General features: G+C 43.7%; 2 protein-coding genes across 2 annotated transcripts; both read left to right on the top strand.

Moving 5' to 3' along the window:
- The first annotated feature begins 22,696 nt into the window (after positions 1-22,696).
- Positions 22,697-39,060, top strand: LOC136640125 (p53 apoptosis effector related to PMP-22-like). The gene is made up of 3 exons (XM_066614996.1): positions 22,697-22,975; positions 33,801-33,944; positions 35,543-39,060. Exons 1-3 carry the CDS (start codon positions 22,762-22,764, stop codon positions 35,764-35,766), a joined length of 582 nt encoding a protein of 193 aa, XP_066471093.1. The 5' UTR covers positions 22,697-22,761; the 3' UTR covers positions 35,767-39,060.
- Positions 39,061-43,571: 4,511 nt separating this feature from the next.
- Positions 43,572-51,304, top strand: LOC136636262 (p53 apoptosis effector related to PMP-22-like). The gene is made up of 3 exons (XM_066611237.1): positions 43,572-43,773; positions 49,023-49,166; positions 51,090-51,304. Exons 1-3 carry the CDS (start codon positions 43,572-43,574, stop codon positions 51,302-51,304), a joined length of 561 nt encoding a protein of 186 aa, XP_066467334.1.
- Positions 51,305-71,943: the final 20,639 nt, after the last annotated feature.

Below are 71,943 nucleotides of genomic sequence, written 5' to 3'. Positions count from 1 at the left end.
TACATTTGTTCAGAAAGTGAAGGGGTAAAGCCACTTCAGATTGCTGCTGGTACTACATTCATGGAGATAGCAGGAGGCATTCCCTGTTGCCAAGTCTCCACCAGTATTTGCAGCAGCATGGAGAAAAAGCCCCCAATCCACACAGCAGGCTGCTGCACACAGTCTGCCTCATACAGACAGCTCACATAGGAAACAATTTCTAGCTGCCTCCATGCTTGTGGCTAAGACATGCACACCAGTCCTTTGGTTACTATTTATACCAGTGCTTCCCAAAATTTTTAGCACTGCAACCCACTTCATATAAGTAAAGAAATGATTTATATAAATAATTAACAACTCCACGTCAGTCTGCAAACTTGAGTGTGTTAACAGGCTCCAAAGCTTTGTCAACTGGGAAGTGCCCCCAGAATGCCTTGTGGCACCATAGCCAGCTCAACTGTGTTCAGGTGCAGCCCGCACAGCTGGCTCAAGTCTCCTGCCAGATCTGGAGCCTGTGAAACGCTGCCCTAGGACGCCTTGCAACCCACCAAAAATTTTCTCGCCACCCACAGGTTGGTCCTGATCCACAGTTTAGAATCTACTGGCTTATACCATATACCTACCCATTTTTATACCTGACAAATCAAATGTGTCACAGCACGTTTTGCATAAAACAAGCACACTGTAATTACTAACCTGCTACTAACAGGAACTGGCATGGCATAGTGAAGAAAATGACTATATTTTACCACCAGCAGCTTCTAGGGAAATAGAAAGGGTCTCATGCTAACTTATTAATCCTGATTGTCAGAAGGGCAGATTTATTCAGTTGCTTAAACTACAAGAGAAGTTATTAACAAGGCAACACCACTGTCAGGGATCCTACATTTGTTGTTTATTACCTTTCTTCTCACAATTACATTTCTTCTGAGAGTCAAGATACACAAGCCTCATCATTTATGCATTGCTCAATCTTAATTAACGTATAACTTGCTAGTGACAGATTTTACCATTTCCAATGTGTAGCTAGAAGTACATAAGAACATAAGAACAGCCCCACTGGATCAAGCCATAGGACCATCTAGTCCAGCTTCCTGTATCTCACAGAGGCCCACCAAATGCCCCAGGGCATTCTTTTTCTAGGGCAACTATTTTCAGTGTTTTTGTTCTCATAGCACACTGACCTCTGTGGTCTTGATGGTCTTTGCTTCTTGTGATGTCATTTCGAACTTGTGGCAGATTCTTCCAGGTTCTGTGGCTCTGTTTCTGTGGCAACTGTCCACAGTAGTGTAGAGATAGAGTGCCACATTACCAATCGTACCCATTTGGTAGACATGGAGCCTTATATTCATAGTCCCACAGAAATCAGTGACAGCTTACAAAAATTAACATTGCCAAGACTACAGCAAATCAATGTGATAAATGTTCACAACAAATCACTCCCTTTTAAGATAATGTCACAAGAAACCTATGTGTTTTATGAATCCATAACATTTGCACGCCTAAAACACATGATTTTCTTTTAACATTATCTAATGTGATTTTTTTTTCATATTCAGCTGTCTGGTGGGTGTTCTTCTTACAAGTGAGTGATTCATTGTGAACATTTATCAGAATATAGTATGGTAAGCTTATGTAAGCACCTTTTCCCCCTTTCCAGCATCCTCTGAGAACAGCCAGACTGCAGATCACTCTGTATTTCAGAAGTTGGATTTCTCAAAATTGCACTCCTTATGTGCACATATGTAGGAGGAAGTCCTATTGAATTCAGTGGGGCTTACTTCTGAGCAGACCTGCATAGGAATGTACTGTAAATAGTACTTGCCTGAGGGGGTGGGCGTTATGAGTCAAATCAAGCTATCCAGAACCAAATTCAGATTAGAACAAAGCCAAAGCATGTGCATCACTCACTACAGCCAAGCCACCAATGCATGATGTGACACTCCATAGAAATAACATTTGAAGGACCCAGAGGGTATTCTATCGCATATATGTCTATAAAATAGTGTACAGGAAATTCTGTCAGAACAGATCACTCTACACAAATGCAGTCATTAGTGCAGAAACATGCTTGAATTTATAGTCCCTGGACTTGCTTCACACTCAGTCAGTACAACTTTACCAGTGCCCTAATCCAAGCTATTCAGTCTCTGAGGGCCAAACAACAGGGTATGTGCAGTTGTGCACGGATTGTAATTCCTCTGCCTGAAAGCAGCCCCTGAGGCTGTGAGTTCTAGTGAAGAAATGGCAGCAAAGGAGCTACTTGATCCTTTCTGTTCTGGCAGTTTTCCCCTTCCCATATCATCTCTGCAGCTCCTTTGTGCCCTGCAGGGGAAAGGTTAAGCAGCCTACTCCCTGCTACTGGCAGCGTTAGTGTCAGCTTGTAATTTAAAACACACACACAGTGGACCTGGCATCTTATTAATCTACTCACTATCTTGCTGTTGACATTCCTTGTGGGCTTGAAAGATTTGTTTCTGGACCATGGAATCCAAAAAGCCAAAACATATATCCAAATATATGTTACTCCAACTTTTGGTACAGGTCAATGTGTACACAAGAGCAATGCTAGCAAGGGAGGTAACTTTTTTTAGAATAACATGCAGATCATGCTAAAAAACATGCTAGTAACATGCTTAAAAAAATGAGATCTGTATAGTTGCACTAAGTGCCTGCTGCCCAGTTACACCAGGTAACTAGAGGCTGGTTGAACCTGGAACAGCAGATTATACTTGTATTTTTTCCCTCCTAATGTCAGGGATTTTGCGCCTTTCACAGCTGTGAGAAGCAGAAATTCAAAAAGTGAAGCTTTTCCCAGCATGCAGAGAAAATCTTTCTGTTTCTCATGCATTTCTTGAAAACACAGAAGCCTGACTAGTTAACAGAGCTGACAGACACACAGATACTGTGTGGAAGCAAGTTTTTTCTTCTGTACTTTGTGTAGTATCCCAGCTGACAAACGGTAGATGTGACTGGGACAGCCATATTTGCTTGTATGATCTGCCAGCCTCGTTCACTTATAAAGAACAGGGGCCTAATTTTAACAGCATAAGGGACAAAAGGTGAGAAGAGCTGACTTTTCTGTTTTCTCCTATAGCCAACTTCCGAAGTAAGCCAAATTGTCCCTCTCTGCTTGCACTCTTTAGGTTAGGATGGTGGTAGCCAATAGAACTATCAGTTTATCTACCTCTTTTCAGCTCTGAGTGAAAAAGGAGCACAGAGGAGAAAAAGGTGTGAGAGCTACACACAATTCACACACACACAAAGTTAACCTGCCTTTTTCTGGCAACCTCCCTGACAGTTGTGACCTGACAATTTCATACAATCAAAGAATTGTCTATTTGGGTCATATTTCAATTTAAAAGCACAACATATGGCTATTTCTCCTACTTTAAACCATTTATTGCTCTTAGGGCACAATCCTAACCCCTTATGTCAGTACTTTCCAGCACTGGCATAGTGGTGCCAATGGGACATGTGCTGCATCCTGCAGTTGGGTGTCACTCACAGAGGCCTTCTCAAAGTAAGAGAATGTTTGTTCCCTTACCTCGGAGCTGCATTGCCCTTATGTCAGTGCTGGAAAGTCAGCAAGCTGTCTGTCTTGTCAACTTAACATGGTGAAATTCTTGTCATCCAATAGTTATTTTATCACAGCAAGGCCACCTTTTCCAAATGTGCAAAGCAGCATACAAGGCTAAAAGCAATTAAGGCATAACAGCACGGTGGGGAATTACTCCAAGGCTCTAGAGCAGAGATTGGCAACCTATAGCCTGAGTGTTGGTTTTGGCCCACCTGCTGAAGTCTGGCACACACAAAGCTAGGCTTCGGAGGCTTTGCTTCCTGCTCAAGTCACTGCACACCAGATGAGGAATAGTGAAGCTGCCTGTTCAGGCTCATGGAGTTCCCATGCAGCACAGGGACTCTACAAGCTCGGGCAAGCAGCTACATCATTCTTTTCCAGCACATGGGAAGTGAAGCCCCCAAAGCTGAGCTCTGTACAGCTTGGCAACCCAAAAGTTCAGCAGTGATGTGATTATGTCACCACCAAACATCTGGACCCCTTAAAGAAAAAAGTTGCCGATTCCTGGTCTAGAGGGAGCCATCAATTTAACAGAAACTGAACCTGTAATGAATTCCCTGCTCCTCATTTTTTATTTTTCAGCGTTTATGAAAACTTTTAACTCCCCAGATGCTCCTGCGCAGGTTCAGCAGCCTAAAAGGTGGGGGGGACATACTTTGCATGCAGCCATTGTTTGAAAATCCATTATCTAGCCCCACATATGTTTGGGGAGATTCTTCCATGTACTGAGATCTGCGTACACTTAGCAACTGGGCAGTCAAACCTGTCCATCTAGATCAGTGATTTTCAACCTTTTTTGTCTCATGGCACATTGACAAGGTACTAAAATTGTCAAGGCACACCATCAGTCTTTTGACAATTGACAAGGCACACCAAGCTGTTGATGGGGGGCTCACTTCCCCCAATGGCCCTACTAACAATACAATAAGTTACCTGATTGGAGGAATGGAACACACTTAGGGTGCAATCCTAACCCCTTATGTCAGTGCTTTCCAGCACTGGCATAGCAGTGCCCACGACACATGTGCTGCATCCTGCAGTTGGGTATCACTCATGGAGGCCTCCTCAAAGTACGGGAATGTTTGTTCCCTTACCTCAGAGCTGCACTGCCCTTATGTCAGTGTGCCGTGGCACACTGGTGTGCCACGAATGTTCTGCAGGTGTACCGTGGGAGTTTGAGTGGGGGTCATTTATTAGTAGGGCCATTGGGGGAAGTGAGCCCCCCATCAACAGCTTGGTGTGCCTAGGCAGTGATACTGTTAATAATAATAATAATATTGTCATCAACAAAGCAAAGTTATATATTTCTGAGCCCACAGGACATGGGAGTTGCTCGCTGCCAGTTACCTGCATGAACCATTTATTGGAAGCTCTGCCGTGAATACAAGAGATTCCTTGAACAATTTAAGTAAATTAGGCTAGGGATTGTCTAGCTATATCATGATCAGGGAACCTTTGCTGCTTTCTATGCAATGTGGGGGGGGCAGTGTGCAGCTAGTATGCAAATTTTCCCAGTTTAAGGTGATTAGGCTTGAAGAAGTTGTGGTTGAGAGTTTGAGTAGCATTCCAGCTCCATCTGCTGGCCATTAACGATTACTGCATACATTTGGGGAAAGCGTTTCCAGCCATAGATTGGAGAGTGGGGGATGAGATCAACGGTGCTGACACACATCATATTTATCCCCCTTTCCAAGTCAGCTCTGCCAACGTGGATCAACTCAGAACTTGGGCCAGCAAATTAGCAAGCACAGGTCCAAGTAGAACCATTGTCTCAGCTGGAGCTTTCCTCAGGGCTAGGGGACAAATGTTCCCTTACCTCAAGGAGTCTTCCAGACTTCTAAATTCCCCTGTGGGAGAGTGCACTTGCGCTAAACTATGGCTCCTTTTTCTTCTGTTCCACTCGCACCAGTGCTCCTGTGTTCATTTAACAGTGCATCTCTAAGCAAATATCTTTCCTATTTATCCAAATATTTTAGATAATCCCACCCACCATCTCATTTGAATGTGAGGTTCTGCTCTATTTCATTCCCCCCCCCCCAAACATTTAATTATAACTCTCACTCTGTGTAGGATAATCTCTGGAAATATTTATTTTATACATAACTATGATTTAACTTGTTCTAGCAGGGGTTGGGGTTCCCTGGTGACACCTATCCAAGAACTGACCAAGCCAAGCCCAGCTTAGCTTCAGCAATATGGCTGTATCTTGTGCTCTCAGATCATACCTTGGGACCAAATAAATATGTTCTTTCCCTTATAAGAAGAAGTTATCACTCTAAAGACATTGGGCGCAATCCTAAAGGCACCTTATGCAAATTAGCAGGCACAGGGCTGGCATAGGAGGGTCGCAAACATGCTGTAAAGCACGTTTGCGCCTCCATGGGTGGGGGCCGCGTCGGTGCATTTAGATGCGCTCACGCGCGGAGGCAGGCAGAAGCCTCCGCAGCGGCTCCTGTGCCACCACTTGTGTTGGTGCGCTTGCGCCAACACAAGCAGCAAAGGTAGGTGTGGGGGGCAGGGAGGGGGTGGGAGGGGGCGTTTCTGGGCAGGGGGAGGGCGGGCGATGGGCAGCCCCGGGGGCGGGCGTGCAGGGAGCCGGGGGCGGGGCTGGGACCCGGCGGTTATGCCGGATCCCAACCCCCATCCCTGAAGAGAACGGAGCGGCTTCCAGCTCAAGAGGTGGTGCAGGTTCGAGGAGACCCATTGGGGCGCACAGCCCTTACCCAGGGGTAAGGGGAAGAGCTTCCCCTTGCCTGTGGCTGAGCCGCTGCACCCAACGAACCTGTGTTGGATGCAGCGCAAGCCTCCTGGCTTGCCTGCTCCAGAGCATGTTTGGATTGTGCCCTTTGTATCTTAACCCAGGTGCTTGAAAGAAGGCCCTGAAATGGAAATTGTGGGCATACATTAGGTGATGGATGAACATTGTAATTTGGGAAGGGCCAGCAGAACTGAGGTTTCACTAATAAATCAGCTTTAGACTAAATTTCTTAAGATATGTACTTGCCACATTCTCTAGATGTGAATAGTAAGGAGTTTCAGCCATTAAAATAACACATTAGCTAAATGTTGTTTCCAAAATTTCTTAGCTTTGTATCTTCTACCCTCTAGTGGTTAATGTATGTTGTTATTTTGTTCTGTTTGGCAAAAAAGCACAAGGATGTAAGGTCTGGTTGCTATACTTATATCAACTGTACTAAAATGGAAGGCAACCTTCATCCTGAAAATTGAGCTGTTTTAGATGTACGGCTTTTGTGTAACGCTGCCAGACATCTAAAACATCTGTTCATCCAATTGTTCAGATAAATGGGAATGTTGTTTTCCGACCGTGAAGTTCAACTGTATTAGCCAGATAATGTTTGCTTTTAAAAATTAGTTGGCAACCTTCAGTCTCGAAAGACTATGGTATCGCGCTCTGAATGGTGGTTCTGGAACAGCGTCTAGTGTGGCTGAAAAGGCCGATTCGGGAGTGATAATCCCTTCCACACTGGGAGCAAGTGCAGTCTGTCCCTGGTCTGTCTCCCTGGCTTTGGGCCTTCCTTCTTTGCCTCTTTGCCTCAGTCTGTTGGCCAAGTGTCTCTTCAAACTGGGAAAGGCCATGCTGCACAGCCTGCCTCCAAGCGGGCCGCTCAGAGGTCAGGGTTTCCCACCTGTTGAGGTCCACTCCTAAGGCCTTCAGATTCCTCTTGCAGATGTCCTTGTATCGCAGCTGTGGTCTACCTGTAGGGCACTTTCCTTGCTCGAGTTCTCCATAGAGGAGATCCTTTGGGATCCGGCCATCATCCATTCTCACGACATGACCAAGCCAATGCAGGCGTCTCTGTTTCAGCAGTGCATACATGCTAGGAATTCCAACTTGTTCCAGTACTGTGTTGTTTGGAACTTTGTCCTGCCAGGTGATGCCGAGGATGTGTCGGAGGCAGCGCATGTGGAAAGCGTTCAGTTTCCTCTCCTGTTGTGAGTGAAGAGTCCATGACTCGCTGCAGTACAGAAGTGTACTCAGGATGCAAGCTCTGTAGACCTGGATCTTGGTATGTTCCGTCAGCTTCTTGTTGGACCAGACTCTCTTTGTGAGACTGGAAAACGTAGTAGCTGCTTTACCGATGCGCTTGTTTAGCTCGGTATCGAAAGAGTGTCGGAGATCACTGAGCCAAGGTACACAAAGTCATGGACAACCTCCAGTTCATGCACAGAGATTGTAATGCAGGGAGGTGAGTCCACATCCTGAACCATGACCTGTGTTTTCTTAAGGCTTAACATCAGTCCAAAATCTTGGCAGGCATTGCTAAAACGATCCATGAGCTGCTGGAGATCTTTGGCAGAGTGGGTAGTGACAGCTGCATCGTCGGCAAAGAGGAAGTCACGCAGACATTTCAGCTGGACTTTGGACTTTGCTTTCAGTCTGGAGAGGTTGAAGAGCTTTCCATCTGATCTGGTCCGGAGTTAGATGCCTTCTGTTGCAGTTCCAAAGGCATGCTTCAGCAGGACAGCGAAGAAAATCCCAAACAAGGTTGGTGCAAGAACACAGCCCTGCTTCACTCCACTTCGGATGTCAAAGGGGTCTGATGTGGAGCCATCAAAGACAACAGTGCCCTTCATGTCCTTGTGGAAAGATCTGATGATGCTGAGGAGCCTGGGTGGACATCCGACCTTGGGGAGAATCTTGGCCGTCCCTGCTGACCAGGTCGAAAGCCTTCGTGAGATCTATGAAGACTATAAAGAGTGGCTGTCGTTGTTCCCTGTATTTCTCCTGCAGCTGTCTAAGGGAGAATACCATATCAGTGGTGGACCTGTTGGCTCGGAATCCGCACTGCGATTCTGGATAGACACTCTCTGCAAGTACCTGGAGCCTCTTTAGTGCAGCTCGGGCAAACAGCTTTCCTACAACGCTAAGGAGAGAGATGCCACGGTAGTTGTTGCAGTCACCCGTCGCCTTTGTTCTTGTACAGCGTGATGATGTTTGCATCCCTCATGTCTTGAGGTACTCCACCTTCTCTCCAGCAGAGACAGAGGATTTCATGCAGCTCCGTGACAATGATCTCTTTGCAGCACTTTAGGACTTCAGCAGGGATGCTGTCTTTTCCAGGTGCCTTGCCAAAGACAAGGGAGTCCAGGGTCACGTGAAGTTCTTCTAGGGTTGGTTCACTGTCAAGCTCCTCCAGCACAGGCTGGCACTCAATGTTGTTCAGCGCTTCTTCGGTGACTACATTTTCTCTGGAATATAGCTCAGAGTAGTGCTGCACCCAGCGTTCCATCTACTGTGCCCGATCCTGGATGACCTCGCCTGCGGCAGACTTCAGAGGGGCAATTTTCTTCTGTGTTGGACCTAGGGCCTGCTTGATACCATCATACATCCCCTTGATGTTGCCTGTGTCAGCTGCTATCTGTATCTGGGAACAGAGTTGGAGCCAGTAGTCATTAGCACATCTCCTGGCAGTCTGCTGGACTTTGCTGCAAGCAGCTTGGAGGACCTGCAGGTTGCGCTCACTGGGACAGGCCTTGTATGCTGCTTGAGCTCTCCTCTTTTCCTCAATGACTGGTTGTAACTCCTCAGAGTGGGCTTCCAACCAGTCTGCCGTCTTGTTGGTCTTCTTGCCGAGTATGGACAAGGCGGTGTTGTAAACGGCATTCTTGAAACGTTCCCATCTGTTGGATGCATCTTGGCTGGGCCTGGAAGAGATTCCTCAAGTGCTCGTGCAAATTCCTCTACTTTTCTCTGATCCCGGGTCTTGCTGGTATCAATGCGAGGTCTTCCTTCCTTTTTCGTGTGATACAGTCGCTTTGTTTGCAGTTTCACTGTGCTGCACACCAGGGAGTGGTCAGTGTCGCAGGCAGCACCCTGATAACTGCGTGTGATCTTGATGCTGGGAGGGCTGGAGTGTCTGGTAAGAATCAGGTTGAGCTGTTGCCAGTGCTTCATGTTGAATAACGTGTTGCTGACACAGAGACTGTGATGACAGCAAAACTCTAGCAGGCGTTGGCCATTTTCATTCATCTTCCCAGTGCTGAACTGACCTAAGCAAGTGGGCCATGAACTGTTATCAGCACCAACTCTAGCATTGAAATTGCCGAGGATGAACAATGGCTCTTTTACGGGGATCTTCTTGATAGTGGTGGCCAGGTCATCGTCATTTAATTTTAAAAATTAAGTAACCATTTAAGTGAATTTTATAGCATCCTTGTATTACTTAATTATAAATATATTTATTGCAGACTTGCTGCAGTTTTTGTATAAACACTATACAGTTTTTGTATAAACACTTAAAATACACTTTTGCACCTTCTGTTCTGTAAAGAGAACTTATCCAAATGGAACTAGTAGCAGGGCTGAATACCATCAAACTTTCCAGCGCTGACACAGCAGGCCAAATGGGACTTGTGCTGCATCCTGCATAGGGGAGGCAGTCACAGAGGGCTCCTCAAGGTAAGGGAATGTTTGTTCCTTACCTCTGGGCTGCAGTATAGTTTGTAATTGTCACACATAGGAAGCAATAATACCAACAATACAGAAATGATTTGATCAGGAATGGGAAATTGTAATACAAGACAAACTCATCTTTAATTACAGCAACTTTGAATCATGAAGTCAACAATTATTTTTAGAATGTTGGATACATTTTCTGAGTTCTACAGATCTTATTAAATTTTTCTACATGAAAGAAAAAGATCTATTTTTTATTTTTTAGCTAGCAATACATAAGAACATAAGAACAGCCGCACTGGATCAGGCCATAGACCCATCTAGTCCAGCTTCCAGTATCTCACAGTGGCCCACCAAATGCCCCAGGGAGCACACCAGATATCAAGAGACCTGCATCCTGGTGCCCTCTCTTGCATCTGGCATTCTGACATAGCCCATTTCTAAAATCAGGAGGTTGCACATACATATCATGGCTTGTAACCCGTAACAGATTTTTCCTCCAGAAACTTGTCCAATCCCCTTTTAAAGGCATCCAGGCCAGATGCCATCACCACATCCTGCGGCAAGAAGTTCCACAGACCAACCACACGCTAAGTAAAGAAATATTTTCTTTTGTCTGTCCTAACTCTCCCAACACTCAACTTTCGTGGATGTCCCCTGGTTCTGGTGTTATGTGAGAGTGTAAAGAGCATCTCTCTATCCACTTTATCCTTCCCATGCATAATTTTGTATGTCTCAATCATGTCCCCCCTCAGGCGTCTCTTTTCTAGGCTGAAGAGGCCCAAACGCCGTAGTCTTTCCTCATTAGGAAGGTGCCCCAGCCCAGTAATCATCCTAGTTGCTCTCTTTTGCACCTTTTCCATTTCCATTTCTTTGTTGGCAGCCCACCAGCCCACTTCCTGCCTGTCTTTGTTGGGAGCCCTCCAGCCTGGATCCTGGTAGCATTCTACACAGAAAATGGGGTAAACTGCTATTCACAATTTCTGGTATCCATGGTGGAAGTAGGAATATAACCCCCACAGCTATGGGGAGAAGACTGTACTTGGAAATTCTGTAGTTTGGATATTAGAAAATACTGGACTGAAACACTGGGTTGTTAACTGTACTAATTTTTTGCCTGTTTTTATCTTTGTCTTTGACAAGACAAAGTGGCTTAACAAGAACCTTAATATCATCCCATGTCTTATATTTATTTAAAAAAGAAAAAAAAACTTTATTTCTGTTTTTCAGATGCAGAACAAAATAACCAAATACATATTATGAGAATAAAATTTTATTCTGCATCTGAAAAACAGAAATAAAGTTGTTGTTGTTGTTTTTAAATAATAAATACAAGACATGGGGTGATTTTAAGATTCTTGTTAAGCCAGTTTTACTTAAGGGTCAGATCATTTGTTACAGGCTGCATCATAATCAAGGCAGGTCTACATCTGGCTATAACTATTTATCCAGGTGTAAGCTGCTGACTCACAACCAATATTGGTAGCTGTCTTCATATGAATAGAGTTAACACCCATTTAACAAGACTGATTCATAAAAAAGTGATTTAAGGCAAGAGTCCATCCTTAAAGTCTAATTATGATTCACTGCAAAAAGAATACTGCTGGGCCAACCCAGAAGTGATGAGCCCATATTCGTGTGTCTTTGCCATTCTCATATAAAGTTGGGTGGGGAGAGAAGGGGTGAGGCAGGTCTAACAGTTAAAGGGACCCATAGGAAAGGGGTGAGGTGCTGAGTATGCACACTGCACTCCTTGCATTGCCTCCCCATAGTCAGTTCCAGTCACTTCTCCATTCCTGGTTCTGATATTGGAAGTGAGATGGGTACAGACAAAAATGCTTGAAGGAATGGACTGAAAGGAAGTACAGCATGGAAGCTGGTGGTGATTTCAATTTTCCTACGTGCTCCTTAAAGACCACTTACCTTCATTTAAACATAAACAAATATCATTGTCCTGTTTAGTTTGGCCCACAGACCACACCAGAAAGAGTTACAGCATTACCCAGCAGAAGGCGCTATAAAATAAGGGTTTGTTACTTGCAACCACACCTTTTAAAACTGAATGGCATGCACCATGTGTCTGAAACAATCAAGGCTGCAAACCTAGAAAATATGTTTTAGGTAATTGCTTTCAAACAATTCACTGATTGAGGTCCAAATCCTAACCAACTTTCCAGCACTAGCATAGCTGTTGCAGTGGGACATGGGCATGGGCTGGCACAAAAAAAGGGCATGGGCTGGCACAAGTCCCTTGCACCAGCCCAGTGGTGTCGTGAATGTGCCATAAAGCACTTTCACTCCACCATCAGAACAGATAGACCAGCCCAAGCCCTGCTGGGCCAGTGCAAAGGTAAGCCTATGCTGGCCAAATCAGGCTGGTGGGGGGGGTCTGGGGAGTGTGGGAAGGAGGTGTTTCGGGGCAGTGGGAGGGCAGGCAGCAGGCAGCCCATGGTCGGGACATGGGTTAGCAGGGGGTGGGGTCAAGATCTGGCACTTGTGCCAGATCCTATACTCAGTCCTGGACAGCCCGGAGGAGCTCTCGATCTGCGCCAACTCCTGAGGTGGTGTAGATCTGAGTAGCCCCATTGGGGCTGCTGCAGTGTTACTCAGGGTAAGCGTAAGGAATTCCCTTTGCCCTGGGCTGAGCTGCTACCGGCCCCAACCCCATGTCAGCCAGCCTCCCTGTTCCAGCGCAGGTTAGGATTCTGTTAATATTTTTGTTCAGCCATTATTGCCTCTGGTGACCTGAAGTTACTCTTTTGCCAGTTTCCTCATACATTATAGGCCAGTTTAATGTTTAAAAAACACAACAATACTGTAGTGCATGTTGTTAATATGCAAAGATCAAGACTACAGTTGTGCAAACCGAGGTTAAACAAACTCTCAGTGTGTCAAAAATACTGAAAGGGATAAGTGACTCCTAGGATAGTTGTCCAAATCATTTGCAGGAAAGTTATGCCAATTTCATGCCAAGAAATTGAGAAAGGGAGTGCTGATTAGGGACCAGATCTGTAGGATCAGGGGCCACATCATGACATTTATGTTCTGATACAAGCAGAACATGTTCTCTTACAAGCTCTTACATGAACAAGCAACTCTTACAAATACATTTATAAAGGCCCTGATCCACATCTGTAGTACTGCATGCAGCAGTTAGTTGCAATATGTGATTCATACAAAAGCACCCAGTTGGCAAGAATTAATCATCGGTTCAGAGATAGCAAAGGAGAGTAGTATTTCAAAAGTTTATGTGCCAGTATTCAGTATTGCTATTCTTAATACAATTAACAAATAGATAACATGTATTAACAATAAAACCAAAACAACAATATAGTAACAATAAACAGTAGAAGCATAAAATCACCACAGAGGGAATAAAGACCTAGAGGCATGGTAAAAAATTAAATGGCCAGAAAAGATTGAGGTGTTAAAGCATGCCTGTAATTTTGCCTGTAAATGTTAGATGCATGAAATTGGCCCTTCTTGCCAGAGGACTGGAAGGTTGTTTTAGTTTCCTTTGAAGTTGTTCTAATTTCTTGAAACACTTTCACTGGATGCTTGTCTACTTCCAAGCTCAACTCAAAGTGCTGGTGCTCCACTTCAAAGCTGTACGTTGTCTGGGTATCTGAAGAAACCCTTTCTCTTGCACACATCTGCACAGATGCTAAGACAACCATTGGAGCCCCTCCTCCAGGTGGCCCCATCCTTAGAAGAGAGAGGTGGTAACTAGGAACAAGGTCTTCTTGGGCATTGTGCTCTTCATTTGAAATGTCTTCACCAGAGAGATGGCCCCACCTGGCAACTACTTTGATGTCTTCTTGATGAGAGGCTGACAGTTAACATTCACGTGATGGATCACTGCCTGAGGCACCTCTCCCCACTCTTTCATATTGTTGAAGCACACTCTGTTTTCTGTACTCTGTTTTAATTTGCTCTTCAGTCGCCAGTCTTCTACAGATTTGAAAACCAGGAGGATGCTTGTTAATTTTTGTTCTAGGTGCATTATTATTTTGTTCTAGGTGTATTATTATTAAGAATGTTTATATGTCACTTTTCAACAAAAAAGTAGTTCACAAAGCAGCTTTCATAGGAAAATAAATCAATAAACGGCTCGCTGTCCCCAAAGGGCTCACAGTCTAAGAGGTGCAAAAGAGATACCAACAGCAGCTGCTGGGAAAAGTACCATGCTGTGGTCAAGAGGGATAGTTGCTCTCTTCCTGCTAAATAAAAGGGGGCACCACTGTAAAAGGTGCCCCTTTGCCTAGTTGGCAGATATTGGATATTAAACAATGGAAATACATATTTGTCCTATAAGAGGTTATCCACTGTTGAAATATTTCTGAAAAGCTACTGAAATATTTCAGTAGCTGCAGTGTGTGAAATGGCAAGCTGCTTTAGTGTACATGGGCATGATACATTAACACTAGAAACGAGGTACGTCCATTCCCCACTTTAAGATTAATTTCTAGATGGGAAGGAGCTGAACCCTGAAGAATGACAACTTCAGCAGCTCATAATAAAAATTTTAAGCAAGACATTTTGCCTTGAGGCAAAAACAGGGGCAGATTAGAACAGTGATTTACCAAGAGCAGGTACCAGATAAAAGAAACTATCCCTGATAAACAAGAATAGTTGGAGTGTATGCAGTGATACAGCACAATCGCAGCCAGACTGCATGGCCTGTGCAGTATCCAGTGCAGGGTTGGAGTGGGCTGGAGGTCATCTCAGGGAAAGGGGATATTACTCCCCTTACCCCATGTCAAGCCCCAGCCTGCCCTATGGGACTACTCTGACCTGCACCAGCTATTTAGCTGGTGCACAACTTAGAAGCCTGTGTGTGGATCTGAAGCTGGGAGTGGAGGTTAGGATAATGCGTTTGCTGCCACCACCAATCTCACCCACGTCCTTGCTGCTCTGGTAATCAAGGGCCACTCTTTAGTCAATCAGAATGTTTTAAAAATTGATTAATGTAATTAATCCCGTGGGCACTGGGAAGCAGCTAGAGGTGTCCTAGGAGGAAGAGGACTTTCCCCTGGGGAAAGCCCCAAGTCTCACAATGGGGCTTCTCAAGTCTGTGCTGGTTATTTTGCTGGCACAGACTTGAGAGACTCCATGTTGGACCAGATGGCCCGACAAGGAGTTCTGGATCCAGTGGAGCAGAGCCCCACTCGTCCCACTCTCTCCCACCCCACTTCCTTCCCCTGCACCGCCTTCCCCATGCCCTCTCCCTGCCCCAGGATACAATCCCCCCCACCCCGACAAGCCTCTCCACCTCCAGAGTTCATCTCTTGCAGCTGGCACTGTGTTCAGCGTGGACTGGCGCTGGGCATGCATCAGCGCTGACCCAGCACTGAGTGTTGCGGGCGCGCCTTACAGAAATATATTTCTAAAACTATTTTCTACATTTCTAGGGACCTCCCCAGCCATAGCTACACCTTCACATTCAAACTCTTACAGTTGTGGCACTCTTTTACAGTGCTGTTGTCATAATACCGAAATACCAAAATACCGAATAGAACTTGTGCAAGACGAAAAGTGCTCTGAACATCATATCTGAATCCCTAATTAAACACTGACATTGCAACCACAGTCCACATACTTTACTTGGAATTAAAGGGCTTCCAGACAGTTCTTGTGTTAGGTACGCTGGTTTAGTATATTGGACACCTGGCAAGTCACAGGGAGATTGTGCTGATCCTTGACTTGACTGTTCTTTATCTAAAAGAAGATCACTGTGTGGTTTAACCCAAAACAGCCACTGTAGCACAGAACCCCTGTACTAACTCATCAAGGAAGAGATGCCATTTTACCCCTTTTTGGAGAAGTCATCCACCATGAGGAAACAGGACTTTGGATGCAGCGCTGGGCTGTTTAGAACAATGGATGAAGCAAAGTTCCAAGGAAGGAGTGTTCTTCTCCAGACTCATGTTTGTGCATGAAATCACTCTAGTTTAAAGCCTTATTTAGTTCCATTCACATTAGTGACAAACTAAAATGACATGCAGCGGCTGGCATGTGTAGAGTCTGCATATTGTGGGAAATTCTAATAGCTACTGTGCTTCATATTTGTTCACCAACTCTCTGCATCAGATAATCTGGAATGTTCTGCGGTATGCTCATTCTTGGCGACATGTGGATTGACAAGTGTCCAAAAGAGGTGTTAAGGAAAATGTCCTCTAGGGTGTAGCTCCTATTAAACATGAATTGTTTGTGTCCTAACTTGGTGTGGTATGGAAATTGCTCTGCAGGGGACAAAAAAGCTCTGCAGAGAATTATTAAGATCGCGCAGCACATCATCAGCCTTCATCTACCAGCTTTGGAGGACATCTATACACTCACTGTCTGCAGAAGTCACATAGTATTCTGAGAGACTCCTTCCATCCCCTCATAAGTTCTTTGAACTGTTGCCTTCGGGTAGACGATACAGAACTATTAGAGCAGCACCACACGACTCCTGAACAGTTTTTATCCCACAGCCATAATTACGTTGAATAAGGCGATATAGTTGTTACCATGCTCCTGGGCATTATGGTCTGTTATACTGTTTTTATATTATGATGTGTGTTGTATAGAATGTGTGGGTGAGTGTGTAGAGTGTGATTGTTGGAACTGTAGTACATATTTATGCTTGTATCTCAAAGGTGCATAAATTTTGTTGTGCTGTAGCACAATGACAATAAAGTTACTACTACTACTACTACTACTACTACTACTACTACTACTACTAATTGTAGTTGTCTAAGGAAATATCAAATCCATTCAAGATTAACAGGCCAATGCTATTCTCTGGTAAAGCATATGAGTGGGACAAAATGGTGGCGTATGTCCCTGTGATGCATGGCATGGGATGAAGCCACATGGAGCAGTAGTGGGGAAAAGGCTTCTGAATTTGAGGCAATGACATCATCGGCAAGCCTAGCAACCCCATGAGATACTGTCAGCTGGGCAACTGATAGCAATTTCACTGACTGGGGCAAGTGCAGGGAGCCCAGATGTTTAAAAGGATGAGAAGGGAAAGGCAAAGGAGCAAAATGAGAGGCCAGAAGATGATGGAAGGTACAAGAGGGAAGAAGTGGGGAAGAGTTCCTCAGGGAGATCAGGCAAGAAGGAAGAAGAAAAGGGAGGACCAAGAAGACACCCCAGAGAGGGGGAAGGAAAGAGGAGGTACTGGAGAGGAAAGATAGAGAAGAAGAATGAAGAGCTCGGGGGGGGGGGAAAGAATGAAGAGCTCGGGGGGGGGGAAAGACATACAGAGGTGCCTAGCAGAGAGTACCAGAAGAGGCTGCCTGACCTGAGTGGCATATTGCCCCAGAAAAGGGCAGTGGATTACAAGGCAAGGTTCCTTATTACAAGGTGAGCATTGGGACAGAAGATCATCACTTTCAGGTGCAAAGCCTCTCTTCTCCTCCGCTTGAATGGAGCTAACATCAGGGAGGGAAAAGGTCCTGGACCTGAGGGACTTTCCTATATTATTTGTACCCTTTCGCCCCTATTTTCTTTCTGCACCCCTTCTACTCAATAACCTGTTTCTGGCTGTGATTGTGTTGGTGGTGCAACTGTATGGCTCAGAAATGAGTGGAAACTGATGTGATGTGTGAGTTCTGATGGCTTCAGTTGTCAGATCCTCCTGTGTTGCTAGTGCAGTACTGCTACAGAAAACATGACAAACGCTGTTTCGGTGAAGCAAATTCCATGGCTTAAAGAAGTTAGAGTTCAAGTAGAGCTGGTGAGGCAACAAACAAACTCCCAGCAAGTGGAAAACTCAGGCAATCTACACTGGGACTCCCCATGGTACTCCCTGTCTGCCATTTGATGATCTACTGCCACTGCTGCCGAGGGGTCAGCTTGGCCAGGCGGGCCTCTGATGACCATGAACCCTCAGCCAGTGTCTGACCTGGTTATCCCCTGATTGATTCTGTCTTGCTTCTAGACTAGGGTTCCCCAGCCTTTCATCTTCCAGGGCAAATCACTCAGAGCCCAGTCCTATGCAGAGACATGGAAGCAACCACTAATACAATCAACTAACGTTCCACAACTAGTGTTCCACAGCAGCAGCAGCAGCAGCAGCAAAGCACCAAAAGGTCTTGCATACTGTTATAACAATGTACTCACCAGTCAATAAAAACCAAAACTGATGCAGCTGGATATCAGCTTCTTTGGTAATTGCAAATGTAGCTCTACCTCTCTTCTGTCCATAGACGTGTACCTTTGATGTAATCAACGTATTTATCTTTGGACTTTCTTCCATTTCCCATGGCATCCTATGATGTCCAGGAGCATCTCCTGACAATAACGTGTTTGCTGCACCACCATTATCTATCGCTTTAATCTTGCAGACCATTTCTCTGCAGTCCATAAAACTATGGAGCTGTTTCAATACCTAATATCTAAAAACCGGAGATATAGGCAAGTGTAAAGATATACCTGTTGGCTGGTATTTAGATGCTAATTGGGCCTTTGGAATGGCACATCTAATTTAGTAGAAGGGATATCATTTAACTAGACTCCCTGTTTGCAGAAAAATGCGTGGCACTCTCCTTATGCCTAGTATTTGAAGGAGAACCACTGCAAGTGACCAGAGTGTGCTATATTTTGCTATCATAAAAATCCTGTTTTTTAATCTGATCTGCCGTATACGGTACAATAATGATAATGAGCTTCCATAACTATGCTTTTAACAGGAGGAGTAAGGCAAGATTGGATCTCCTGTGATTTTTTTTAAGGCTAATTACAACCTCCAAGCTGACCCAATTCAGATCAGGGCCATGGCATTAGAGAAGGAAGAGTTCTTTAACCATTTCGCTCTATGCCATTTTCCCAATCTTAATCAATCCCCTGGAATGTCTGTTTGAAAAGCATTTCCTCTCCCCCAACACATTGGTCTCAATGTGAACTGGTGGGTGCAGCAGACGCATCTAGGCCCTTAAGAAAACCTTTTGCAGATCTTTGAACGTCTTGTCTTGATATGCCCCAAGCCTTAGAGTGCAATTCAGAAGAGTGCTCAAGCCAGCTCAAATCCCTTGTATCGTCGTCCAGGTGTTGCGAATGTGCCATAAAGCATATTTGCACCACTATGGGAGTCAGTGAAGCCAGCATAGGAATGTGCCCCGGCCTCCCTGCACTGGAACAAGACCTAGGAAAAGTAAGTTTGTGCCAGCGATGGGCAGTCAGCATGGGGATTTGGGGAGGACAGAACTGGGGTGCTCTGGAGTGGGGGAGAGCGGTGGCAGGTTGGCTGGGCCCAGGAGGGGGGTGGGACCAGCTTCTAGCATTTAGGCTGGATCCTAACTGCCTTCCTGAGCAGCTCTGTCTAACTCTGGGCTGCTGGAATCTGCGCCAGCAATTAACTGGTGCAGATCCAAGTAACCTCATTGCAGTGGCTGGGGCAGTACTTGGGGTAAGGGAAAAACATCTCCTTGCCCTGAGTTGAGCCACATTCACCTCCAAACTTTCGCTGGATACAGCACAGGCCAGCCAGCCTGCCTGTTCCAGCGCAAGTTAGGATTGGACTGTTCCTTGCAGCTCAGTGAGGTGTTAGAGTGAACTACACATGTTCAAGGTGCAGCTTGGGAAAATCACATTTTGAATATTTATAAAAAAGCTCCCTGCAGGATGAAAGCTAGCACAGCATGGGGATAGAATCACTCTCCCTGAGATGCTAGTATTATAACTGCAGGGAGCTGTTTATGTTTCAATTGTATTATTCTTTATTATTTTTGCACCTTATATTTCATTCCTATTTTGGCACTTCACTGTTTTCCTCTGGTGTAACTCGCTTTGAGCATTCTGTTTAGTTTGAGGGAAAGATGGTATATAAATTACGTAAATATTTAAATGATTGAGAGCCAAATCCTATCCAATTTTCCTGCGCTGGTGCAGTCTTGCAAAGAGGGCATGTGCTGCATCCTGCAATAGGGGGGGGGGCAGTCATGGAGGCCTTCTCCAGGTAAGGGAATGTTTTTTTCCTTTTCTTGTGTCTGCGTTATGGCTGCACTGACACTGGAAAGTTGGATAGGACTGGGCCCTTATATCCCAGCTTTGAGCGAGCTTTCAAAATGGGCAAGTTTTCAAAAACATATGCTCACCTCCAGTCTGAAGTCTCCAGTCCAGGCATCTCTACATGTGTAGACAGACTGGCCCTAGTCTACACTGTGTCTGAGGTTGACACAACCACCACTACACACACCCCCACCTTGCCAGCTCTGGCAGAGCTCTGATTTTCTTCCTGCTCATTCCTCTTTGTAAAGGTCTGGGGAGGGAGCCAGAGGGGCAATCTGCATAGAAAGACTTGCCCAGCCCGAAACAAGGGATGACCATCAGGGGTCAGTCCAGAGATTGAGCAGTGCAGGTGTTGGGCAAGCTCAGGGTACATGCAGAGCACCTCTGTCAGTTCACTGCTTTTCCCAGCCCGTTGGCTGAGGTGGCTGCTTCAGGCCACCTGAGCAATCAGGCTTGTGTATTGTGTGAACCTACATGAAGGAAGTGGTTTGATTCATGGCTGTCAGGGAAGCTAGGCACTTTTGTAAACACTCTGAGGTAGGCTGTTAGTTCAGTTGAGCCAAACCCTAAAGAGAAGGGAGTTGAGGCTAGATGGAAGATGACTCTGTGGATCAGGAATGTATGAATGATAGAGAGATTACAGAAAGCAGTCTGGGAGATAATGGGAAGGGGATTGCAGTACTGGGACTTGAAGATACACAGTTTGTGTAGTTTCCTATTTCTTTCCAGCTTTCACATTTGCAGATAATACATCAAAATGTACATTTCCAACATTTCTGGATAGTCAAACTAGATGTGATCTAGACACGTAAGTGAAGCCTCTATAGTTTTTTTTTGTTGTTTTTTAAAGTAAATAATGAGGAATGACTATGAAATGCTCCAAAACCATGGGAGAGGTTGGGGTACTTTGCTACATTGCCCTTGTCATGGTTCCAATCCCAATCATGCCCCCCCATTCAATTTTTAAGAGCAGGGGGACCTATAATTGGTATTGGAACCACAGTAGAGGCAGAGTACTAAAGTATCCCTAACCCCTGCTGCAGTTATGGATCACTTTGTCCCTTCTTGGACCCAATTTACTACAAACAAAACAAAAACTGGAAATTCCATTTAGGGTCACATCTAATTAGTCCATAAGAGACTAAACTACAAATCAGGGCTTCCCAGTTCAAATTCACCTCTGCTATAATAACTCACTAGGGCCCAGATCCTAACCCACTTTCCAGCACTGGCATAGCGGTGCCAATGGGACGTGTGCTGCATCCTGCAGTTGGGTGTCACTCACGGAGGCCTCCTCAAAGTAAGGGAATGTTTGTTCCCTTACCTTGGAGCTGCATTGCCCTTATGTCAGTGCTGGAAAATGGTTTAGGATTGCACCCTAGGTGACCTAAAAACAGTTCCCAAAAAGGTGAGGAAAGTCAATCCCGCAGCCTCAGCCTGCACCATGGAGATAGCAACACAGGTAGTCGCCAACTTAAGGACATCTAACTTGCTGACACCCCATATTTGTAGGCATCACACTTCCATGCAAGTGCAATCTGTCCACTCCAATGTTTTTACACAAGCACAATAGCGCTGGTTTGGAGACAGAGAGCAATGCTGTTTCTGAGAGGGAGAGAAACACTGCATTTTGGAGACACAGAAGTGGTGGATAAAGCAGAGCAAGTACAGTATTTAATGGAACTGCACCTGTGTTTCTCTCCAACTAATAATAAATATTGTAAGTTGTTGCAAAATGTTATGCAGCTAATCGAAATGCAGTTCCCATCTAAGCTGCTCTAAGGAGCTCTTTGTACATTACATAACAACAAGCAGGGTTACCACATACATTTGTTAGGGAGTGAATTATCAATTTTATTTCTCTAAACATTTCTATTTCTGTTTTTCAAATACTACAGAAAGTTGTTCACTTGTATGTTTACGTCACATAAATATGTAATGTTTCAACTTGAGTGCGTACCTCTGGAACCTAACCTGTACTTAGTTCCTCATGGGGCTGTTGTAAGGACTACAACATAATACATATGAAGTGCTTTGAATGCACAAAAGTGCTGTACAAATGCTAATTTAATTGTCATTCAGCTCAGGTTACAAGAAATGACAGCGGAGAACCTCTCCAAATTAATGTGTCACATAGAGTAATGCTGCTCAAGAAATTCCTATCATGGGGGCAGGGAGGTGGAAAAGTAAGAGCTAAATTTAAGCTTGAGGCATAAGCAAAAGGCCATTTGCAACTTTAATTCCCGTGTTTATTTGCAAGTAAATACCATAGATTCCAACAGAATTTGGAAGGAAGGAGTACATTGGATTGCAACTGTAGCTGGTAGTCTAGAATCTCATTGAGGATTAGGCTGCTACAGTATACCTGAAATCAGCCCTGCTATTTACCTTAAGCAGGTTTGTTGTGTACTACTGAAGGTTAGTTTTTTGCAGCAAGCTTTCGTCTCCTTTCATTAACAGGAAAGCAACAGTAGCACCTCAGTGCCCACAGGCTGCAGTTTTTGCTAGGAAGGGGTTAAAGGCCTGGGCGTGCACTTGGATTCCAGTTTTGTTTACCAGCCAGTTTCTCTCTGGCTCAACAGGTTACTGCTGCCGCCACTGCTGTTCTTTACTGACTGGAATCTAGGTGGGGCTTTCTCCTCCCTACCAGCTTTTCTTTTGATTCAAAGGGATCTGGCTGACTCATTCCCCTCTCACACACCAGAGCAGTGCAAGGAAGCCTCCGTCCAACTCCTGCAGCTTTGATTCACCTACTGTACTTGCTGCTGAAAGTTGCCTGTGCGCAATGATCCGGTGCGGCTTGGCCTGCTGGAGGTGCAGATGGCTCCTGCCCCTTCTCTTGGGGCTAGCCATCATCCTGGGCATAATTGCACTGGCAGGCAGGGGATGGCTGGAATCCGAATCAGAGCCCTACGTTCGGCAGGCATCACTCTGGAGCGACTGTGCCAAAAACAATCCGATGGAGTTAAACTGGTATTGCACGTCTCTCATGGATTACAGTAAGTATTGTTGTGTACAGTATTTGGTGCGTGAGTGGTGTCTAGGGCGACCTTCCCAATCATTTAATCAAAGTTCTGCCATCATACATGTATATTAAAGGTGAACTGGCACGTATAAGCATGTATTCAAAGAATGGGGGGGGGGATCCACATTAAGAATCTTGTTTATGTGGAGGAAAAACTGATTAAAGTGTTCAATAACATATTGTTGCATACTGTGTAAGGATCACACTTTCAAATGCTGATACACTAAATTTAGAATAAAGAGTTGTTCATTTGGGACTAGGCCTAGAGGTATGAACAGCTTGTTCATACTGATATTAACTAAAATAACTTCAGCTTGTTATTAACTAAAAGTTTGAACTACGGTTATTAGCAAAAACTATCACTTGTCCAGTCCAGTAAGGAATGGGTCGTGATGGGGTGAGCCTGGGTCATGGATAAAGGTGCAACAGGCAGAATTGGGGTGAACTGGCAGTAAAGGAAAAGGAGAGGAAAGAGGTAACAAACAAGAGGCAAAGGAAACAGAGAGAATGTCAAGGGTGAGAACTGAACAGCAAGGCCTTCTGGGCTTTCAGACAGTCTCCTCAATTAATCATGGAGCACAAAGAGGACCCACATTACTAAAACAGTGGGGAAAAGGATAATTCTTTTAGGCTAGTATTTAAAAATATCAATTCCCTCATTGCTTCAAAGGCTAGATGAAGTAATAAAAATTGCCACTCTCTTGATATTGTTATTTAATTATGTTATTTACAAACTTATACCTTGCTTTATCCCCCTGAATATTTATATGCTGCTTTTCAACACCCTCCCAATTATAAGAGGGCAACATTTTAAAAAATGCCTTTGCCCAGTTAGTTTACTCCAATAAAGTGCATGGCCTTATTCACCAATATTGGATGGATGGTAATAGATCTGCTTTGCTTTAAGTGTACGAAAGGCTTGTGCTATGACAAGGGTCATGACAGAATTGCAGCTTCTAATGGTTTAGAGACATGGCCAATCAAAGAGTTTTCTCCAGTACAGAAATTTCACATTCTTATTTAGTAATCCTAAATGTACACATTTTCATGGTCATATATCCCACATTTCTAAACTAAGATATCCAGAATGCTACCCTTTTTTAAGCATGCAGAGTCTATACTTAATAAAGTAAAAACCAGAGATCAAGCAAGACAAGTTATGTTTTGCCAAATGTATAGGTAAAAATAGCAGGTAAGCATAAGTATTCAGTCTTGTTTCTGTCCATGCCAACAATCTATGTGCACAGCTACTATACTTATGACTTAGGGCTTGTGAACACCTTGAAAGATAATTTCTTTCTTTGAATAACAGACTCCTATGGACTGCTACAAATTGCTTTTAAAACAAGTAGTAGTTTACTACATGAGGCACCTGTGTGAAAAACTTTCACCCAAGTTTCAGCGGTAGTATATAACTCTTTATGATTCTCTGAAATATGGCTATAGAGGAAAATATACATTAATATGCTCTTTTTATTTACAAGTAAACCACAAAAGAAGGCAGTACGAAAGCAGTTGGATTCTTGTTGTAATATATTAGTTTTGGGAGCCATACAGTGTCCAGAGAGCAAAGGTAGCAGAGAAAATCTGATTTTAGGAATGGAGAAGCTATACTGCTCTGCTGATCCTCAGTATATCATTTTAAAGTAACTCAAATGTGTTTTTCAGATTGGTAAAATTAAGGCATTTATGTTTTGATTTTTTTTTTCTCCAAAGTTCAGCAAACTGAGAGTAGGTGCATAAAAGTGCTAGCAATGCTATGCTAGCCCCCTGCCAATTTCTTTATCTTCCTCTTATGAAGATAAGATAAAGATGTTTTATTTTCTTAGGGTGAGTGGAGACTTCCAAAGTTTCTAACTCTACAAAACATTTATGAACATTTAGGGATTCTTATAATGAGCAATGACAATAATCTATGCTGTATTTTCCTTTAATTAAGATGAAGGTTTTAAAAATTGTGTCTTGATTTTGCACAAGCTTTTGAAGAACCTGAACACATATGTGTTGCTGGAATAGCCATACAGTGTTTTTCTTTCCAACCACTGAAAATGGCTACTGGGGGTGAGAGTACCCATTTAACCAGCACTATCTTGCTCTGGAAATAAATAAGGCCAGACAAACCCCACCACAATCGCTTTGATCCAGAGATATGTGTGGGCAAAGCCCCACCCCCATAACTGTAAGAGCCTTTTCACAGGTGAGGTTGCAGTAGCAGCAACCCCACCCCTGAACTACATACATTTGATGCAAGTTTGAAACAGATCTGACCTAAAGGACACACAAATTGTACATGAGTAGACTCTGTATGTGCAGTCAAGAACTTCTTGCACATTAAAGAGATGAAACAGCACTTTGCAAATGAAATGCAGGCTATCCTATGGCAAGATATCTTTAGAGTACATGGATAAGGCTCTTCATGTTGTGGTGTTTTGTTGCTAAGGTTAAAATGATTAGGACTGCATTTTATCTCTACACTGTGCTGTAGCCAATCCTGGTAAGCTGACTACTGCAAAATTAATTGCAGCAGCTTCTTTGTATGAGAGCTTCATTTATTTTTAAGCGGCAATTATATTCACCAGTGGGGATTAACCCATTTCATGATTTACTTCAGTAATTTGTTTGTACATAATCATATCTTGGGGAGATGGTTTACAGACTTCTGTTAAAGACTTGTGCTGTGAGAGTCTTTTGTAGAAAAATTATAACAACACACATAGCTTGAATATTCAAATTTTTTAAACATTTTTTATAGATCAGTGGTTCCCAAACTGGTGGGGTCGCGGCCCATCTGCCTGGGAAACACTGGCCAATGAGCCTTTAAGGGGCGGGGAGGGGGGGAAGGAAGCAACGAAACCCCCAATATTGCGCTGCTGCCAGAGGCGGGAGTGGGGTTTTCTACTTACTTGCAGTTAGTTCTGGGGAGTCCAGGGTGTGTGGGGAGCCGTCCACAGGGCTCCCTGTGCCTTCCGAAGTGTAAAAAATATTTAAAAAATGGGCATGTGCCTGTTGTTGTTTGTTTGTTTTTATTTTTTACACTTTTGAAGACAAGGGGAGCCCTGGCGGCACCCTGCATCCCCTGGACCCATCCCCAGCAGCAGCATGAGGCAGGAGGTCTGGTCTGGGCAGGAGGTCTGGTCTAGAGGGTAGAGCCTCTGTTTGCCTGAAGATAACATCCGAAGGTCACCAGTTCGAGGCCACTGGCACCATGAACGGTGAGACCTTGAAGCAGCTGACAAGCCGAGCTGAGTTACTCCACCTGCTCTTTGGCCGCTGCCCTTCAAGTGAGATATGAAGGAGCTGCTTGTCAGCCTGCGTGGGAGGAAACTGGAGGCCAGAATGTGATACCAGATCATAAAAGATCCATCTGAAATGTTGTGGTTCTTGAAAGACAGAACCTTCAATTATAAAAATCCCTACAAGGGATTTAGTACAGCCTGCCTATGTAAACCGTCTTGAATTAAAAGTCTGAGGAGAAATCTGATGACCAAGAAAGGCGGTATATAAATACCTGTATGATGATGATGATGATGATGACGACGACCCTGGGGATTGCGTTGCTGCCTTCCCCCCTCCCCCGCTACAAATTGCTGTGCTCCCAACTTCCTTGTAGGAGTTTGGGAAGCACTGTATTGTATAGACGATACTGAATAACAGTTGCTTTTTGGGAAAGAATTATAAAAAATTTATACATTCTTTGGAGGCATCTTTATATATGGCCTATTTATTTCCAAAGAAGAATGCCTAAATATTTGTACATTCTTATGCGTATGTGCTCCTTGTAAGCTAATTGCAGCAAGTGACCTAATAGGCTTACGTGTCACATAATAAACTAGTCAGTCTGTAAGGTTGCGGCAGAGGTTCCAGATTTCCTAACATTACTTATCATCCATTTGCAGTGTGTTCTTCATAGCTTGAAACAGAGGATTAGTCGGTGTACAAAATGGCAGCAGTGAAGAAATAATTCAAATTCAAATCTGTGAGCAGCTTTACTCTGCTGTTTGTCTATTCTTCCCACTCATAAGGATGCCAACGTCAAGAAAGTTCACCCATTAATTCTATCATTGGCTGCATCCATGTAATCAAGTTTGTATATGTAATTTATATGGTATATGGTATGAATATTGCAGAAAGGAGGAAAGAAAACCACTCCCTCTATACGAGGAAATAAAATCCTCTTCTTGCAATGATTCCCAAATTGCCATCTTCTTTAAGCCCAAACCTGACTCCCCTCCCCTGCCAGTGTAACTAGAGTTGTGCCGGCAGCTTTATTACTGTTGCAAAGCAGCCTCCACCATTGTGTGCTGCAGATCTGCTAGGAGGCCACAGAAACCTCCTGCACACTGCCTACCACAGCAGGTAGGCTTGTGTAAACGCTTGGAGGGAGGCAGGGAAGAGGTTAAATGGGGCAGAGTGAGGGCAGAACAGGGGGGATAGGCAGAATAGAGCAGGAGGAGGATGGATCAGGCCCAGGAGGGAGGCAGGATTGGCAGCAGCACATGCTGAATTCTGAGTCTCTTCCCAAGCATGATCTGCCATGACAGAATAATGCGACTTGTGTTAGCAACTGAACTGGTGTAGGTCCACGTTGACCCATAGTAGCTGCAGGGACCTACCCCAGGGCAAGAGAACAAGTGTCCCCTTCCCTGAGGACACCTCCAGCAGCTGAAAATCCCTGTGGTATTTAGCAGAAGTTGTTTCAGAACTGCTGCATGGGGATTTCGGTGGGATTGGGCTGATAATTACTTTAGTCTGAGACATAACTTGAAGTCTTTACCTGAACTTTTTTTTCCCCCACAATACAAAAACAGCCTTGGTGGAGTTGTGAGTTGGTGAAAGAGTACAGGGATGAGTGGCTTAATGCTCTCCCCCAGCCAGGTGGTTTGCCCTCAATTGCCCTCCAGCTGCTCTGTGAATCATGAGACGGAGAAGGTACAACTGTATCTCTTTCTTTATAGGTAGAAAAACAGCAGGAACAGAATAATTTTAATGTGAAACACAGTGGAAAGGGAGTGAAGTATCTTCTCCACTCAAACACACAACATCGCATGGTTACTTTGGGTCAGGACTGGTCCTCTTATGAGGCTGGGTGAAGTGAAGATACCTGGTGGGAAGTAACAGATTGGCAGAGGACCCATTCCCGCCCCCTGGCCTCTGCTGCTGCCTCTGCTCCTTCTCCTCTTGTTCTCTAATTTTAGAAAGGAGGAGCCTGGGAAGCAGAAGAGGACCTGTGGGGAAGAGAGTAGAGCGCTGACCTACATGATCCATCACGAGTAGTACCTAGGTTCTATGTGAGGGTGTGGCTTAGCCTTGGAGAGTCCCCTCTCTCCATTAGGAAAAGAGCTGAGGGAAGGAGTGGGACATGTGCGATTTTATTCTTAAACTTGCTAAGAGGGGCAGGTTGGGCAAGTATTGTCAGAACTGGCCCACAGTGTTCACCAGCAAACCTTCTTAAGCAGAACTTGAAGCAAATTCGGATTAGGAGGGATGCTAGTAGGTTTTTGCCTGGCTTATTATTTATGTTGATGCAACACTCAGTCATGTTAAAGTAGGTGGAAGAAAGGAAGAAGAATTCTCACATAAGAAGCTTGGGAAGGGAGTGTGTCATCCCATAAAAGTAAATTATTGAACCATGAATAAACAGAGACTTTTTAGGAAGGGCTTGCTTTCCGGAATGTTTATTATAATAGCACCATAGGTGTATAGTGATCAGGACCAAATCATCAGAAGTCCAACTGTTTAGATGTATTTATACCCCTCTTTTATGCACTCACAAAAATATTTCTAATAACTTGAGGAACAACTAAGCTTTATAATTATGAGTTATGTCAATTACTACGTGCGTCACATCTACATAAGCTGTACTAACAGATGCTTCAGTGAAGGTCTATATAGCCTGAACTAGCCTTGTCCTTTGTTTATGAAATAATTGTCTGTTACTAATCCCATGGCTGTAAAACTTTGATTAATGTTTAGCCCCAGCAGAAACTAAGTTCATGCACATAATGGATCTTCAGGCCAGCTAAGGAATTAGAAGCATTGCTTTCTCTCTCCCTCTAGCACCTTTTCTCTTTGGTGTATTTTAACCATAGGTAATGCTAACCAGGCTTGCTATTGGCCATGATTATGAGATCTGGGTTCATAATTCAGGCTCAGGGTTCAAAGTCTTATTAATATGGATTTTTAGTAGTTAAAAATAGTTAAGCAACTGGGAGCATATATGCATTGGCTCCCAGAGCCTTTGCAGATAATATTATTGTGTGATAAATGTTTCTTCTAGCTAGTGAAGTAAACCTACAGTATATTGTTGCTGTGATCCCCCCATAGCTGGAATAGCCATTGCAGCATGGACAACCTTTTGACGTTTGTTTTTTTTACCATTATAGAAGCTGGGCTGCTGTAGTCCTCAAGCAGCAAACTTGTATACCCTCCCTTAACATGCAAAGATCTCCCATAGTGAGTCCAAGCTGTTTTGTGACCCTTTTCCCTCTGTAGTTTTCAATCTAGGTCATGTGGTCTTCTTCACCACCACAGAAATAGAAGCATGCTATTTTAGAACTGTGCTTTGATTTGTTCCAAACAGTCCTTGGAAAAGGAAGATTAGTTTCCTTACTCTAGCTTTAACGCTAGTTAATTTATACCTGAAACATTTCCCAACTAGTTTAGCATTGAAAATATCCAAGAAAAGGAATGCCACAACCTAGGAAATCTACTCTGTTTCTAAGCTGATCTGAACAGATTTCTCTTACAGTACAATTGTAGGAATATTGGAAGTAAGGCTCACCTTCCTGTGTTCAGGATTTCTTCAGTTCAAATCTCACTTCTCTTTTAACTCACCAGGTGGCAAGTAACTCCCTCTTTGCCTCAATCTTTCCTACCTGCAAAATGTAGAAATGCAAAGCTTATCCCTTGTCACTGAATTCTGAACTGCAGCCTTAATCTTTCTGTGTTTCTAAACCCACCATACTCTTATTCTGACTTCAGCAGATATGGTAGATAGATGACAGTGTCTGAAAGAAAAGGCATCTATGGTAGTAATTTGGGGAAAATGTCCTTGGAGCAACCACATTATGATCCAGAAAATTTAGACTAGGTACTTCTCATTACTTCCCCTTCTTCCTCTGTTTGCTAGTTTGTCCATTCAGCTGGAGGCATATTTCAGAAATAACAATTCTTGTCCTCACAAAACAAAGCAAAAAGTGGTGTAGCTTGATAAGCTCCTGCACACTGGGTGTTCTGAGTATATAACATACAGCTACTTGTTTTTGTGATGGTCTCCCCTTCCCCCTGCTTTTTTGAGGGGAAGAAATTGCAATTAGGCCTTTGCCCAAAGCTCCAGTTTGGTGGAGAGAACTACATCTTCATGGTGGAGTGAAGGGCTTGCCCAGTTCCTCTAGCCTACTGTATCTGTGCTGCATTCAGCTGAATGTATGAACTAGAGCGACAAGAGGTATGACAAACCTTGGTAGACTGGTTGCAACCTGCATGTATCTAGCCATCCAACCTTCAAAAGGCTTTTCCCTTTTACTCTTGAAACCAGTTATGAAAGTGGTTTGGGTTGCATAGAATGAAGTAGGGAGACCTTCATGAACTGGATATGAACCTGCTTTATGATGCCTGTGCTTCTATGTTCCAGAGCGGGGTTTTTCAATCTCCCTCCATCCTGTACTATGTTTGCAGGTAGCATTTCTGTGAATACCACCAGTTCTGCATAGTTGTGGCTGACTCATAGTTGTGGCTTTGTTCTACACTCATTTCCCAAACCATACCTGTTTTTAAAGGATGAAACAGTGCACAGCCATACTTTGCTTGCACCCAGTCCCAGACATCTCCACTTCCAGCACAGCGATTTTCAACCAGTGTGTCATGCTACACTGGTGTGCCGCAAATGGTCTGCAGGTGTGCCCTAGGAATTTGTGGAAGGGTCATTTATTATAGGGCCATTGGGGGATGTTAGCCTCCCACCAGCAGCCTGGTGTCAATTATCAAAAAGCTGATGGTGTGCCTTGACCATTTTAGTACCTTGTCAGTGTGCCCAGAGATGAAAAAGGTTGAAAATTGCTGTTCCAGCATGATTGGACTAGCCAGGACAGTGTCATGTGGTCACCACTTGGGCAGTGAAGCCAAATACCAATGGTTATATGGTGAAGTATCACTGTTGAAAAACATCATTTCAGAGGATGAACATAACAGTTTTGGGCAAGTTCTCATTCTAGAACCTAAATAATAAATATTCCTGTTTAACAAAATGTTGTAGCACAATCCTATAAATGTTTGTTTACAAATAATTCTGAATCTGATTTATTTAGTGAGACTCATCTAAGAAAAGTTTGTAAAGGATTGCAACCGTCAATATTAAATAAATCAAATTTTAGAACTGCCAGCTTTAACAAAAAGCAGATCTGAAAATTATGCAAGAAACTTGGAATTGTAAAGATCTGGACTAGAATAATTTGTTGGCAAGAGCAATTTGTTGTGTCTCAGATTAAAATTGATTAGCTCCAAATCTGGGGCTCCTTGAATTTGTCATTTCTTGCAAATTAAAATGTTTCAATTAAATCCAGAGATTTTTAATTGGGGATATCCATACCTCCAAAGGGTATGGGAACCAAATGATGGGCCCAATCCTATGCAATGTGCGCCAACTCATTGCCGGCGCACACTGTTGCAAACTTGCCGTCAGGCCCCGAGAGAGTGCCAGTGCCAGCTCAGTGCTGGGCTAGCACTGGTGGAGCACTGGTGCTCTGCTACTAGGAGGTCTCATGGACTGCCCAGCAGCAGAGACGTAGGTGGGGGGAGACGGGGAGGAGACATTCCAGGGCGAAGGGAGGAAGGGAGAGGTGAGGGCGGGGAGAGGGTGGGGAGGAGGCGTGCCGGGAAGGGAGCAGGGCAGTAGGGTGGCGGGACTGGTAGAACTTTGCTCCACTGGATCCTGAGCCTTTGTGTCAGGCCGCCTGCCCGCCCGATATGGAAGCTCTTAATTCTACACCAACCCTTGGGTCGCCATAGAATCAAGTAGCCCCATTGTGGGGCTACTCGCCTTACCTGGGGAAAGAAGACAAAAGTCCCCTTCTCTTGAGGAACCTCTGGCACTGCCTGCTGAGCACGCAGGATGCAGTGGCAGCCATTTTCAGCACCGCTGTAGCCCTACATGCCTGGCAGCTCAGAATTGGGCTACCTGACTCTATCTCTGAACAATTAAAAAAAATATTGTTACATTAGATTAACTATTACCATTATCAATATGGATTGAGGAATTCTGTTCCTAGCTATTCATACGTAAAGTAAAATCAAACTTTGACATCTTTTGAAGTCATACTGGTACCTAATAAGACCGGTAGTGGTGATGATTATGATTTCAACAGTCTGGTGAAAGGGGTATGGAGACATATTGGACAAACCGTCGTAAAAAGGTTAAGAACCTGTGATCAAATGGCTACTACGTTGGCTACTACGTTGGTACTGAGTAGTACTCTGAAGGCTGCATACAATCCTTATCCATTAGCTGTAGCTAAACTGAGTTGTGCTACTTTCACTGGCCTCCAGTGTCATCTGAATCCAACATCTTCCAAATTCTCTTCTTGACGGTTCTTTGGTAGCAGGTAAACTAGGATTGGAGTAAAGAGGAAAAAACCTGATTGAGGATGCAATCCTATACACATTTATCTGGAAGTAAGTCCCATTGAACTCAATGAGGCTTACTTCTGAGACGACACGCACAGGATTGTGCTGTGAGTTGACTGAATAATATATGGGCTCTCCAGTTTCTTCCACTCCACAGAGTAGGCACTCTCCATTCTCAAAAGGACAAATGAATTCTGAGAATCAGCTTCTTAAACCTAAGCATCTGATAGTTGCTATGAATACCTCTATAATTTAAATGCAAGACTGGACTCCTGGCCATAAATATGGGAGGTGTAAGGGTATGCTAGTTGGGCCATCATAATGTAAAACAGTAATAAGTGAAGTATAGAAAACAGTGGGATTATAATATGATTACATGTAAAATTATTTTCATTTTTAAAAAGTTAGATGTTAATGGTCTTTCTAAAGGTGCTTGTTAGACATTCTAATGGACAGAATCCTGAGCAGATTTACATAGCTGCTTGGCTCATACAATTTTTTTGTATTATCTCTGTAAGTAAAAACTAGTGCCTTGCTTCTTATTCTAGTGAAAGCTGTCTATTATCCAGGCAAGGGAGGTCTATACCACCCTCTGTGGGAGAGGTTGTCTGATCACTAGATCGCTAAATAAGATTTGGGGGCCCAATCCAATCCAGTTTTCCAGCACTGATGAAGCTGCATTGCAGCACTGAGGTAAGGGAACAAATGCTCCCTTACTTTGGGGAGGCCTCTGTGACTGCTCCCCCCCCCCCGAAGCAGTGCATACCCTGTTGGCACGGCTGCATTCATACTGGAAAGCTGGGTAGGATTTGGCCCTTAATTATCTGATAGCCTTATGTGCCCGGACACAGGCCTTAATCCTACTCAAGTCATGCATAACAGCTGGTCCCAGAGGAAGGAGCACCCCTCCATACATCCTAAAATTCATCCAGTTCTATGGGACCTGGATGAGCATCACAATCTATAATAATGAGATGATATTAAAAAATTACTTCGCACATTCTGTTCAGGACTGTGTTCCTTTTGTATTGACACAATACTTTGATAATTTAAAAGCATTTTGTGTTTTTAAGGACAGAATCTCTGTAAAGAGGAAGGAAAAAGAGCAAAGGAAGATGTGATGCATGTCCTTGAAATACTTAACTGTTTTATCTCTCTCCCTTTTTTCCCTTTCAAAGGTTGGGGTAGAGCTGCAGCAGCTACATACCTCGTGGGCTTCATCATCCTGTGCATCTGTTTCTGCCTGTCCGTCATAGCATTTTCCATCGACATACTAAGGTTCAACTTTGTTCGTGGAATTGGAGGCTTGCTCTTTGTTGTTGGTAAGGCTTTGTGCAAGCTGCTTTTTCAACAGCTTGTTTATCGTTTAATATGTGATTTTCTGAGAATGCTTCCTTTCTTCCCCAACTCTGGTTCTATGCAGAATTCTTAATCTTTCAAAAACAGATGACATTTGTTTTAAAAAAATGTATACCCCACTTGGTCCTCTAAAAAATTACAACACGTACAATAAAAAAAATAACAATGACATCATAGCGCAAGAAGAAGCAATAACAAATATCAAATTCGAAGAGAAGAGGCGAACTAGAAGCACAACTAGAGGGAGAAATCTTGGTGAAATAAAAAGATCTTTAGTCCCTGTCAGAAGGGACAGCAGGGAGGGTGCCATTATTTATTCTAGAGGGAGGGGTAGTGACACCACAGAGAAGTCCATCCCTCTTAATGCTGTCAACCTTGCTTCAGATAGCAGAGGCATACATAGGAGAACCCCCCAGATGACCTCAGGGGATGGGCTGTCTCAAAGTAAGAGAAGGCTGTCCTTCAAATACTTGACTTCAATCCATAAAGAGCTTTAAAGGTAATCACCAGCACCTAAACTGGCAGCCAGTGCAAGTGTAGGAGTAGCAGCTTGACCAAGCTTCCATTGACCTCTACAGTCGGCACTAATTACAGTTTCCAGATAGTCTTCAAGACTAGTAGAGTGCTTTGCAGTAATCTGAATGTCACTAATACATGGACGACAGTGGTCTGGTCTGCCTGATGGAGGTAAGACAGCAGTTGGTGCACCCCTTGGCCACTGCCACACATTAGCCTTGTATTAATCTGGAAGTAATCAAGACTGTAACAATTCTGGAAATTTGAGATTATATAATAGCATACATACATATCAAAAATGGAAAAAGGCACCAAATTCCCATCTATATTTGATTCAGATTTGATTGGGCAGTTTGATTGGGCAGTTAATGGCTTTGCTGTGGGAATTCTCCAAATTCCAGAGAATCCTCCTAGGTCTTATCTACTTAAACTAGTATTAAGTACAGTGTTATATCACTTTAACTGTTATAGGCTTTCCCAAAAACACCCCTGAACACTGGGTTTAGGAAGCTGCTGAGAATTCTCTGTTTTGAAATTCCTGTCTGTCCATACAACTATTCACAGTGTTCTGTGAGAAGAAGGAATGTTTAAACAGTTTAAGATGATAGAGTGGATAGAAACAGATCTGCAAAGTCCAGGTGTGCCTCTGTATCCGTGGGAGTTCCGTTCTGGAACTCCCCACGGTTACCTGAAACTGCGGATATGGGGAACGCCTGCCCCCCCTCTCCAGAGCCAATGGAAGCTCCGCTCCTCTCACCTCTGGATGGGGCGTGGCCCGAACCTGATCTGCAGATACAGGATCCATGGATATGAGGGCTCCCCTGTACTGGGATGAAAACTCAGCTCAAAACATCTTGTTGACAACTCAAGAATGTCCATCCATGCTGATGCGCAGATTAACTGGTCTCAGTACTGGCCACTAACTGTCTGTAGGAGTAATTTATTAAGCATTAATGAGAATATGATTCATTCCAAATGACTGTACAGGAGTAAATGAGATTAATTGCAGCTTCTAATCATTTTTCTTCCTTTTATTTCTGTTCAGCTGCTTTCCAAATTATAGGCTTGGTCATCTATCCAGTGATGTTCACAGAAGATATCCCACTGACAGGAAGCAACATGTTCAGCTGGGCTTATGGCTTTGGTTGGGCAAGCACTGTTATTGCGATCGGTTGTGCATTCTTTTTCTGCTGTCTGCCCAACTGGGAAGACGAAGTTCTGGGTAACATAAAACCCTACCCCATCTATGGCTATGGTGTGGACGCATAGAACATGTGGCGTGATGTGGATTTACGTAGTAGAAAGTAAAACTGTGTAAAGGAAACACTATTCTTTCTGCTTTATATGAAAGATCAGTACTTGTGTTGCCAAATTCTCATCTCATAAAGAATTATGGAATAGTTTTGCCCTAACAATGTTACCTTCGCTAGTTTTATAAGGCATTTGTATATTTTCAGATTTGGCAGTTCTTAAGTTTTTCCTTCCTTCCTCCCATTTAAAAAACTCTGTACTATATAATATATTTTGATAATATTGGCCCCCTTTTATAACTGCTTTTGTAGGAAAGGACAGTAGTGATGGTGAGCAAGGAGAGATTTTGGAATCAAGATCTGAGCACCTCCCAGATCTTATTCTTAGCCATAGCATTTAAGAACCTCATCTAGTAACATGACTCCAAACTGGATTTCCAAGAAACTGCAATTGGTTACCAAAAAAATTAAATGAATGCTTCTTAAAAAATATAGTGTAAATATCTACACATTCAGAATGTAGTTTTCTAAGCACTGTTTCTTGCTCAAATCATATTCTCTTCAGTGAGGCTTATGCTTGGAGTACTGCTTGAAAGATTGCAACCAATATGACTGCAACTCTCAACCAGTCACTAAGAATCCATGTTGGAGTTGGTAGTAGGATTACAGCTTAAACATTTCCTGTGTACAGATATAATATATATTGGCATTTTGCAGTTCTTCAAGCCATGAGTGAATTGCACGGATTTCCAAAGCTTGCAAATATAGTTCTAAACACAGTAACATATATCCACCACAGAGACATTTTTAAATTGAGGAAAAAATGCTTTAGAGTGCTTCCCTTCCTCGTTCCCCATAACCTATATAATAACTTTTTATTATATGGGAGAAAAATAGTGGAATAAGCTGTAACTTTTCCAGAGAGATTTGGAATACCTTTCCATGACACAAAGAGGACTAAAGCGTGCTGCAATAATATTGGAAATAATACCTGCAATCAACATGTACTTGTATGAGTACTCCTTCCCCACGTATAGGACAAATAGAAAAATCACAAGACAACTTTGATTCCTGTTCATTCGGATAACTGTAAATTTCCTAGATCCAATAGATTAAAATGTTTCTCATATCATTTTACAAGACTGACATTTGTTATCCAAGCACCTGTTAAGATTTTGAAGTGCACATGATCCAGCAATGGGATAGGGTACCTCAGCTGTTTAATTCATGGGCATGATCCATTCAAAATTAAGTACACTTAATCTGCATGATAGTTAAGCATGTATTGAAGGATGCAATCCTATGCACAATTACCTGAGAGTAAGTTCCATTGAACTCAATGAGACTTACTTCTAAGTAGACATGCATGGGGTTGTGCTTAAATCAATGGGTTTTAAGTGTTAATTCTGAATGAGTAGTGCCTATTAATAACTTACTTGAAGTCTTTTTTCCCCCCTAGGATTTTAAAGTGCTCAGTCTTTAACCAGAATAGGTAGTGATATATAGCCAGCATGTAGGAGACACAGCTTGTTTTTAACAGCTTGTGTGTTCCTTTTAATTTCAGCAATTTCTGCCCAATGTTGCATATATGCAACAGGGACCAAATATGTACACTTGTGGGCCACGCAAAAATGGGCTAATCATGACTGAGAACCCTTAGTGGAATTTAAAACTTATAAAAACTATATTTATTGTGACAACTTCTGAATTAATATGTTACTAATGAGGGTTTCAGTGTGCCAAATATTGTACTTTTTTATCACAGAATTTTTTTGTATTTGCAGAAATGTCATATATTGCCATTTATACTTTAAGACCTGTTTGTGTTTATAATTCTCATTGTCAAAGAATCAAGTGTCAAATTTGCCCACTGTTGCATGTATTAATAAAGGTTGGTAAACTTATACAGGTTGTTCTTATGGCCAAAAAGGTCACAATACTTATTAAATTCAGTGGTCTGTGAGCATTCTTTACACTATGTTGGACGGGGCCTTCCTACAGGAGCAATACACAAAACGAAAGTGGATATGCGTAATGTTTTCTCAAACAAATCTGAAGTATCTGTTATGTCTTCTAAATGTTTGTACTTATTGACCCATCTTCAAAAACAGTTATGGATGGAATTTTTTTTTTCTTTTTTAAAAATCTTAATACAGTATGCAAGTAGGGTAGGAATCAATGGTTGGCAACCTTCAGTCTCGAAAGACTATGGTATAAGCCTACAGCACCCGGTATTCCCAGGTGGTCTCCCATCCAAGTACTAACCAGGCCTGAGCCTGCTTAGCTTCCAAGATCAGATGAGATCTGGCATGCACAGGGTAACAGCTGCATCACACAAATCATTTTGCAGTTCTTAGAATGCCATCTTAGACCATCAATTCATATAGAAGCCTATAAAAACTTGTCTTTCAGCCATTTCAGCATGAGACGGCTGCAGGTAAAGGCTTTCTGATTTCCAGCCACTTCAGTCTTCAGTGAGCTACTAGCATGCAAGAATCACTATGGGCCAAATCCGGCTTTGCCAGGTCACTCAAAACCATATTAAGCTTGGATGAGTGGGTGCATTCCAAATCCAATCTGAAATCAGACTGTGGCTAGAGGCTTGGCACACTGAAACAGTTAGCATGACAGGAAGCACATTATAGAGTTCATGCCATAGTTTCCATGCACCTAAATCAAAGTGTGAATCAGCTCTAAGTTTTTGGACTTTCTGTAATGGTTGGAAGACTAATTATGAGGGGGGTGGTCTGCTTGAATTCTTTTGATGCAATCTACTTTGTACACTTCTTCTAGAAGTTTGGTAAAGTTTCTGTAGATTTGGGCAAGAGCTTACAGTCTGAAGTTGTAAACTTCTATGATTTTTCATAAGTCTTTCATTCTACTGAACATTTCCCCTGTGTGCCTTTAGCAGACCAAGCAGATCAAGCCTCCTACTTGCAATATTTAGCCCAAGCTTCACTTCCATTTTTTGGGTTCTACAATAATTATTCTTCCCTATTCTTCTATAAATTTAAACATTTGTTTTCTTTTCATTCCCTATCCTCTGCTGGAACAAAAGCCTGCAATTCACAAAGTAGCTGTAGTCTGTACAGAATGCATTCCAAAGAAAAACACATGTTCAATCTGCATGGATTTTACAGGCCACAGAATTTGATATTTTAATGCTGGATTATTGGCCCCTTAAGGAATGATTTATGTTCAGGTGTTTACAAGTAATTAACTTGAAATACTGTAATTGCTATCAATTTGTACAAAACAATAGTTTTATATCACACATACTTTAGTGAAATAAAACAGTTTTTATATATTCAAATGGTGGGAGTATTTTGTTCCAAAACTATGGGCAGTATTTCATCATTGGGAGCTCCCTCGAGAAATGGGAAGAGCCTTCTGTTCATGGAAGGGGTCCTAGCATGAGCTTATGAGCACTGAGGCTGAGCCAGCCTCCCCAGGCCTCAGAAGGAGGTCTTAGAAGATCATTTCCCCGGCTCTCCAATATCTTATAAGAACTTAAAATGTCATTTCTTGTTTTCACACAAAACCAGAAGTGACCTTCTAGGCCTCTGCGAGACCTCAGAAGAGGCTCTGGAGGTGACCAGAGCATAGCTCTGGTCACTTTTGGAAGCCTTAAAGGGTACCAAACTGCAGATTTTTATCAGCTTGTTTTGGTATCCATGGGGCATCTGGAACGGATCCCCCACAGATACCAAGGCGCTACCTGTATAATTTAAAGCTGCAGTTGTCTTTGCAGGTTTTTAACAGAGAAAGGAAGAATAAAAATCACAAAATAAACATTGACAGATTAACAGGTAGTAATTTAAAAGGTAATAGGAAAAAGGCTCTTAAAGGGACATTAATCTCACATGTACACACCTAGAAGCCGGTCTCACTGAACTCAGTGGCAGTTACTTCTGAATAAGCTTGCACAGGGTTGCAAAAGAAAATTTTTAAAAGGGTGGTTGAGTTGGCACCTTTGATGAGATAATTAGCATGTATCACCTGTGAATTCTTTATTAGTGAGGGCATATTTTCATAATTACTCAAGGTGTGGTGGCTTCAGATGAAAGTTTGTGCCAGAGATAGCTGAATAAAGACTGTTGTAACTGCAAAGACATTAGCTTTTCAAATGCCATTGCCAGGTTTGGGAACTCAACTCGGAAGACTGGGACTTGAGTCACGAAAATGTGTGTTTTTCACAGACTTGGCAACTCGTGAGTTGCACGCATGGAAGACTCTGAGAAAGACTTGGATCAGGGCCCCTCTGACTCACCACTTGCCCCCATGCACGCAGACTTGAGTCTGTGTCTGGGTGTGTATGCTTACTCTTGTGGCATGAAAAACCTCGTGGGGCCAGCATTTCGACTGGGCAAGCAGCAGGGAATTCCAGCCACAAGCCCGAGAAAGGTTAATGCTTCCTTTCCCAGCCGACTGGAAGGGGGGAGGCAGGAGCAGGCCTTTTGCTGTCTGTGATAGGAAGGAAGGGATGGATGGTCATTGGATCATCCATTGGCTGAGAGAGGGCAGGAGGAGTTGTCCAAGGGAGTTCTTGCCTAATGATGGGCTACAGAAGCCTGGGGGGGAGGAGAAAGGAGGAGGTGATTCATAGAGATCATGCTTTCTTCAGCATGGCTGCTGTAAGCTCTGTTGTTACTTGTGTGGAGGAAGCCTCTTTGAATGATCTGCTGCAGTGGAACTACTTCTGAGTAGGGCTGCAAAGGATTGGGTCATCCTAGTAAGCCTCACAGCTGCCGCATGTGACCCTCCTCCCTCTTGCTGCTTCTCTCCTGGCTCTCTCGCAGTCCCTCCCACCGTTTACAGAAGGGTGGGGACAGCAGGGGAATGAGGAAAGAGAATTGTGACAAACACACACAGGCATCAGCCCCATTTTTTCCAGGGAGCTGCAGCAGGCTTTTTAAAGGGGGGGGGCTCAACTTGAGTCTTTTAGAGTCACTAAAGGGCAACTCAGAAAGTGCCCCCATTAGGACTCTTTTTTGAGTTGAGTCATGGGGGGGCGGTGACTTGGCGACTCAACGCAAGTCAAGCTGCGCAGGGTTTTCCCATTCCTATCCATTGCAAATCACTAGTTGCATTCTGAATCCAACCCAGGCTATTGTTTTTTCCCCGTGTGCCACCATGATTTAAGCTCTTGGTCAATGGCGCGATTTACAAGATGTCCACTTTGAGGAAGGACTGGAGGATGGTAGGCTACAGAAAGGGAAGGCACCCTGAGAACCAAGACTCAGGGGTGAGCACCCTAGGCAGAGGTGGTATTGGGATATGACAACAAAGCAATTGCCATCATGTTGTGCCCAGGGCTGGCTCCATTCCCTTCAGTGGGAGGACCCTGCCTTCACAGACTCAAAGTCCTACTAAGCCACTGCCTCTGCCAACCTTTTCCTGAGATAGAATTGGAGATATCAATTGGGGAAGGGGTGACCAGTTACAATGGAGGACAGAGTGCCTATACCTTTAACCATTGTATAGAGGAGGGAATTTTGACAGGCGTAGTGAAGTAACTACTGGGCAGAACGTAAATGCTAGAGCTTCCATGTAGTGATGCAAACCCAGGGGACCCAGTTTTCTGTATTATGCTTTGCTCTCTTGGGGTATAAATGAATTGGGTTGTAAATGAACAAGAGACACAGAGCTTTCACAAATGCTTTACAACAGGTCAGGTAAGAAAAAACAGAGAAGTTATCTCTATTAAAGAGTTTACCTGTTTTCAAATCTGGAATACTGGCCAGCAGCTTGAGCATCTGCAAGGCCTATTGATCAGTAGAGGGATCACTGTCTACTGGAGCTGCCTAAAAAGGCTATTGACGAGTTCAGTGACTAGCAGTTGGACACAGGTGAGTGTAAGGAGGAGGTGGACTACTACCAACCCAAACTCATTCCACCATTGTCATTGCCACATATTCTGCTTGCTACTGTTGGCTTCTTCCTCATTGCCTTGCCTTGCCTTGCCAATTTGGTGGCTTACAGTCTCTCTCTTGGTTGTTACGTGAAGGAGGACCAGCAGTAGCAGGCAGCCTAGAAAAACTGTTGCAGAACAAACAATGAAGAGATAATAGTAGTAATGAGGAGGAGACTGGTGGAAGGCAGCTGCTCTGCTCACTCACCCTATCAGTGAGGAAGAGCAGCAACCATAACCTCCACCTTGTGCCTTCATCTCTGATCCCATCCGGGACTGATCCATCTACAAGGCCAACGGAAGTGGTCACACCAGGCAGTGGAGTGGGGGGTTGCCCAACACTGCCCACCTACTTGCTTTCACTGCTCCTCCTTCTCCTTCCGCTCCCTGGATTGAAAAAGGAAGAGGAGGACAGAGAGGAAATGTGTGGGAGAATGCTGAGCTAGTACATTGGAGGGTGGCAGGAGCAGAAGGTGGCATTTCATTGGGTAAAGGGGCAGCAGTTGGCATGTCACCTAAATCATTAGGTGGTCTTGAGCTCACCCTGATCCCACTCCTCACATTTTAAGTGAGCCCACTAAGGGCATTTTGCCTGAGCGTCCCCAAAGATAGAAAGTTCCGCTTGTTACCATATACGAAATATTTGGATGCAGCTTGTCTAAGAACAAATTCCTAGCGCTTTCACCAAACTATAATTCTCAAAATGCTTGTGCTTCCACTCTTTCTGCACTTGAGATAAACCTATGGTAAGCCTCAGCAAGTTGTTTAGAACAGCTGTGCTACTTTTGCTGCCCACAAATAATGGAGACACCAGGAAAAAAAAATAAATAGGTGGTGCTAAAGGGGCAAAGTGAACTGGAGAAGGTGAGCTTTGTCCCAAACATTTGGTTACTGAAAGAAAAATAATGGTATGTTTTATATTATCTCTCTCCTATCCTAAATACTCTCCTGTCCTTTTTCTGAGAGTAAATTGTGGCAAAGGCCCACGCTTACAGGACTTACAGAAGTTGGATCTGCTGATTCTTAGGTAACTCGGTGAAATGGTTAAGCAGCCTCAAGCTCTAGGACTTTGGAGTAGTGCCTACACCAGATAGCTGGGGGCAAAGTACTGTACCAGTCTCCTTTTACACTCCCTGATGGCACGTTGGGTGCTACCACTGCCATTAATGCTGGAGGTTCATAATTTGGCCTGCCAGGTAAGCCTTCTGATGGCTGTGGCCCTTCAGCCAGTGCCTGACCTGACTGACCCCTGCTTTGGAGAGTCTTTTTTTCCATTGCCAGTAGCTTAAGCATTCATTACCCATACTGCTCTTCAGATTACTTTTAATTTGCCACAGATAATATTCATTCATATTTTTTTTTCAAATAAGCACAATGATCCTGCAAAGGGAAGAGTTGTTTTTTTTTTTTAATGAGGGGGGGGCTATTTTAATGAGTGGAATGTTCAGCCCCCTCTGGTGCAACTTATGCTCATCCAAATATTGTGTCATTTTTCTTTGCTCTCTTCTCCAATGGTATTTTTCTTTGATGTGAAATTGTCTGACCATAGAAAGGTTAAATGCTAATGGCAATGGGGTGTGATTGCTGCTTAACTTAATTAGTAGCAAGCAGAGAAGACAGGCTCCAAGGTGTATACAGTCCCAACCCTGAATTTTCAACCCGTTTGACAGGTTGCTGCAGCTACTTGCTCATTTTAATTTAGGTGGAGTTCTCTTCTTTTGTGCCTAGTGAGATCACAGAGCCACTTCTCCAGTTCTCTCTCCCCCTTGCTTTCTTTCTCATTCACACACACACACACACACACGAACGCACACACATACTTTCTTCAAACATTTACTAAACAGCCATTTTCCCCAGGGAAACAGCAGGAAGATTTTCCGTTTTCCAGTCCAGACACTCAAGATCCCAACAAGATGGTTAAGTATGGCCTGGACTACACACGGTGCAGATGGATCCTGCCTCTTCTTCTGGGTTTAGCAATGATCTTTGGCATCATTGCGCTGGCTGGCTGGGGCTGGGTCACCTCACAGACCCTTCCAGTTACATTGCAGGGCTCGTTATGGCGGTTATGTACGTACTTCGAAGACTGGGATTGCCAGTCCCTCATGCAGTATGGTAAGCATCTCAGTAATGATGATACTCAAAATGTGTGGAATATGCAAGCAAAATTGTCATGAGGTTTAAAGAAGAAAGTAAGGTGGTATTTACAAATGTGGATGTGCATGCATAATGTTTTTCCAGAATGCTATAAAATATTTCCTAGTGCTGTGGACCTGACCAGACCTGTCCACTTTTATCAGTATCTCTTCAGTCTTTCTCCTAAATGGAACTGTTTAGAATTATATATATTTTTTAATTTAAAAAATTGCAACACTGCATACCAAACTAGATTTTAGGCACTGTGACAAAGATACCTTCTGAAATGCTCTCTGTGCGCACGGCCTTATGTGTTTCTATATGTGAGTAATATTCCTCTAAGTTTTCAAGGAGTAATTGATATCCATGTGAATGAAGGACAAGTACATATAAGTAATGTTTAGTTCATGGATTTCATCAACCCTGAGTTTTACTTACAAGACGAAGAATGGTTAGGGGTAAAGTTGGAGGCAAAGAGATGTAAGATTTGCAGTGTATTACCTTCTGAGTGGATGAATCGGCCCATTGCCAGCATTTAAGAGAAAATATAGGCAAGAAGAAGACCTTACAAATAATTAGCACCAAATATCCAGACATTTGGTGGGGTATCAATACTGTTGGAATTTTCCATAGATAAGCTAGTCTCAGAGATTTCAGCTAAAGCTTCCAATTTAACTGTCAGTACAGTAAATCCCATAATGTCTCCCTAAATTTCCTTCTCACGTTCTAACCTTGCTGCCCACAACTGAAAAGAATATCTATGTTTAAAAAAAGTCTTATCTTTTTAAAATAAGATGGCTATGGCAATATATTGGTGTGAGTGTGTGTGTTAGTAGACTAGTGTGAAAGGATGTTCAAAAACCCTTTAAGGAAGGGCAGGCAACATTTTGTGCTGTTATTATTAAGGTGATGCTTTATCTATCCATCTATCCATGTATTTATCTAAGGATTTCCTGTCTTTCTGCCTACAAGGTGACTCATAACAATTGAAATATGCAAGAAAACAATTACAAAACCATTAAAACCCCAACATAAAATAATCCCAAACCAAAAAATAACAGAACCTAGAGGTTAGTACAATTGGAGGACCATAGAAACAGCATGAGAGAGTACTAATTAAGTAAACACCCATTCAAATAACAGTTTTTACAGAACAGTGAAAGCTGTTGATTGATTTAGACTTATGGTTAGTTTTATCTGGACTTTCCTGTGGTTTCAGGATGTGTGTGTGTAGGGAGAGGGAGAGCCCTTGGAGTCAAATGGTGTAATTGGTAGGGAGACAAAGAAATAAGGCGATACGACATCCGAACACTGAAGGGGTTTCTTCAAGCCTTCTTTTACCTTTAGTCCCTCCCTCTTAGAACAACCAACCAATGGGAGAGTTGTGATATGGTGGCAATCCCTGTCTCCAAAGGCTGGAAAAATAATATTGATAAGCGAAAATCAGTTTGCAGGCCTAGATTGCCACCCCCCCACTATGAAGAACTTCTTTGTAGCTGACATTTTTTTTTACTTTGTTCCAAAATGATATCAAAAGAAGAGCTCTGCTGGATCCGACCAAGGGCTCATCTAGTCCAGCTTCCTATATCTCACAGTAGCCCTTCAGATGGCTCCAGGAGCACTCAAGACAACAAGATACCTGTATCCTGTTGCCACTCCCTCACATCTGGCATTCAGAGATAGGGTACCTCTAAAATTGGAGGTTGCTGTTTGTGGCTTGTGACCTGTGATGGACTTTTCCTCCAAAAATCTTTCCGATCCCCTTTTAAATGCATCTAGGCCAGGTTCCATCACCACATCCTGTGGCAAGGAGTTTGACAGATGACTGTAGTTATATGTTGGGAAAAGATATATTTCCTTCTAGTATTTTGTCTAGTATGATTAGGCTGCAATCATATATAAACTTACCTGGAAGTGAACTCCCTTGAACTCATTGGGGCTTATTTCTAAGTAGGTTTGCATAGGAATGCACTGTTTGCTTATTTGTTTATTTATACAGTACAAATAAAGGTGTATCCCACCTTTCCCCTTGAAAACCGGGGCACTCAAGGTGGCATATAACATAATAAAAGAAGTACAATCAAAGACAAAATACAGTACAATCATCCTTCTTTTGATTGTACTAAAAGAAGACAAAATACAGTACAATAATCCTAAATATAGCATGCTAAAAACACTAAAATATTACAAAACTTTACAGGGGCTGAAGTAAGGTAAAAACAATTAAATTACCCTTTTAAAAAACAACAACCCAGCAACCATAAAATTCAAAAAGCTGCTCACTAAAAAGGGAAGGCCAAAAAAATAAATAAATGTTTTCAGCCCTTGTGAAAGGCTAGCTGGGAGGGGACAGTTCTTAATCCCACTGAAAGGGGGTTCTATAATAGCACCACTACAGAAAATGCCCTGCTCCTTGCTGCTACCAATCTAATGTCCTCCAGAGATGATATACGCTGCAGAGACCCTCAGCTGAGCTTAGGGAAAGGGCTGGTTTATATGGGGAATGGCAGTTCCTCAAATACCCTGATCCCAAGATGTATAAGCAGGGGCGGTGAATCCATGAGGTTACTGAAGAAATTACCTTAGGCAGCAGATTGGTGGTGGTGGGGTGTGCCACCAGATGGGCGTGCCATCTGCTCCTCCTCCTTTTTCCTGGATTGTAAAAAAAAGGGGGGGGAACAGAAAAGAAGAAATTCCCTGTTCAATACAATACAATAGGCACTCTGTCCTCCATTGTATCTGGTCACCCTGCCTCCTTGACACTGGGGAAGATTCACTCCCAAAGCTGGTCAGCCCAATCCTATCCAGCAATGGGACAGTGGGGTCACATGGCCCACCCTGTATCCAGCACTGGAAGTGAGCAGGTTGGAGGTCTCCTCGGAGTAAGGGAACATTTGTCCCCTAACCCTGTGTTGAGCTGTTCAATAGGGTTACTTGGATTTGTGTAACTGTAGGGTTTCCAGGCCTGGGAAGGGGGTTAGGATGTGGTGGAGGCCTCCTTTCTGGCCTGATCCAACCCTGTTCAGCTCTCTCCCGGCACTGTTCGGTGCTGTACTTACCAGCACCATCAGATGTCCTTCCCACCAGCGCTCCTTATTCCTGAGTCATTGTAAACTTGCTTTAAGGCATATTTGTGCCGGTGCAGTGGTCACTACACCAGTGCTAGCAGTCTTTAGGACTGGGCTGTTAGTCTCCTCTATTTTTCTTTTCCTGGTTTTGCTCTTGTGACTTGAAGAGCAGCCTGACACACTGAAATTAAGCAGGTCACCCTGCTTATGGAAAGCTTTACCTACTAAATTGCAGTATGACAGGCTGTTGTTAAAGTTATAGCTGTAGTAGCGGCAGTAAGGAAACATTGCCCAAAATGTCCCCAATGAGGCCTAAAACCAGGAGTTTGGATTAAGATTAAACTTGATTAAGATTAAACGCAAGTACCCCACACTCTGTAGGGTTCTCACTCTGCTCATACTCCACCCCCTTTTGGAGTGGGCTCCTATCAGGAAAGAGACAGAAAGTAATGTCTGTTGGTTCTTAGACATTCCCATTCTGGCTCAATCTAGCAGATTGTCTGCTGACAGTTTACCACAGTTTACCCTTGTAAGTGGCCAAGAAAACTCTGAATTGCATTACACACACGCACACGCACACGCACACCATGACAAGAAGGCTTTGAAGTAGATGAGAAATTGTGGATAAAAGGTAGAGACAGATTTTTAAAACAGAGATTCCATATTATCATAATTCTTTAAAAAAAACAAAACCAAGTACGTGGTAGGTGACCACATCGTTCTTCAAATAAAACTGTACAATAATTAAGTTGCTAATATGCACTTGTGTTCTTTTTTCAAAAATCACTGGTATGAGCATGTCTAGAAAAGTTAAGCACATGATTAATGTTCTTCCGTGACCACAAAGTTTGTAGTGGTTTTTCAGGGAATACCAGCCTGAATGGTTTTATTAACTCATGAAACTTTCATTTTCTGGCTGCAGCAAGTCTCTAGAACATGGTGTGCTTTAACGTTTGGGATACCCAAAGGCTCAGGACAGGTATATACCTTGGGCTTAGAAGAGTACTGTATACCAGAGTTTCTCAACCAGTGGTACAGGTATGACCAGTGGTACTTAAGGTGGTGTCTGGAGGTACTCACAGGACCCCTGGACACCTGGCAGTGAGACCAGGAATGCGACACAAAAAGCTTTATGCCAATGATGGGCAGTGACTCCTCTCACCAGCCAGCGGGAGCATCCTCTAGAGATCATGCAGTGACAACAGGGGCCTCTGAGGAATGCTGCAGAGGATGTTGCTGGGCACAGTAGGGGAACAAGTTGCTTGGTTGACTCAGACCAATGCTTCCACTACTACTTGACTGTCCAAAGATCATTCTAGTTATGGGGGCCCCCTGATGGGCATGGGACCTTTGGTACCAACCTTTCCTGACCTCTGATGCCACCCCTGCTACAAAAGCAAAGAGATTAGGGCAACAATGGCAATAGTACTACCCAGGGATGGCCCATTTTTAGGCCAACTGAAGCGGTTGCCTCAGGCAGCAGATTGGAGGGGCCATCCATCTCTGTCCACCTTCTTGCCTCCACCACACCTCTGTCACCTTCCACTCCTTGGGCTGGAAAAGACAGAGGTGGCAGAAAGGAAGAGAAAATGTGAAGGGGAGAGGAGCTACTAGAACATAGGAGAGTGTGAGGAGCAGAGGCTGGCACATTGAGAGGTGGGGGGGGGGCAGAATTCAGTGCCTGAGGCACCAGGAGGTGTTGGACTGGACCTGATGCTAGAGTCCATCATTTTTAAGAGACTTCAGATGATCTGAGGAGATGTTGCCTCCCATGGGGTGCATACATATTTATTTCATCTTACATCTGCATCTACATTTATTTTGTCTTACCCATCAAACAGGTTTTGTGGGTCTTTGAAACAATACAAGAATCTATTTCAAAGAAGCAAGGATAGGAAAGTGTTATGTACCAAGAGCAATGCCCAAACCTCTTTCAAACCATCAGTTGCTTCTTTCAATAAGAAGCATCCATCTCCAGTCTTTCACTGAAAGAGCTGTTCACGGAAAGACAGTGGCCAAGATATTATATGAAATCAGGTGTTCCAATTCACATATATAAGCATACACATTGATTCCTCTCTTTAACCGAATAGTTGGACAAACATTTATGACTGTGCCATCATGGTGGTAAGAAGCTGATGTCATTTACTTTGTTTTCAGCCTGGGGAAGAGGTGCGGCAGGCACGTTTTTGGTCGGGTTCGTAATCGTATGTATTTGTTTCGCGCTGTCCATCATTGCATTCGCCATCCCTACGCTTCGTTTCAACTTCATTAGAGGAATAGGAGGGCTGTGTTTTGTTGCCGGTAAGACTGTGTAGCAAAGTAAAGGGTACTGTAAGATGAAGCAGGTTCAATTTTGGTTTGCTGACAGTATGGTGTCTGTGGGTAGAGGAAAACAGTAGAGCCCTTTAAAGCAAATAAGAATCAGAGGTGTCATTTCAGATCATTTCAGTAAGCGGGGGAAGGGTGGCTGGGTTAACTTTCTTATCATAATTATGCAAAAAACCATCTGTTTCTCACCCACACCATTTTTATGTGCCTATTTCATACATAGACCTGTTTAATTGTTTAAAGCAATAGTAATTCAAACCAGATTTGGACAAAATCAAACCTGGCCTGTTATATAGGAGGGTAGGGTGGTCTAGGCTGCAACTCACAGCCACTCTGGGCATGATTCTGCACCACTCTGGGGCCTGGGCTGCATCATTCGTTTTCTCCAAGGAGATGAAAGACATGCCCCAGAGTGGTGCAGAATTGCACCTGGAGAGGCTTGAACTCCCGGCATGATTCCAGAAGTGATTCTGGTGGCGTGATGATGTCACTGCAATTACTTCCAGGTCAGGCCCTGGGGGACAGCAGAGAGGTGACCCCAGGCAGCAAAAAGCCCAGGACTGAAACTGGTGGACTTTGCTGCCTTCCTAAATGGCAGTCCTGGAAGTAAAATGAAAATGGGATACTAAAATAATAATGCCGTATATTTTATATTGGTATATTTTCTGTTGGTGTAGAAAAGTGCCAGAATGGTGCAGAAATCTTTGTTATTCAAAGAGCACAGTTCAGATATTCTCTAAATGCACATACAGGAGAAAGCAGTATAACCCTTAATTCTGTCCATACAGTTATAGACCCTTAAGCAGGAAGGCTTCACAACTGCACAGGGAAATCCTACATGAGTTTGTATGAGCACAGGTTTGTTCAGATCTTCTGCCAAGCACATGTAAGGGGCTAAACCAGGGTCAGCATCTGTAAATGGGTGCAATTCCTATCCCTGCTTTGTGTATGTTCACACAAATGTTTCAGCAGTGCTTAAAGCTTGCAAATGCCAACCTCAGTATTTGTTGATTTGCTAAAAGATCACATTTTGTATGCTTTATCTTGATTGTTCTTATGTAAGATTTGTTCCAGAATATCTAACTGCTGTTTCCTTGGTGTAGTACCTTCTTTTAGAGCAGGGGTGCCCAAACCCCGGCCCTGGGGCCACATGCGGCCCTCGAGGCTTCTCAATGCAGCCCTCAGGGAGCCCCCAGTCTCCAATGAGCCTCTGGCCCTCCGGAGATTTGTTGGAGCCCGCACTGGCCCGACGCAATTGCTCTCAGCGTAAGGGCGACTGTTTGACCTCTCGCATGAGCTGTGGGATGAGGGCTCCCTCCATTGCTTGCTGTTTCATGTTTGTGATGCAGCAGAGGCAGTAAAGGAAAGGCCAGCCTTGCTTTGTGCAAGGCCTTTTATAGGCCTTGAGCTATTGCACAACATTTTATAGGCCTTGAGCTGCAAGACCTTCATTCATTCATATAAGTTCATCTTTAATATATTCATTTATGTAAACTTATCCAAATTTATTCAAATTTTAAATGTAAATTAATTCTTTCCCCCCCCCCCCGGCCCCCAACACAGTGTCAGAGAGATGATGTGGCCCTCCAGCCAAAAACTTTGGACACCCCTGTTTTAGAGGCTACAGACCAAGGAACATAGAGGGGCCATAGCTGAGTGATAGAACACATACTTTCCATGCAGTCAGTCCCTGGTGTTTAGAAATTGTATTGGGGAGAAGATTTGGTCAAGATCCCTGCACAGACCCAAGTGCACTGGGCTAGATGGACTAAAGTTTGTCTTGGCATAAGGCAGCTTCTTATGACCAAAGTACTTCTTTGATAAAAAATATTGGATATCTTTCTGTTTTTATTATTACTCATTTTGACTTATTGTTTTGTTTTCATTTTTTTGCAGCTGTGTTCTCACTAATGGGTCTTATTATCTACCCTGTAATGATGACAAGACCTCCCTCTATTATCCCACCATTTTCTCTCGTCCAGTTTGATTGGTCCTATGGCTTTGGGTGGACTATGTGCCTTATGGCACTATTCCTTGGATTCTTCTTTTGCTGCCTTCCTCTCTACGAAGACCAGATCTTGGGCAATGTCAAACCTTATTATTATACTTAATATAGAATTGCTTAGAACAGCAGATGCGGCATCTTACTGATTTCCGGAATGTTGGGTTCTGAAGACACATACAGACTAAAACCTCCCCTTGCATCTTCATCTCTACACATTATCAGAAGCAGAAAAACTTAGCAGCTTTGAAAACACATTTAAAATCATTTTAGGATTTGTATTTGATGGGCTAGCCAACTAAGGGCACAATCCTATCCGACTTTCCAGCAGCAGTGCAACCACAATGCAACACTGAAGTAAGGGAACAAATGTTCCCATACCTTAAGGAGGTCTCTGTGACTGCCTCCCCATGAAAGGATGCAGTGCATGTCCCATTGGCACAGCTGCACTGGAGAATTGGATAGGATTGGGTCCTAATGCAGTTGTATTACTGAGCTATTGCAGATGAAGCAAACCTTCACAAATAGCTTGTTATGCTTAATAGAAAACATGGATTGAACTTAACTTGATCTATCCATACTGAAAGGAGAAATAGCAATGTTGCAAAAAAATAAAAGAATGCAAAGACTTTTCTTTTTCAGGCAACATATGTGAGATAAAAATATTTATATACCACTTTACAACAAAAATGTTCACAAGGCAGTTTACATAAAATAAAATCTGTCAAAGAAGACACTAATAGTCAGTGAAAGCATTATTTAGTCGAGGCAGCCTTGATTCATTGAAGTTATCCTGCTTTCAAACATTAATTACCCTAATGTTAGAGACAGGAAAATAAAATAAAATTCCTCTTGATGGCTGACATTTCACCTCCCTGCTTATATGCTGTGGTATGGAATCAGTCAGAAAATGGTTACCATTGTGGACCTTTATAATGTGGGACTTGACCAGTTCATGCCTCTGACATGCAGATCAAGGCCAGCCCAAGCCTTCTTGACACCTGAGATGGCATGTCAAATGCTGCCCCCCTTACCCGATGAATATGCTAGCCTATTTTCCAACATTCCAACTCAGAACTCTCCTCCCTTTTGTATTTCCTCTTCCTCTTTGTCTCCCACTTTCTTTTCCAATCCAGAGAGTGTAAAGAGGAGGAGAAGCAGTGGAGACAGGTAGGCAGATAAAGATACTGCCTGGAACAATTGCTTCAGTGGGGCTCATGCATGGGCTTGCCCTGATGCAGGTCATACGGCTTCCTGGAGCATCTCTGCAGTTCATGCATCGCAGATCCACACCTGATATTTCCACATTACTAAGATGACCCTGAGCAAATTCTACTCTAGACACTTAATTACACATCTCTCAAATATAATTTTTAAAAATGTAACAACAGAAGTATGTCGTTTTTCTATTTTTTTTTAAACTGGAATGTAAATATCTCTTTATAGACACAGGCATACTTTCAAAACATTCCCTTTATATCTCAAAACAATTTATAATGAATAGCTGTTTCTCATAGGATATTCTCAAAATTATTATGCTGTTTATCATGCTGTAAGCTAAGCTATAGAAGACAATGGTTTGCTAACTATTCAATTGTTTTGTTATCTATTGTCTCTTAGGTTTGTCACTTAGCCTTCCTTAGTGGTCAAAGCTTGAATAAAATCCTGTATCTATTGTATCATTATTTTTAAAAATCTATATTAATGGGCTTTTAGTGGAGGCAACTAGTTTGTAACATATTTTTTTTTGTTTTTTACATGCTACAATTGGCCAAAAGCACCATGATTCCTCTTTGTCATAAAACTGAATGGATACAGATGCAGAAAAATTTTTTATTCTGCAAATTGCAGAAAATTAGGGAATTGGTCTAAAATACAGCCACAAGGAATGGGTCTCAATCCCAGGCCAAGTTGTAACTGCTATTAAACATTTCTTTCTTCACTTTTCCTAATAATTTTACAGTCTGGTCAAGTGCAAGTATACATAAGACTATAGCCATAGATTGTAAATGCCTATGGGCAGGAACTGTATAACTTCTGTACACTGTATAATACTTAGGCTGAAATCCTATACACACTTACCTGGGAGTAAGTTCCATTAAAGTCAAAGAGACTTGCATCTGAGTAGACATGCATAGGATTGTGCTGTTAGAGTGCTAGTTAAGTGTTAAAGCAATAGCAGTAGAGGACAGAGTGTGGTGTATGTGCTTGGCCATAGCAAGGGTGAATGAAAGGGGGAAAGCTAAACCAATCTCCCCTTTGCTTCCCCAATGCCTTTTCATTGTTGTTGGGTTCCCCCCCCCCTCCTGATGGGTTGCTTCCAGTTAAAAGCTTCATCCTAAAAAAAAGGCTTTCAAAAAATAGGAGGGGGTGGGGGGAAATTAGAAGTGTAGTTAAGAAAAAGCTTCTGCTCCTCCCTTCTCCTTGCATCAGTCAAGTTGATATACAAAATGAAATACAGATAATTAAATTGGCTGTTGGGTATACCCAACACTCTGAAGGTGTATCAAGACAATTGAGAAAGCACTCATCACATTGAGTATCAGAAAACAAAAGGTGATTGTCCACCTTAACTGCTAGCTGGTAGATTCTTTGTGAGCAGAGAAAAGGATATGGCAAACCCTTTGCTCCCAGAAAGTCAAACCTGAAAGGAACTGTCTTACCAGATAACAATTAAGTACTTAATTCTACTTAACTCTAGTCTATGCTCACCTTTCTGGCATAATTTTGAATAGTTCTTAACTGCATATTAGATATGAGATTGTACAATTAAAATGAGTTAATAAAACATTGCTGTCTGCCATTGTATGGTTGAAACATGAAGAAGATTGCCTAATTTTGAAATCCTTGGATCAACAAAACTGCTTATGCAGGTGGAAGTGCTGCTCTGAAAGCCCATGGAATTGCTCATCTGTTCAAATATAGACTTTGGAATTCTGCTAGATCAGAATCTTAGAATCTGAACATGCATTAAAATGGCAACATAGATCCTTGCAAAACCAATGGCCCACTGGCACCCACATAAGGCCTGTAAGTGGGGTGAACTACACATATCAGAGGTTCAAACTCATTTCATAACGGTGGCCAAATTGCATTCATGATGCCTGTTGATAGCTGGAAGGGATGCCATTCAGCAGGAAGTGATGACATTAAGCTGGAAGTTATGTCATTAAGCAGGTGATGACTAGAATAAAGCACTTTTTCTCACTTAGGAACTTATTAACTGCAAATGACAGAAGATAAAATATGCACATTTTGATATTTTCATGGCAGAGCTCAATTATTATACGGGCCACCCTTATAGCAGGGACACCTCAGTGCAGTTAAGCAGCTGAGAGCAGCTGATGGTGGTGCTGGAAGCTGTGGCGTAGCTAATGAATGTGTAGCCCGGTGCGGAGCTCAAAACTATGCCCCGGAAGTGATGTCACAACCAGAAGTAACATCATGCCTGGGCTGTTTGTAAAGTGCAAATTGGGGAGAAACCTGCCTCCTCCCCCCAGCAGTTCACCACCCACTTGGTCTGCCACCTCCCCCCAGCTAGTGGCATAGCTGCTACCTGATACCTGGGATCAAAGATTTTGTAGCCCCCCCTTCCATGACAAAATCAAATTTAATTAAGTAAATCAAAAAAAGTGTGCCCCTTATTGGTTAGAGACATTGTGCTGGGGTGAAGAGGATGGTTATTCTTTCCACGCTAAATATAAGAGGAGCACCACTTGAAAAAGTGCCTCTTTACCAGTTAGCAGAAGCAGCTGTATTATGGTACATGGATATGAAAGCTGACTCATATTAATACCTTACTGGTTCCATGCAGTATCATAAAACCATCTCATTAGCTATCAGAACAATGTCTCATAGGTCAGTTTTGAGTTAAAGAAATCCACTTTTTGTTCCTTAAGGAAGTTGTGTTTTCATTTTCTGGTTAATTGGCCATAATTTTTGATAGAATACAGATATTCTAATGCGGTTTGTGCATTAAATTACCTTTCCAATGATATATAACATGATGGTATTATTCATACATAGCAATTTTTTCTGCAATTTTGGCCACTAGTGTCAAGCTCAGCTTGTTTCCCCCTAAAGCTTGTTGCCCAGTGCAACTGCTACCCCCTGCACCCCCTTAGCTATGCCACTGGCTGGAAGAGCCCGAGGGCCTGATAAAGAGCTTCTGTGGACCACATGCTGCCCGCGGGCCTTATGTTTGACACCCCTGAATTATGTTGTCTGTCATTAAGGGACAGAGGCAGATCCAGTGTTTGTGTTGGGGGCGGGGGGGAGCCAAGAGCAGTACCAACTCCAGAGCCTCAGTCAACAAGGTGGGTAGACCTGGGCTCAGTGTTGAACTTTATGTACTGGCTGGGTAGACCTGGGCTCCTGTTTGAATTGGCCTCTGTGGCCAAGGTTCACTGGGCGGGTAGACCTGGGCTCCTGCCTAAACATGGATCCCAGATCTACTTGCCAGGTAGACTGGGGTTCCTGGTTGAACTGGTCTAAATGGCTGGTTTTCTGGGCTCCCATTCCGCCTCTTTCAGGCAGGTAGTCCTGGGCTCCCAGTCGTGCTTGGGCTGTTTCCCATCCTGGTAGGCACCCTTCCCCTCTGGTGCCAGTTTGGGGGGGGCACGCACCCATCCCCTCCCCCCCTTGGAACCTTTCCTGTTAAGGGATAGGCTGAAGATGGGAAAATTTTATTCTGATGTTTTTATCATGATGCATTTATTTTTTTTTATTGTTTTTATTCATGGAAAATAAAAACCAAAGAAACAATTTTAAAAATAACAATAAAAGAGCAGATAGCAGATAAAATAATGTATAGCAGCATGAAAGTTAAAGGATCCCTAGGGAATACCTCCCTTCTCAAAGGGGTCTTCAAACCCCACTTGAAACCATATACCAAAGAAGCTGCTCTCGGATCTTCTGAGATCTTCTTTTCCTAAGCAAAGCTGCAAAAAATAGCTTTTTTCCTGCTCTCCGAGTCCAAATCAGATATTTCTTTGGACTTATCACACCAGAGGTTCACTGTGGCAAAATTATGGAAATTCAGTTTTATACACTCACTCAACTCATTCAGAGAGGGGGGGGGGAGCTCCTCAGTAATCCTTTGAGTTGCTTAGGGTGAGATAGAGTGACTTATTCAAGTGAACTTCAGGCCTGACAGGAGACTTAAATGGGATATAGAGACGGTCCTTTACCTAGAATAGTAGTTCTCAAAATTTTTAGCACTGGGACCCACTTTTTAGAATGACGGTCTGTTGGGACTCACCAGAAGTGATGTCATTAAACTGACCAGAAGTGCCACCATCAATTTAGGCTTCAGATCAGTCTGAAGCCTAAATTGATGATGGCCACAGTCAGCCAAAAGTCCAGTTTCACAGTGTATTCCTGCTGTTATTTTGCATAGCTTGGAATTCAAACATTCCAGCTCAGTAATCATAAGAACATAAGAACAGCCCCATAGATCAGGCCATAGGCCCATCTAGTCCAGCTTCCTGTATCTCACAGCGGCCCACCAAATGCCCCAGGGAGCACACCAGATAACAAGAGACCTCATCCTGGTGCCCTCCCTTGCATCTGGCACTCTGACATAGCCCATTTCAAAGCAGAACACAGACTTGGATTCTTCATCAACCACACAGCCCTGCCCCCTTTCCAGTGTCCCATCTTCCCACTCATTCAAAGCAAAACACCATTCCTCTCTCCCACTGGGAGCCCACCCTGCTCAGCAGCTCTGTACCCTGTATTTTCAGCTCTGTATTTTCAATGGGGGCTGAGTGAGGTCCTATGACACCCACCTGAAACTGGCCTGTAACTCACCTAGTGGGTCCCGACCAACAGCTTGAGAAATGCTGACCCAGAAGATCTTAGAAAATTAAAATCTTATGAATCTGTCATTCAGTATGACAATTGGGAAAGATAACAGAGGTTAAACATATCTAAAAGAGTTTGTTATCTGCAGATGAAGTGGATATTTTTTTTTAATTTAAAGGAATTAAGAGTCCTTTATTTCTCATACTTGTGATAAGATTGCTAATAAAGAAGGAAAAGGGCTTCCAAAAATGGATAGCTTTTAAATCTAAGCAGATGAAAATCAAAGCACTGTGATACATGCCTTGGCTTGTGTGTCAAGTCTCCCACAGACACTGCCTAGGCGTGGCTCTTATTCATCTAAAACCTGAGCCAACTGAAACACAAACATTCTGTTCCCAGACGGTAGTTAACAGTTCTGTGAGAGTTTCAGTGTATTTAGAAGAGGTGTCATGAGATAAAAGCATAAGTGAGAATGTAATTTCTTGTCACACCACTAAATAGGCTTTATTCAGGCCATACACTTTGTAACATTCCCTGTCTCCTTACAACTGTGGCTTTGTTTTTGTCATTTACAATATACAACAAATATTTGTGACAGGGATGTGGGAGCACACAGGAAGTGATAGCTGAGGAGCGCAGGTAGGGTAAGAAGAAGCTGGGTAGAAAGAGAAAGAAGCAGCCTGGTGGAAGTCCTCTAGCCTTGGCTTTTTTGCACCTCCTTGCCACCACTTCCTTTGAGTTCCTCTAACTTCCTTGCTTCCACCTAAGTTTGCTTCTGGTAAATGGCATGGTGTGTTTGCGTGTGCACATGTGTAGATGGTACTGGAAAGAAACATGGCCATTTACTAGCACAAACCCATCTGTCCTCATAGCACCTTCTTCTTCACCATCTGTCAGAAAACAGACCTTCTGGTTAGTCCATTGTACGAGTGCTGCCAGAATGACTGCATGATAATACTTAGGAATGCCCATTCCTCCCTTCTTCCTTTGAGTCTCCATTATTTCATAAAGCTTGCTGGACCACCTCTGTTGCTCATGCATCTCAGCCACCTGATGCACCTCACCCACACCTGATGACTCACACACTTCAGAGACTGGTGCAAATTCTAGATACTTCCTCTACACCATCTTTCAAAGATGAATAAGAAAATGTAACAGTAGAAAAAAAATGTTCTACTTAAAAAGCAAAACAAAACTGGACATGTAAATGTCACCATATAGACATTCCTTTCTATACACACTTTCAAAACATTCCCTCCTGAAACAATGTATAATGAAGACCAGTTTCCCAAAGGGTATTCTTCCGACTGTCCAGTGCCTGAAGCCTAAACCTGTTTTGGTATTCCAAGTCTTATCAGCGACAAAGTGGTGAGGAGAAAAGAAAGAAAGAGGAAGAAGGGTGGTAGAGTGAGATATAAAGGAAAGGAAGAAAAACACAGAGGCTAGAGATTGGTAGCTGGGACAGCTCAAGGGCAGGATAAGGAACAGCTCTCCATGGATCAAATTTGGCCCAAGAAGTTGCTGGTTGTCGGCTAAGTGTACTAAAGTACATGACCACAAAACAGGTCTAAATAATAATAACAGTGCAGCTATCCAGTCATGACCATACATGCACAAGTATTTTAGAATTTAACATTTTCCTAGGAAAATCTCCAAACTTAGAAAAGGCGAGATTGTTCTGCACGTTGTTTCAAGAGGGTTTAGGGTGTGTTCAGCTGCACACTGAAAAGCTGATTCAGCAGAAAATTCTCTCTTGAGAGGTGGCAACTTCAGACCTCAGTTGCAACTTGTTTGGTGGCTTTGCCTGAAGCTAGGGCTGAACGAAGCCACACCTCACTGGATGAGACTCAACATAAGCAAGGCATGCATTGCATACCGTTCTCCTGAAATTGCTGGAGGGCGGAAGATGATTGCTGGGGAAGCCATTCCAGCGACAGGACTCTTTCCCATGATAGAGCTGTGCTAGTGGTTTAGAAGCTTCTTTGCTGCATTCAAGAGCCTCACCCTCTTGCCCAAGTTTTCAGTTACTACACGCACTTTTACATACCAGTGACACAAAGATTTCAAGAGCACTGAAGGTAGCCATTTTTTGGAGAGCTATGATGAGAGGAAATTCATCACAGATACATAAATACACACTTGAGATCCTCTACTAAGTATCAAATTAACTTTTTTTAAAACTCAGTCAGAGCAAGGTGGCTTGTGCAGGGATGGAAGGGCAGGATAAAATTTGATTGGTGTTTCCTACAGCAAAGAATAAGCACATAAAGTGATGCCTGCCACAAACATTCAGGGACATGCGCTGGGGAACCTTACTTGGCTCCTTGGCACATTCCACTGTTTGTTTTATATGTTGTGTGTTTTACTAGGGTAGCTGTTGTAAAACATAATAGACACATGAAGAACCAAGGCTGTTGTGCACAAACAAGAGGCTCACATCATTCTGAAGCACTTAGGCTCTCTTTTTAGTGTATGTGTTTCCGTAGCTTAGCAGCAAACAGAATGCTGGCATACACTGCAGCTACTGGCTGATCATTTCATTGCTGTGTGCCCCACCTCCTGTTGGGGCACACCACTGCTTCCTCTAGAGCAGTGTTTCTCAAACTGTGGGTCGGGACCCACTAGGTGGGTCGTGAGCCAATTTCAGGTGGATCCCCATTCATTTCTAATATATTAGACTTGATGCTACCATGGTATGTGACAGCATTTGGGGAAATGTTACAGACCTGTACTTTTAACAGGCTACTATGTATTTGCTTTTAACAATGATAGTCACTCCTGGGAAAGTGTGGGTAGGATTGCTAGAATTTTCCTGCTTGATGATGTCACTTCCGGTCATGACATCACTTCTGGTGGGTCCTGACAGATTCTCATTCTAAAAAGTGGGTCCCAGTGGTAAACATGTGAGAACTACTGCTCTAGAGAAACTGGTGTTCCCCTACAGAAACTGGTGCAAGGCACAAGAACAGGGTGGTGGCAGGCTCTATCCCTCTTTCTGAGGCATTAATGGAATGTCTTAACTCAGTGGTTCTCAAACTTTTAGGGAGATATACTTCCTAAGTAAGTTTGTGTGGGGGAGGGGCCAGAGCAGCGAGGTAATCCCCAGGATCGCATCACTAAGGGGGGGTGAGGGGGGTGCTTTTTACTTACTTTTACTCATGTAGGGCTGCTGCAGCCTTCAGGAGGCGCAGGGAGCCCCGATCAGCCCTCCACAGGGATCTCTGATTCTTGGAATGCTGAGACATAATGGTATGCAAAGCACTTCCTCTTTGCAAAGTGTTTTGCGTGTGATTATGTCCCAACATTCCAAGTTTCGGGGAGCCCTGCGGAGGGCTGCAGGGGGCTCCCCGTCCCTCCTGGAGGCTGCAGCAGCCCTACATGAGTAAAAGTAAGTAAAATGCACTCCCCCTTGCACCCCCCTTAGTGAAGCGATCCTGGGAATTGCCTCACTGCTCTCTTCCCTTTAAGGGATGGGGGAGCTATTCTAGAAAAGCTGCATGTGTGGAATGTGCCATTCATATGCTCCTTAGTTAATCCTGGGACTAAGTCCCAATGAACACAGTGGGACTCACTACTGAGTAGCCTTTTATAGAGTTGTACCATTAGATTGAGTTAGAAATATAAATCTAAAACCTATATAGGCCAGAATGCTGATTTGCATTACAGATGCCTCTGCTCTTATTTTTCCATGCAAGTTTAAAAGTGAACTGTATATCAAAAGAATACCCTACTTTGGGGGAGGAGGTGCGTGGGCTCACCTTAAAGTTAAGTTACAAAATGTGTTTTAACTTATTATGAATACAAATTATGATAATACAGTAGCCATGGCAACTGAGGATGAGAGAGAAAGAGAGGTTGCTTAAGCCACCGAGTGAGTTCATGCTGGTTGAGGTGAGATTTGAACCAGGGAATTCCCAGTTTGTGGTTATGGCTACAGTACATCAGCTCTGAGTGAAACAATCCTTCCTTCTTGTCAGCTTGATGAAGAAGAGAGTTTTGAAGTTCAGGAAAGGCATTTCAACTTAAGCCAAATGTAGGAAGTGTCGAATGAATAAAATTCCCTGGTCCTTTGAATACGGTACTGAATTAGTGTGGTAATGGTAATAATTAACCTGTGCAATTGAACAGTCCTTTCTCCATCACGCAGTAAGAAAATGGCAAGCATCAGCCATTGATTGAAACGCTTGATATAGCACCAATGGGTCACACTCAGTGTATGGTGGAGGAGCGTGGGCAACCACAAGGATGAAGGCGTGAACACAAGGGGTGTGTGATCAGAGTTCTAATAGGGAAATTTCCCATAGGACAACTGAGAGTTTATTGTGGGGTGAGCTCATCTTTGACCATTCTTTTCTTTCTTGATGGCCCTTGATCACCCACCTCTGGTGGAGATGTGCAGGTGGTCATCTCCTATTGCATAACACTCTGAGAAGAATGTGGCTGCGGACTTCTCAATTCTCAGGAGACCTGTGTCAAGGCTCTTGAATTGCCACTGGAATTGGTGAGAGAAGCCGGGCCGGTGGCACCTTTTTTAATGACCACAAATGGTCCTGTTTATCCTAGAGCCAGGAAGCTCCCAGGGTGGAGCATTGTTACTAGGTCTGAATAGGATGGCCAAGCAAAGTGCAGCTTGTCATGGAATTTCCCAATGGAAGATTCCTCACAAGCGAGCAACTGGGGAGGGGGTAATGCTGTTCCAGGGAACCAATATTTGGTCTTTTACACAAAGGCCTGTGAGACCTGATGCTTTCCTGCCGACAACCCGAACAAAAGCATCAGAAGACTGGCCTGAGTCATGCTCTCCTGACATATATTCAGCCCCACATATACATGTTAGGCAACAAACTGTGTGTAGGATGGCAGGCCAAGGATGGAAATCAATTACAACTGTGAACGCCTAATGATTTGAAAACAAAGCAATCACAATGTGAGTTCCACAGATCTGTTTGTGATCAAGATGCCACAGAAGGAAAGAATATTGTATCTAAGATTAACTTCTGTTCATCAAACATTTCCTGCTCTCTGCATAGAACTGTTTCTGTTTTAATTGGCTAACTATGGCCTATTAACCAACGTGCCCAGCCCTCCCCTTATTTTCTTTGTTTCTAATTCTCCCTAATTCTCTTTAATTCTTAAATGCTCAGCATGTACCCTAACAGGCAACATGTGGAGATTTTTATCTTCAGTGAGACTGCTTTATTGGTACTAAGCACTGACTGGATATGATCAAAATCTTCAAAGACAGCTATTGAGTTACACCAGATGTTCTACGTACTTTGCATGTCCGAACAAAAAAGGTGCAGTTTTCCTATATCACATTCCTCTATGACGATATAAAACATAAAACATTCCATAGGGTGGAATGGAAAGCAAAAACCACTCAGGAAAGAGAGCAAAGACGACTGTGAATGACCACAGGTGTCTAAAGAATGTCTTCATTGTCCTTTGGCGATATGGTGTGCTGTGTATTACACATTATCATTTATTATTATTGCCAGAAAACTGTAAGGACCCAATCCTCTCCAATTTTCCAGTGCCAGTGCTGCTGTGTCAATGGGGTATGCACTGTTTCCTGTGATGGAGAGGCAGTCACAGAGGCTTCCTCAAGGTATGGGAACATTTATTCCCTTACTTCGGCGCTGTATTGAGGTTGCACCAGAGCTGGAAAGTTGGATAGGATTGGGCCCTAAGTCAGGTAATTTGGCCTTTAGCAAGTGTAAGGTGTAATGAACATAGAAATGGAAGTCGAGCTTTCCTTAACAGGTGACAGATAAACGCATGTACATGTGTGCATTTACGCAGGCACACATCAGAGTCATGTGAGCATTACACACTATGTACAGGGAGTTCTCGCAGGGTTCCCCAGTCTATTAAATGAGGGGGGATTTTTGTTCTCAAGCTTTTGCACTCATAGGACTAGTCTGTACATGCATATTCATTGTTTGAGGACTGTAAGAGCAAGTGATAATTTGCATGCATTCACTGGTGGTCATTACAGATATAACATTGCAGAGAGACCTTCATATTGCCTCAAATACAAAGGGACAAACTATACAGGAGAGCCTTGACCGCCTGACCTTTTAAATGAAATGCATCTGGCGGTAGCTTTTAGAGGAAGGATTGAGGTCCCAATCCTATCCAACTTTCCAGCACCAGTGCAACCGAAATGCAGCCCTGAGTTAAGGGAACAAATGTTCCCATTCCCTGAGGAGGCCTCTGAGGCTGCCTCCCCAACACAGGATGCAGGGCACACCCCATTGGCATGGCTGCACTGGCACTGGAAAATTGGATAGGATTGCCCTCTCAGTTGTCTGTGGTTTCAGTATATACAGCTTTTGCAGAGATTCAAAATGGAGAAGAAAATGTATGGTTTTGGAGATTGTATGTCTCTATTGGAGAGTCAACTATGTCTGGAGGAAGAACAAGCCATTACCAAAATGTATAAGTTATTATTAAAATATGATACAGAAGAGGAACAGGTTAAGGAGTATATGATATAATGGGTGAGAAATGTTGGTCATGAGATAACCATGGAGAAATGGGACAGCTTGTGGATTAAAGATTAAAATTTACATTGAATATAAACCTTAGAGAGAACTTTTATAAAATGGCATATAGATGGTATTTGAGTCCAGGTAAATTGGTAAAAATGTATGAAAATGTACCATATGGATGTTGGAAGTGTAAAAGACAAAAAGGAACATTTTATCATATGTGGTGGATCTGTTCAAAAGCGAAAAAATATTGGACTTTGTTACACCAGCAAATGCAATTGATATTGAAGGTAAATTTACAAATGAAAGCAGAGGTTTTTCTGTTGGGAATATTGGATGATTCGATTCAGAAAGACTAGGAAACTATATGTTTTTATGTATGACAGCTGCTCCAAGAATACTATATGCCAAATACTGGAAAGTTCCAGAGTTACCTGCACTGGAAGAATGGTGGCTAATGGTATTGGATTGGGCAGAAATGGAAAAACATACAATTCTTCTTAAAGAAAGTCAGTAAAACCTTTTATGGACAATTGGAAACCATTCATGGATTTCCTGCGCATTGAGGGGAAAATGGACCAAATAACCTATGGATTCGATGAGCAGATAGGGGATTTAATTTTTATTTTCTCTCTCTTTGTGTGTGGTGAAAATGTACTTTTTAATAAGTAGTAGACTGGTAGCTAATAGCTAGTAGTCGCCATTTGATAGCTAATATTTTGTATGATTTTGTAGTTGAACAAAGAAATGTAGTTCAAGATCTTTGCACTTGCCACATAACTTGCAATATCTTTACTTTTTAATTTTTTTATTTGTTTTTAATCAAATAAAATTAAAAAAAGAAAAGAAATGCAGCTGCTGGGATCAGGAGGTTGCCAATTTGTTTACAGTAGTAGTGGGGCAAAATGGGTGCTAACCTGACCCCTCCCACTGTTTTCCAGATCAAAATGCCCTTTAAGCAAGGCATAAACGGCATCTAAGAATAGCTACTTTCTAAGAACTACTTTCTGAAAGGTGAGGTAATACGTTTATGTATTATTTATTTGTTCACTATGTTTGTGCCCTTTCACAAGGAGCTCAAAGTAGTATGTATAATCAAGTTTTACTCTTGTAGCAACTCTGTGAGGTTGGACAGGATGACAGACAACGGCAGGCACCACATTAGCCAGGAAGCCTCATGCCAGAGCAGTCATCTGCACACAAATTTGCCCTGTTCTTGCCCAATAGGCGACCTTTCCAGTTTCTTCCACCAGTTTTCACTGCAAATCTGAAAGAAGAGAAATGAATGCTATTTTCTTATCATAATCATAAGCATGATTTACAACTTATGAAATGAAATGATCATATTTCACTATTTATACAAGAAAAGTTAAATGCAAGAATGGTGTGTTTACAACTAGATAAGTCACTTAGGGTGCAAACCTAACCAACTTTCCAGCACTGACTTAGCCACAATGCAGCCCCAAGGTAAGGTAACAAACATGCCCTTGTCCTGAGGAGGCCTTCTTGACTGCTGCCCCATTGCAGGATGCAGTGCATGCCACATTGGCACAGCTATGTCAGTGACAGAAAGTTGGTTAGGATTGCACCCTTAAACACACACACACACACACACACACACAAACACACACAGCCCCCAATCCCATCCATCTTTCCAGCATTGGTGCAGTCATGCCAATGGAGTGTGTGCTGTATCCTGTGTGGAGGAGGCAGTCATGCAGTCCTCCTCAAACTAAGGGAATGTTTGTTCCCTTACCTCAGGGTTGCATTGCAACTGCATTGGCACTGGAAAGTTGGCTAGGATTGGGTCCTAAGGATGGTAACCAAACAAGTAAATTGCCTTGTAGACACGGCATCATTTATTACTACAACAACGACTCACTACTGTTGCAACAGACCACAGAAAAACACCCTGTTAGTTGGGTCTCCATTGAGTAAAGCACCATTACCACACCCTTGTAGTATATTTCAGTAGAAGCCCATAATGGGCACAATAATTAAACACTAGTCATTTAAGTGTTCTCATCTTTGCTCTTCTTTTGTGATGCTACAGTGATAACTATGAATAGTTCTGTTCCCATAAAAATAGGCTGCAGTGGTTGAAAACCATACTGACAATATTAACAGCCAAATCCTATTGGTGGGCTACACAGCAGTAGCATTCCCAGAGGGAGGGCACAGTGCTATGTTTTGCAGGGCGCCTCAAAAACACCACGGAAGCTGCCCCTTCCTGTCACCATCCGAGCTGTTCCAGGTGAGAAGAGCAACACAGAGGAGATTCAGTGCTGTGCCCCCTCTGGGAATGCAACTGATATGCACATGCCCAATCTTGTCTGATCTTGGAAGCTAAGCAGGGTCAGGCCTGGTTAGTACTTGGATGGGAGACCGCTTGGGAATACTAGGTGCTGTAGGTTTATACCATAGTCTTTCAAAACTGAAGGTTGCCAACCATGCAGGCAGATCTTGCCACCCACCAGTGTATCCCACAGACTGCTGGCATGCTAGGCCCTTGGCAGAGCTTCCGTCAGTGCAAAGGCCTGGAGGCTGTTCATGTACCAGTAGCCTGAAGATCAACCATCACCCCAGTGTAGGTTACTGGGGGGAAGACTGGAGCTGGAACAGGACAGTTTAGAGGTGGGAGAATGAGGTTTTCAGCAGTAACAGCAGCCAAAGAGATAATAATAATAATAATAATAATAATAATAATAATAATAATAATAATAACTTTATTTCTACCCCGCCTTTCTCCCCGAAGGGACTCAAGGCGGCTTACAACATATTAAAAACAATTTAAAAAACAAATAAAAACATATTAACACATACTAAAAACAGCAGTCAGAGTAAAAAAAATAGGTAAAAAGAGCATAGAGCAGCAGCAAGTCATAAAAGAATCAGGCCTGTAAAAAAATATTAAACGATGTTAAAAAGATGTTAAAAGGCCAAGAACTCAGAAGGCCTGTTTAAACAGAAGGGTCTTCAGGCCTTGCCGAAAGGTCTCAAGAGAGGGAGCCATTCTTAAGTCAAGGTGAAGGGAGTTCCATAGCGTTGGTGCCACTACTGAGAAGGCCCTATTTCTTGCAGCCGCCCCACGTACCTCCCTAGGCGGCGGCACTTGTAAAAAGGCCTTCTCTGATGACCTGAGAGGGCGAGCCGGATTGTACGGGAGCAGGCGATCTCTAAGATACCCTGGTCCAGAGCAGTATAGGGCTTTAAAGGTCAATACCAGCACCTTGAATTGGGCCCGGAAACGAATGGGCAGCCAGTGCAGCTGCTGGAGAAGCGGACTGACAGGGTCGAACCGCCTACCTCCAGTAACCACACGGGCCGCCGCATTCTGCACTAGTTGCAGTTTCCGAACCATCTTCAAGGGCAGCCCCACATAGAGTGCGTTACAGTAATCTAATCTCGATGTCACCGAGGCATGGATCACCGTGGCCAGGTCTGCACGATCCAAGTACGGCCGCAGCTGGCGCACCAGCCGAAGCTGAGCGAAGGCCCCCCTTGCCGCAGCCGCCACCTGGGAATCCAGGAGCAGCTGCGAGTCCAGGTGGACCCCCAAGCTGCGGACCTGCTCCTTCAGAGGGAGTGCAACCCCATTCAGCGCAAGCCGATAGTCCAGCACCTGCATCGAGGATTTCCTAACCAGGAGAGCCTCTGTCTTATCTGGATTTAATTTCAGCTTGTTAGCCCCCATCCAGATCCTCACTGCCTCCAGACAGCGCTCCAGGTCCTCAACCGCCACCCTGGAGTCTGGAGGAAAGGAGAGATAGAGCTGGGTGTCATCAGCATATTGATGGCACCCCACTCCAAACCCCCGGATGACCTCTCCCAGCGGTTTCATGTAGATGTTAAATAGCATGGGGGACAGAATTGAGCCCTGTGGCACCCCGCATCTCAAGGGCCAGGGTGTCGAACAGGCATCCCCCAGCACCACCATCTGGGACCGACCCTCCAAGTAGGAGCGGAACCACCGCAAAACAGTGCCTCCAGCTCCCAACTCGGCCAATCGGCCCAGAAGGATACCATGGTCGATGGTATCGAAAGCCGCTGAGAGGTCCAGCAGGACCAACAGGGACGCACTCCCCCTGTCCAGTCCCCGGCGTAGGTCATCCACCAAGGCGACCAAGGCGGTTTCCGTCCCAAAGCCCGGCCTGAAGCCAGATTGAAAAGGATCCAGATAATCCGCTTCATCCAAGACCCTCTGGAGTTGGGACGCCACCACCCGCTCAATTACCTTGCCCAGAAACGGGATGTTGGAGACTGGCCGGTAGTTATCCAACACAGTGGAATCCAGGGAGGGCTTCTTCAGGAGGGGGCGAACCACCGCCCGTTTCAAAGCGAGTGGTAACGTCCCCTCCATCAAGGAAGAGTTGACCACCCTCCCTGTCCACTCAGCCATCCCACCCCGGACAGCTCTTATCAACCAAGCTGGGCAAGGGTCGAGCAGGCAGGCAGATGGCCTCACACTCCAAAAGAGTCTGTCCACATCCTCAGGCTGTACAAGCTGAAAAGAATCCCACAACACAGGACAAGCAGTTGCCAAGGGGACATCGTCAGACACTGTCAATGTGGCATCCAAGTTGTGACGAATACGATCGATTTTATCTGCAAAATGTTGCGCAAACACGTCAAAGCGGCTGACCGTGTATTCCTCCTGGTCTACTGGGGGGGGGCTGATGAAGGAGGCCCCGCACCACACGGAACAGCTCTGCCGGACGGTTGTCAGCAGACGCAATGGTAGCAGAGAAGAACAATCTCTTCGCTGCTACCACCGCCACGGAATAGGCTCTGTAATGGGCTCTACTCCGTGTCCGGTCGGATTCATCCCGAGTTTTCTCCCACCGTCGCTCTAGATGCCTGCCCTGCCGCTTCATCCTTCGCAGCTCCTCAGTGAACCAAGGAGCCGCTCCGAGTCTGCGACGTGGCAGAGGTCGCTCCGGAGCAATCTCATCCACTGCCCTGGTCATTTCCCCATTCCAGAGGTCAACCAGGGCCTCAGATGAGACGCCAGTCTTGGCAGTGGGGAAATCCCCCAGAGCCCTCAGGAAACCTTCAGGATCCATTAGCCTCCGGGGGGGGGGGCGGACCATAGAAAACGGTCCCCCGCCTCTGCGGAGGTAGGAAGTCGCAACAAGCCTAAACCTTACCAGATCCTTTGATATCAGCCTGCGCCCAACATGCTTCCCTTGGAACTACCAGATTTACACCAGCAGAAGAGCTGGCATAGATCCTAGTAAACCATTGGGGACCAGAACATGGTGGAGTAGGTAAGTAGAAAATTTATTTACAGGCCGAGCATAAGACTGGGGTGTAAGGGTTTTAACCCTATCAAAACAAGGCAAACAATTCAGAGGACATTTTAAAATGCATATCTTAAATAATGTGTTAATGTTGGAATATTGAAAAGAGTGTTTTGTGGAAAGACTGGCTGGGTAGGGTGATACAGATAATTGCTTTTATAGACAATAGACTTCATGAGAAACGGGTTCTGAAATGTGTCAGCAACTAGTCAGATGCTGAGAGCCACACCAAATGCTATTTCTTATTCCAAGTGCACGTTCTTTCATCTGTCACTTCTGGTTTTGAAATAAATGAATTAATTATGTGAGATTTTCAGAAGGTGACACACCAGTACGTAAGAGCACAAAGTGCAAAGTAATATAACAAGAAGAGAGCAGGAGGGGTAATACCTGAGAGAAGACAGTCATGGCATCAGAGGTCAGGCACCAGCCAAGGCCCATACTCAGAAATGGACCCGCCCAGTTGAGTGATTCGCTGAAGCTGTCACAGATTCCCCCTCCCATGTGCCAGTGATGATGATGAAAGAAGCTGCCACCCACTGCTGTCTATGTTCAGTGCTAAGATGTTGTACACAGTGCCACCTGCAGGAAATCTCTTACAGTGAAGAGGAAACCTCTAACACTCTCTTAAGGAGTGAAGCACGAATGAATAAAGTTATGGGAGCAAATGGAATAAAAATGCATTTAGAATTTTTTCATGCTCAAGTATTTATTTCTTAAAGTATCACTTCTCCACCTCCTCTTCGGGGGGGGGGGGGCCACCCACAGGGATTTGGGGAAAAACACTGCAGATGATTTTGTTCCTTTCTCCTTGTTGTTAATAAAAATGGAAGGGAGTTTCCATATCCCTGTGTGCCTAACTTCAGGGAGAAAATTAAGTCACTAATAAGAAGAAAACAAGTTAGAAATAACAGAGCATTTCAGTCATTTTCCTCATCTAAGGATAAAGCAAGAGATATCTGATCTTGGAACACAATGCCCTTAGACTGGCGCAGAATCAAGAACCTCCATGTTGGGCCATGAGGCCTGACACGGGGCTCTGGATCCAGCAGAGGTGAGCTCCGCTGATCCCACCCCCCTCCCGTCTGACTCCCTCCTTCACCATGCCTCCTCCCTGCCTCCTCCCTGCCTCCACCCTGCCCTAGAATGCTTCCTCCTCCCCTCCCCCACTCCCCATTCACCTCTCCACTGCCTGCCGGTCTGGGCAACTGCAGAGTGGCAGAGCACCGGCTTTCCACTGGTGCTATCCCAGCGCCAACTGGCACTATGCTAGCTCCAGCACTAGGCTGGTATCAAGGATTCGCAAATGTGCCTTATGGCACATTTGCAACTGTGTGCACTGGCGGCAAGTCAGTACACCCTCAGGTTTGGGCTCTTTACCTTTATTTGTCCCTCTTTGACCTGTGGGAGTGTGTCTCTACCTTCCTCCCTTCCCCTGTTCTCTCCCGCTCTTCTGATTCTCCAAGCATGCAGACCTGACCAGCTGCAAGGAGTTCACCATGTTATATGGTCCCATATGCCCATGCATAGGGAATAGCTGTAGGATTCCTTGCTCTGAACTTTAGGACCTATACAGTCAACAAAAATACTCTGCTTAATATAGATGTCCAGACATAGTTTTTTCATCAAGGCTGAGAGAAAGTAATTGTGCTTTAATTCAATATGATAATAGTATGCAGTTCTTAATTACAGCTGCTACAATTATGGAAACTCGTCTCTTGGAGACTCGTGAAAATCTCTGAACACCTTCCTGAAAGTGCTTTAAGCCCTTTTTATTTGGCATTGGACACTTAATAGAGGTTCAAATGGAAATGATCCCGTGTTGTATGTGCTCATGTGGGCATGCTTTGGGGTTCTGTCCGCTTTGGGGTTTTGTTTTGGTTTATTGGACTGTGTTTAACCATATTAGTATACAGTAGTTACTTCAGATCTGTGGCCCCTTCCTAATGATCTGCTGGAACATGAGAACTGCAGCAGTATGTCACCCTCCTGCACCTCCAGGGTAATACGAGAAGCCCCAGGCAATAGGGACCTATCCATGTGCTGTGACTTCGTGTTACACTAGTATCTCCATTCCTAAAAGCGGGGCATTGCTGAGAAAAAGATGGAGGGAAGGAGTGTGGGGTACAGGACCAGCCTGAGGCCCCCTGAAGCCTGAGGCAGTATGCCAAACGCTGCCCCCCACCCAACAATGTGTTAGCCTCTGCACACCTCCTATTCTCCAGAGTTCTAGCTCTGCACTCTCCCCTCCACATTTCCTCTTCCTCTCTGTCTTCCTCTTCCATTTCCAGTCCAGAGAGTGGAAGGAGAAGGCAGAGAACATAAATCGGCCAATATGTTGCCTGATGCCTCTGCTTCAGTTGGCCTCATGAATGGGGTGTCTCATCTGGCTCTGAGCTTTGTACAATATCCTGGCGAGGTGGGAAGGAGTCAGGCTGTAGTGATACTGTAGTGTAGTAGAGTAGCGCTGCCAACATAAGAAGGGAATCAGTGTTTCCATGAATAACATAGCCTTGTTCAGTGTGAACGTCTGCTGTTTTAACACACATGAACCCATGCAATTCAGACTCCGCATGTTCACAGCCATAGTGTGCTGAGCCAATCTCATTTCCTTTATTCTGCATACATTCTTCTGCTGTTAGCCAGCTTCTTTGTTGCATTTCTCCCCCACCTTCCAGCCCTGGCTCAGTGAGTCCTTTATTTTGTGTTTATTCCAAAAGCGGAATAGCCTTCATCAGTCCATCTCCTTCTCCTTCTTCTCAAAGAGTCACATCTTTAGAATAACTTAGGGCCCACTTCTATACAACTTTCCAGTGCCAATGTAGCTGCAATGCTGCTGCATGGTATGGAAACAAATGTTCCCTTATGTTGGGGAAGGCTCCATGACTGCCCCATTACTGGGTACAGCGCATGCCCCATTTGCATGACTGCTGCACCTGTACCGGAATGTTGGATAGGATTGGGCCCTTAGTGAAAAGTTTGAGTTAGAAGTAAGTAGGACTTTACTATCAAAGCAAGACTGTTCTCTTCTACTTTGTAAAGTGCTGTGAATATTAACAGCACTGCATAAATAGTAAATAACAACTATACTTCTCAAGAACTGTAAATTCATTCAGCCAAAAAACTTAAATTACCATCTATAATCTCCA

Source organism: Tiliqua scincoides, chromosome 1 (assembly GCF_035046505.1).
Source record: "Tiliqua scincoides isolate rTilSci1 chromosome 1, rTilSci1.hap2, whole genome shotgun sequence".
NCBI classification, from domain to species: Eukaryota; Metazoa; Chordata; class Lepidosauria; order Squamata; family Scincidae; genus Tiliqua; species Tiliqua scincoides.
The sequence above is the reverse complement of the archived record's forward strand: the minus strand, read 5'-3'. Positions and strand labels throughout refer to the sequence as shown.

What these genes read in the sequence shown, in the direction of transcription:
- LOC136636262 (XM_066611237.1), top strand. Translation starts at nt 43,572, where the DNA reads ATGGTTAAGTATGGCCTGGACTACACACGGTGCAGATGGATCCTGCCT. An exon ending in CCAGTCCCTCATGCAGTATG is followed by an intron (nt 43,774 to 49,022) that starts GTAAGCATCTCA and finishes CTTTGTTTTCAG; the next exon opens with CCTGGGGAAGAGGTGCGGCA. An exon ending in AGGGCTGTGTTTTGTTGCCG is followed by an intron (nt 49,167 to 51,089) that starts GTAAGACTGTGT and finishes ATTTTTTTGCAG; the next exon opens with CTGTGTTCTCACTAATGGGT.
- LOC136640125 (XM_066614996.1), top strand. Translation starts at nt 22,762, where the DNA reads ATGATCCGGTGCGGCTTGGCCTGCTGGAGGTGCAGATGGCTCCTGCCC. An exon ending in CACGTCTCTCATGGATTACA is followed by an intron (nt 22,976 to 33,800) that starts GTAAGTATTGTT and finishes TCCCTTTCAAAG; the next exon opens with GTTGGGGTAGAGCTGCAGCA. An exon ending in AGGCTTGCTCTTTGTTGTTG is followed by an intron (nt 33,945 to 35,542) that starts GTAAGGCTTTGT and finishes ATTTCTGTTCAG; the next exon opens with CTGCTTTCCAAATTATAGGC.